General features: G+C 35.2%; 1 protein-coding gene across 1 annotated transcript; it reads right to left on the reverse strand.

Annotated features, from left to right (window-relative positions):
- Positions 1-19,758: 19,758 nt before the first annotated feature.
- On the reverse strand, positions 19,759-40,181 carry Vha100-5 (Vacuolar H[+] ATPase 100kD subunit 5). The gene is made up of 5 exons (XM_073969859.1): positions 39,890-40,181; positions 22,523-22,663; positions 20,294-22,373; positions 20,052-20,223; positions 19,759-19,985 (listed from the first exon to the last, which is right to left on the reverse strand). Exons 2-5 carry the CDS (start codon positions 22,637-22,639, stop codon positions 19,895-19,897), a joined length of 2,460 nt encoding a protein of 819 aa, XP_073825960.1. The 5' UTR covers positions 22,640-22,663; positions 39,890-40,181; the 3' UTR covers positions 19,759-19,894.
- Positions 40,182-72,089: the final 31,908 nt, after the last annotated feature.

Genomic DNA, 72,089 nt, shown 5'->3' on the forward strand with positions numbered 1-72,089 from the left:
ATGAAAGTCGATGAAGATAATATTTCCAAGCTGGAAGGACAGTTATGCCGTAGGTCAAACTTCTGAGTTAAAAAAATTTAAATTAATGGGCGTAGGCATACTGCCGCCTTAAAGAAGCCGCTGGAGTACGATTTAAGTCAATACCGAAAGTACTATACGTTAACAACAAAGCCGTCTTTGATACAAATGAAAAGAAAATAGTGTGGAGTGAATACATAAGACAGATATTTAATGACAATAACCGATCGGTCAACGTTCCAGCTAACCAACAATCGCTCACTGGGAACCCAATCACTAAATCTGAGGTGGAATGTGCAATAAAATTACTACGTAATAAAAAAAGCTGTGGACCAGACGAAATTCCCGCCGAATTGTTAAAATTAATAGATGACGAAAACCTACAGCTTTTGGTAGTGCTATTTAATTACATATATGACTCAGGCCGATATCCTCAAGACTGGCTGAAATCAACTTTCATCACAATTCCAAAGAAAAGCCACCCAAGACAATGTAGCGACTACAGACTTATAAGTTTAATGAGCCACGCTCTCAAAATTTTTCTAAGAATCATTCACTCCAGAATTTATAAAAAATGTGAAGAAGCCATGGGACTATCTCAATTTGGATTTAAAGAAGGCATGGGTACAAGAGAAGCCCTACTCTCTATTCAAGTGTTAATACAGAAATGCAGAAATGTACATAAAGATGTTTACCTATGTTTTGTGGATTACGAAAAAGCCTTCGACACCGTACAACATGACAAAATGGTGGAAATCCTCACATCTATTGGCATCCAAGGAAAAGAATTACAATGCATCAAGCAATTATATTGGAACCAAACAGCACAAGTCGACATTAATGGAGAACTGACAGAATGCATTGCAATATCGAAAGGAGTTAGACAAGGTTGTATATTGTCGCCATTATTATTCAATATCTATACCGAAAGAATTTTTGAAGAATCAATGTCCAACGCTCGTAAAGGCGTATATATGGTGGAAAATTCGTCAACAATATCAGATATGCAGATGATACCACTTTAATTGCGAGTAGTGTATCAGAACTACAATTTCTTTTGAGTCGGCTAAATTCCTATAGCGAAAAGTATGGGTTAAAGATTAATATATCAAAAACTAAATATATGGTGATAACCAGGTCTAGAAACCAAAGTACAACCGAAATATATATAAATAATACACATATCGATAAAGTACAGAACTTTAAATATCTTGGCGTCAAAATAAATGAAAACTGGGACAACTCGAAAGAAATACGATGCAGAATTGAAATGGCAAGAGATGCATTTTTCAAATACAAAAATATTTTATGTAGTCATGACATAAATATGGAAACAAAAATACGATTTATTAAAACTTATGTCTGGTCGGTTCTGCTGTACGGCTCAGAAGTATGGACACTAAAAACCGCTGAAATAAAGAAATTGGAAGCCTTTGAAATGTGGATCTACCGTCGTATCCTAAAAATTCCATGAAGAAAAACATCATATCTTGGACATGTAATGAGGAACGCAAAATACAAACTGCTCCAAACCATAATCACTGGAACAATAGAAGGGAAGCCATCCAGAGGACGGAAAGAAATATCATGGATTGACAATATTCTTAAATGGACCGGCATTGGAAATATCTCAACCCTACTGAGTGAAGCCAGAAATAGAGACGCCTTTATGGAGATCATGGAAAATATATGAACATACCTTAAAATTTGTAACAGATAATTATATATAATTGTATTGGTCGCTTATATTCGGAGATCGAATATGCAAATAAAGAAGAAGAGGCATACTGCGACTCTTTGTACACTGTTCACTACCAAAAATTAACTTATCTGAAAAAAGTCGAGACATTCACGTAGAATAATATATTGGTAAATATAAATCCTGGACTAAAACAGAATAAATGCAAACAAAAATCTGCAATATCCTATGTCACCTGCAGTACAGATTGAAGTTGTGCTCAGTTTCCTTGCAATTTTAACGTCTGAATACTATGGTCATAGTGGACAATAAAACTAAATTATTTTCCTTACTATTTGTATGCCAAAGTGAATCTAAATTATTTTCTTTATTCAGTTCCCACTGTTCAATATCACATAAACTGACCTTAGCAAATACAAGTGTATATAAATATTTAGCGATTATTTTTGAGTGACAAATCACTATTGAATTGGGTGGTGTATTGCTCATTATCGTATGAGGGCAACATAAATATGTTACTAAGCCAAGGGTCATAAAACTTCCAAATAAAAATAATATATTATTTAAGAAACAAATTTGCTCGAAAAAAAAAGTTGTTGAGTAGGCACAGAACATTGCAGCGATAAGGCAATGAATGCTCCATATGTTCCCCACAAAAGTAAACAAATAACTTTTATGGTGATTAATTAATAGTGTTATTTAAATAGAAATATAGTGAGTTGTATATTTCCAAAAATTTGAGAAAAATTCAGTTATTGTTTTTTATTTAATTGTTTATTCTTTTATTTCCAGTAAATTCGTCCATCTATTTTGTGAAAAGCATTATATTTTTAAAATGTGAATTATTTGTTCTTTATAATTATCACAGGCAAAGTCATTACGGTCTGTAACTTTCGCGAATTTGTTGCAAATGACACCATATTCTCTTGTCCGATAGGTACAAAAAATATAAACATAAAATTCACGAGTTTATAAAGAAAAACCAAAAATTGTAATAGTGTCAAAAGTTCCTAATATGCTCCGAAATGGCGCGATTTGAGATCAAATTCGTCCAGAACGCTTTGATAATGATTTTAAATTAGATTACAAAAAAATAAAAATTTTAATGAAAAGCAAATATGTTGTTATAACAGATAAAATTAAAAAATGCATTTCTGAACTTCAATGCATTTGGTGCGGAAACTTTTTTCGCGATAGAGAAAAAATTACACCTTATTTCATAATAGTTTTTCATGCTCTACACGGCTATGTGGTGGTATTTTCGATATCTGCAAAAAAGTGCGAAAAGTTATATCCCTAATGTACAGCGGCGTTCACGTAACTAATTACTTATTTAGTAGGCCTATTACAGAACATTTGGCCATAGAAGCCGAACTAAGAAATGATTTCCATTCCTCTCTGTTTGTTGCTTTGCCTTTTGGAATACCGCGCTTTTCGATTTCGCCTTCCACTTGTTCGCTCCATTGAAGCCTTGGTCTGCCAGCTTTAAGCTGAAAACACATCCAACGTTTGATTAAAGTTTTGTGTTGGGCGTTGAGAAAAAAAAAACAACAACAACAGGGCGACGACGACACCAAAGTCGTTGATATGTTTGCCGGCATATATGTATTTCAAATGAATTTGAATTTTTCGGCATCATGCCGAACAGTGTAAAAACGGTCAAAACGACACAAAACTTTACCCAAACGTTGGATGTGTTTTCAGCTTTATGTGTAGGGTAGCTTCGTCATCGTTTTTTTTTAATGTACTCCGTGTTTTATGTCGGGCTTATATATTTATTTATATTTGGTGTATTCCAAGTAGAAACCTTTAGTGCGATTCTCTAAATTATTTTTTGAGTTACCGATTCTATAACTCATTTTTTGAGTTACCGACAAATGTCGGTAAAATTAAAATGCTTATCATTTCGGTAATTAACGATATTATTCGGTAGGCTAGCGACCAATGAGAAGTAGTTGTAAAGTTCTACAGTGTTGCCAACTTTTTTTTTGTACTTTTCATTCATAATTTTGCGATTTAATGTTACCGATTTTTGTCGATCACTCAAAAAATGAGTTAGAGAATCGCACTACTTATATTCAAAGAAAATTAAAATATGTAGCAGAAGGGACTAAACTATGTCAATTTTTCAATTTAGGAATATTTATTAGAAATGTATAAAATACGAATTTAATTAATCGAGCTTTTTATGACCTAAGGAGATTACATTGAAAAATTGATATCTAGCGAAGTCCTACACACACACATCAACCACTATGCGACGATCGTTTCGTTAGCTGGTTAGGCTAACATCATCAGGCATATTAGATGTTGTTGTTGTTGCTAGAAAATTTTCGCCATTTGGAGCTCCTATTTATACATCCAAGATTGCAATTTTGCATTTGTGAAGTTCAAAATATAATTGTTCCACAAACATCCTAGTAGGGATAAGAAAGCCTTCTGTCATATCAATGAGTGCACCGAATCCGAACGGTGTGTCGTACTACACCACCTATAGAGAAGTATTACATGGCCGAAATACCCAGGAAATGTCGCCAACTTTACTGAAAATATGAGGTGGCCTGACCTTATTCGTGTTCACTTCAATACAGTTAGTGGTGGAGGATATAAAAAATTGGGCCCGGCCGAACTAAACGTTAACATGCATACTTGTACTTCATTGTAACATGGTGAATTCTGCACTTCGCCATGTGAAAAACAACATCAACAAAACATTTACCCCTGTTTATGTATGTCGACCGAAAGGTTTCTTGCGCCTCCGAAGTGGAAAAAAATCATTTTCTGTTCATGTAAACACCTTCGAAACGAAAATCTATGCGACCGACAAGCCATATGAAATAACACGTAAACGTACACTTTTCCATGTATATTTGGGTTTACGTATTTCGAAAGGAATGTCTTTTATAGAAAGAGAATGTCAAAATCACTCACTTGTCTTGTAGCTGTCGAGTAGAATGTAAAATCGCGAATAACATCGAAAATTTTAAAACAAATTTATGCAACACATTCTTGAAACAAAATAAAAATTTTATAGACACGATTTAAGAAAAAACAGATTTGAAAAACACACTCAAATTTGGTAGTTTTTCTTACGCATTCATTTTCTTATCGACATACGTAAACAGGCCCTTAAATTTACCCTCCCCATATTAAAACCATCGTCAATTTCTTTCTGCAGAAAAATAAAATGTAATTAAACCATTGACACTGAATTTTCAACTAAAATACATCGATTAAAAAAGACTCAAATGTCTCAGACATTTTTTTCTTTTGCACTGAAGTTATGTTTTATTTATTTTCTGCAGTAAATCGTTAATTCTATCCGATGAAATGGTATTGCCGAAAGTCTCTCTTTAATTCTGTTATGCGACGGCTATATTATAAAGTATAAATATATTTCTTGACATAAGTTGTTTATCTCCAAGGCTACAAATTTCACCTGTAATGAACTTAGAAAATATCACCAAGTATTCTTTATTCTGAATACTTCCAAAGAACGTCAGCTGTGTCACTAACCTTCCAATAAAATCAAATAACAAACCAAGGTCTTTAAAATCAATGCAAGAAAAAAAGAAAACAACACACAAAATCAAACAGAATCAACCAAATATCAAAAAAGGAACCAACTAAAAATACTCAATAATCCTTTGTATTCGAATTTACTTCAATCCTAACAAATGACTATTGTTTGGTGTGTTGATGTCGTCGAAATCAGAGTAGATATTTGACCAGATATTTGTTAAGCAACGCCAAATGAAATAGAGACGATGAAATATGTGACGAAATTAAGTGTTGGTCATTCGGATGAAAAAAAAACAAATCTTAAAAAACAAAATCTGAACAAAAGAAATTTAAGAAACATGTCTCAAGGGCATTTCAATGTTTGAAGTAAGACTCTTTGTGGTAATTCGAGTGTGAGAACAATAGGAGAAAACTAAGTAAAGTAAACAGACATATATAGAAATAAGTAAGAAAAGTCTATAGTCGGACGGAGCCGACCATGGGATACCCTATACCACTATCCCTGGATAATCGCTCTCCACTGAACTTCTTTTCAATGATTGTGAAAATTTAATTATCAAATATCAGAGATGTAATGTATAATACTTATGACCAAAACCGAAAAGTTATCTAGCATGACAAAGACATTTTTGTAGCAGGAAAGGAAAATTTAGTTCACACAAACTAAAATGTAATGAAACCCACTTATGTAGTACTACTACTTCCGTTGTTTAACCGCTACGTTATTGAAATTTTTACCAATTTCACACAAAAGTTTCAGTCCATTTAACCCGCTAAGTATTATCTGAACTTGATGTTGGTTTGTACGCTTCTTCTTTATCATAAACTCAAACTTTTTTAAAATTTTGCGGATTATTATTTTGGCCTACAGAGCCGCTACAAAATTGGTTAAAATTTTGTTTTTGGTCCATTTCATTCCCTGAACAACAACTAATCATTTCTATTCTGGCCCGAACCCAACCTCCTTAAATTCGCTTGTTTACAATTTTTAATGGACGGACACACATCGCTAAATCGCTTTATCTCGTCGTGATATGAATTTCGGCATACCAAATAAGGGGTCTAGGACGAATATTTCGTGGTGTTACATAAACTTTTGGAGTGACAATAAGTCTCATGGGATAAGAATGTGGTTCTCTACACAGAAGCTATTATATATTAGGCAGTAGGAAGTAGGTCAGTAGGCTACTTTGCGAAATATATATGTATGTCCTTAAGGAATTAAAATATCGACCAAAAATAAAATTTTTATATTTTTCATGCAAATTTCACCCGCTAAAGAATACCAGATCATCATTCAAAATTGTAGGCATCTTTTTCGACCTATACTCTTACCCGGTGCAACATTTCGTGACTATTGATGTATAATTGCGACTTCTAGCGAGCTTATTATTACACTACAAACAAATAACGGAATATATTAGACTGTAACTCTGTTATCTGATCATGCGCCAACATAATTGGCATGAATTGAAAGGTCAAGCGTTCCACTTTCAAGTATATCTCACTTGTCCGGAATGTCCCTTCCAGGAATTAAGATATAAGCTGTATATAAAAAATTTTCACAATTTTCCCACAAAAGTTTTGGTCCATTTAACCCTCTATGTATTATCTGATCACCATCTAAAATTGCAAGCTTCTCCTTTGTGATATACTCTTACCTTATTTAAAATTAAAATTATGATCGGATTATTATTGAGACCTACAGAGCCGCTAGATATTTCACGATCATCACCAATAAGAATATGGATCTATTCTGAAAATTTCGTGACGATCGGTCCATAATTGCGGCCTGGAGCGTGTTTACAATTTATAATGGACAGACGGACGGACGGACACACATCGGGTTTACAATTTATAACTCTTATGTTACACGCTGAAACTTTCATACGAAACTTTCCCATTATTTTGACGTTCTTAGGTCGAGTTTCCCATTACAGTAATTTCATAAAATTACTTTTGTATGGAACTCGATCTATGAACGCCAAAATAATGGGAAAGTTTCGTATGAAAGTTTTAGCGTGTAACATAAGAGTAATGGACAGACGGACACAAATCTCAAAATCGTTTTATCTCGTCGAGATATGAAGATTGGTATACCACATTGGGGGTCTCCGACGAATATTTCGCGGTGTTACATGAATTTGTACCAAAACAAACTTATAATACCCTTTTCCACATTGTGGCAAAAACGTAGAGAAGTAAAGACTAGAAGAAATGCATTTTCCAAAAACATATGATAATAGCTCCACATTTTGGTTACAGATGGCTACACAACTCACTGGAATTGATATTGCTGTTATCAATCGTTTTTGATTCCCATTTCTCGCGGCAGAAAACATTTACGTCGTGTTTTGTGGCTGAAATTTATTTCTTTTCTTTTTTTATTGTTCATTCAATGAAAAAATCAAAACCGAATGCCGTCAAACTTGAGTTTTAATGTTTTTCTTGTCAATATTCCAATGAGTAACAGTTTTCGTTTAACAGAATGTTGCTATGATATCGTAGCAACAGAGGTTAACTCCCTCTACAGTTAATTTTTCACAATTGACTTGTCCTATCTTATAATATTGACATCTTTGAACAAAAGACGAAAACTTGTTGTTGAAATTTATTTCAAAAATATATATATGGTAAATTTCAAATTTCCTTTACAATTCCATCGAAAAAAAATTAAAAAATTTTTTTACAAGCACATTCACGATTTTTGGTACATGGGTTAAGAAAAAAATCGTGGTTTCAAATCTGTTCGCGTTCACAAAATTGGATGCTGCGCCCAAAAGTTATGGGGGGTTTTATTCCCTTATAAAGAAAAAATATTTAAAAATTCCCTTTGTGTTGTAATACCAAAATGTATATATAAATCGGTAACAACATTTAATATCTATCCGTAGACGCCTTAATATTTGCTAAATTTATTTTCATTTTCGCGGAAAATCAAAAAATAATGAAGGAATCTTGGAGTAAATTTTATTTATTCTAACTTAGAGTCTGTTTATAAGTTCGTAGATTTTTGCTCGCTACTGTCGGTTGGAGTTAGCGGTGACTGCGGCAAAAATTAGGAAATATGTAAAACCTAAAAGGTGTAAACATGGTAAATAGTTCACACACACTCATGCGCAGTCACCGGTAAATTCCAACCGATTGGAAGTAAATAAGCATAAAGTAGATTTGTAAATCGGTTAGCTAAGCTGATGCAAATTATTGCATCGGCCAGTTCTTTTTACAACCGCGATCGCATAAGTTTGAAAGTTCCCCCCCCCCCCCCCCCCAGTGACAAGTGCAAAACAGTGAACATTAATAACACACTTAAAATCGTTATAGAACATTGAACATACAAAAAGCTAAAATTTAAACAAAAGTGAATTTACACAAACGAAACCTACATTGAATTTGTAAACATAAAGAATCAACACACAAAATACCACAAAGTACAAAATAAATTAAAGTACAAAACACAAGAATATTGTTAAAGCTTAAAACCTAAATTTTCCTAAGTAAAATCTAATTATAAACTACAATTGTGCTACTTAAACTCTACTTACAAGTTAAAGTGTTAAAACTTACAAGCTAAAACCTAATTTAAACACACAAACAAATACTTACCGTAACTTACCTGAAATTTGCTAATTGAACTTGCCTAAAACTTACCTTCTAAATTACCTAAAAATTGCTATAAAATTTGCCTACTTAAATCTATGAAGTAAATTAAATTTGCTACTTAACCTAAACTGTAAATAAAACAAAGCATTGAATTTAAAACGAAAAACAACAAGTCTTATTCTTACAAAAAGGCATACAAAAGGTAAGCCGCGAAACAGAGTCCATAACAATGTCTAAAAAATAAATTAAAAATACGTACAGAATCTAGACAATGTCCAGAAAAATGTGAGACCAAAAATTTATAGATTGGGATTTTAAATTGCATATTGCAGCTACAACAAATGACAAAAGTTTATTGTTGGAACATAATTTCAAGAATATATTTTTTGGTTTAATACGAAAAATTAGAGAACATTTTTTGGGTGTTATTCTATTATTTCGCTAAATTTCCAAACAAAACCTGAATTATTTTGCTAAAACCTCTTCAAGGAAAATAGTTTATCATCGTGAAAGTATAATTGCTTAGTGTGATAAGCACTAGAATTAGGAAATAAAGAGTAAAAGTTAAAAACCGTATAACGCGCGAAATAGTTAAAATCAGTTGAGGCGCATGTGCTTTTCGCATAGAGCGAGTGCTTCTCTGTCAATATGTTTGCATTTTTCCATGTTTCATTCAGCGACCAAAGTGTGCTATCAGTTGCATCTTACTACACCAAAATGCTTCATGTGGGTAAAAATAACGCGATGTTCATATGATTATAAGGCGCATCCGATTTCAGTGACCCCCTGTTAAAAATACGTCAATAAGACAAATTTTATACAGATTCGTCAAGAACCGCGGATGTGCTACCTGATTCTATTTTTGGTTAAATACGAATACTACTCCCGAATCTCTGTAACTTATGACACACCTTTTTGACAAATATTATAATCGCGTATAAAGGATTCCATTTATGTAAAAAAATTTAAGGGAAATCGCGGTTTAGTATGCGGATTAGTCAAAATAAAAGTGCTCTGATTTTCCTATTTTCAGGGTATCTATATAAGCGGTTTTAGTGGATGGATTCGATCGCGGTAGGGCTCATTAAATCCGGCGCGGAAAAAAACTAAAATCACGCGGGGTTCAAGGGTACCTGAATCACAGTTGTAAATTTTGAAGCCAAAAAATATGTTTTTAAAGAAAAATTACGCACCAAAAATTCGACTTTGGACTCCTATTACTAGGGAGCTGTACGGAGCACACCCATGAGATATACATCAAACGACGTGGAATCACGAGTTCGACAATCCAATAAATAGTTTAGTTCATTATCTGGTTGCGCCCTCTAATTATAAGAAAAATTCCAAAAACCCCGATTTCAAAACTTCAAAATGTCAGCATCGATTTAAGGGGGATGCACTGTATATATCGAGAAGTCATACATTAGAACCATGTTGCCCAAGGGGTATTCTTCAATTCTTTCTTTGAGCTTAGGTCTGAATTTTCCTTGGTTTTACCAGAAATCAAGAAAAAACACAAAAAAACTTGCTAACTTCAACACATTTTTACCCATTTTTTTATATTACCACCAGCGCAGCTTCCACGAAAATTATTTGTTATGGTCCATATTATGAGATCGTAGCTTAACCCAGATATGCCGAGTGTACTACATGTAGTACACCTATTATTTGTAGGTTTATGTGCTTATTTTAAGTTAAATTTTCTAATAAACTTGCTGAGGCGCTACAGAACATAACGGTGAACAAAGCGTACTTTGATAAGTTTTGTCTAAAGTAATTGCTTGTGCATATTATTTATGATCAAAGATTTCAGTTTTGTGAAATTTGAAAAAGAGTGAAGATGCCACGCAACCTATGCGAAAAAAATTTATATGCATATTTTATTTTTGTTGGTTTTCTACGTTTTTCTAATTTTAACAGTTGTAAAAATCAATACGTAGCAAAAGTATGGGTCAAACAATTAATTAAATGTGATTTTAGTTGACACATTTCCTTGCGTACTACATGTAGTACGTTCGGCGCTTATGCGTAAAAAATAAAAATATTATTTTTACAGATTTTTAACATTAAATGAGATAATAAAGGCCTTAGAAGAAATATTTGAACATTTTGATATGATTTTAATGGTAATGCAATTATGCCCGCCGATGATATGATTTTAATGGTAATGCAATTGTGCCCGCCGATGATGTGAATACGAGGGCCACTAGATAAGTTTCTGGCCTAGGCAATATCGTTCAAAAACGGCCGTTGTGTCAGAAAACATTGATATTGTGCAAGAACTAATAATGCAAAATCGTCATGTGAGATAGAGACAGCCTTGGTAATTTTTTGCACCAGCTTACATTCGATATTGCATGAACACCTGTCTGTAAAAAAGGTTTGTTATCGTTGGAACCTCCACAATTTGACAATAGCTCAAAAAAGACTCGTGTCGATTGGTGCAAAGAAATTTTGAAAAAATACGATAGCAGTGCTTCACAAGACGTTCATACGGTCGTCACAGGAGACGAATGTTGGATATATACGTATGAGCCCGAAACAAAACAGCAATCGACCATGGGGTCTTCGAACACGAGCCAAATCCAACTAAAGTTGTTCATTGAAGAAGCACTTCGAAACAAATAGTCGCCTGTTTTGTGCGACTTAACTGATCATATGGCGACTATATGGCTTGAAAAACGTACGACGATAAATTCTGAGTGGTACACCACAATTTGCTTGATGTCTGATGTCTTCGGAAACGAAGAAGAAATCGAATCATTGTGCTCCATGGCAATGTGAGATCTTACATACCGATTCAAACCAAAGCATTTTTGACTGGAATTGATGGGTCATCCGCCGTACAGCCCTGACTTGGAACCCAATGTATTCATTTGATTCCCGCACATAAAGAAAAATTGTGTGGTCAACGATTTTCGTCGCCAGAAGATGCTGTTGAAGCGTTCAAAAACCATGTTTTGGAGATGTCTCATCCGGAGTGGAAAAAATGCTTGAACAATTGGTATAAGTGCTGCCAAAAGTGTATAAATCATGATGGAAAATACTTTATAACACAACAAAACTATTTTTGTTGATAAATATTTGCGTTTTCATTATTAGGCCAGAAACTTTTATAGAAGCCCCCCTAATTACATTATAGATGAAGATCCCGGAGCAAATGAAGCGAATTTTAAAAAATTATCTCCTCCATTATTAAATGTTGAAGCTGATTTTTTCGAAATATTTATTCCATTGTCTCAGATAGCGATGACGATATTGCACTTGCGTTATTGTAACTGATCTTGCTTTTTCCTTCTCACTGATGGCTTGATATGTCAGTGAAAAGAACGAAGCAAAATCTGGAAGACATCGATGCTATTATTTCAGCATGTGATCAGGAAATTTTACCTAAAACATTGGAATTGTTTTAAAAAATTTTTGATGGTGATTTGGTGCAAGTTATTACTCAATTCTCCAATGACTATGCCCCAAATATAATAAAACTACATTTGTCTTTTGCGTACGTATATGCCGAGTGTACTACATGTAGTACGGCCTTAAAAACCAAGTTAGAAAATACTTTTCTTTATTTTTTCTTCAGTTTTGTAATATTATCAGTCAGAATAACACTATTTTCAAAAATCACGAAAATTGCTTCATTAGTTTGCCCGTCGGCATATCCGGGTTAAACACCTCAATATATATAAATGTATTCATATTTTATAAAATATATTAAGAGTTCGCGACTTATTAAATGGTGAACCTTAACTTCAACGATTGTAAAACATTTTTGAATATTACCATATATATTTTGGTTTAATTCGAAAAATTGGAGAAATATTTTTGGGAGTTATCCTACTATTTCGCTAATTTTCCATACAAAACCTGAAGTATTTTGCTAAAACTATTACAAGGAAAATAATTTGTCATCGTGAAAGTATATTTGCTATTTGCGATAAGCAATAGAAATAAGTAGTAGGGCGTAATAATGAAATTACAACCAAAGAAAAAAACAGAAAAATTAAAAAGCGTGTAATTCGCGAATCCGTTTAAATCAGTTGAGGTGCATGTGCTTTTCGGATACAGGGAGTCCATGTCTATCAATATGCATGGATTTGCCCATGTTTTATTCAGCGGCCAAAGTGTGCCATCAGTTGCATCTTACTATTCAAAAAACCTTCAAGTGGTGATAAGGTGCATCCGATTTCAATGGCCGCCTATTAAAAATACGTCAATATAAATTATTTTAGACAGATTCGTCAAGAACTGCGGATGTGCCACCACATTCTATTTTGGGATAAATAGGGATATTACTCCCGAATCTTTGTAATTTGTGACACACCTTTTTGGCAAATATAATAATCGCGTATAAAGGATTACATTTATGTAAAAATATTCAAAGAAAGTCGCGGTTCAATTCGCGGAATTGTCAAAATATATTTTTGCAGATTTTCCTACTTTCAGGGTATCTATATCCGGCGTTTTAGTGGATGGATTCGAACGCGGAAGGGCTTATTAGATCCGGCACGTAGAAAGACTAAAATCACGCGGGGTTGAGGGGTACCTGTACGACAGTTGTAAATTTTAGAGCCAAAAAATAGGTTTTTTCAGAAAATTTACGCATCAAATTTTCGCCTTTGGACTCCTATTACTAGGAAGCTGTACGAAACACACTCATGGGATATACATCGAACGACGTGGAATCGCGAGTTCTACAATCCTATATACTAGTTTCGATTATTACCTAGTTGCACCCTCTAATTATAAGAAAAAATCGTAAAACACTGAAATCAAAACTTCAAAATGTCAGCATCGATTTTAGGGGGAACCATGTTGCCCAAGGGGTATTCTTTAGTTCTCTCTTTGAGCACAGGTTTGAGTTTTGCGTGGTTTGGCCAGAAATCAAGAAAGAACAAAAAAAAAACTTGTTTACTTCAACACATTTTTCCCATATTTTTATATTACCACCAACGCAGCTTCCACGAAAATTATTTGTTATGGTCCATATTATGAGATCGTGGCTAAAACACTTCAATTAATATAAATATATTCATATTTTATAAAATATATTAACAGTTCGCGACTTATTAAATGGTGAACCTCAACTTCAACGATTGTAAAACTTTTTTGAATATTACCATATGTTTGATTGCGATGAAATATGGAATGTGTGACTGAATTCGGTCTAAAAATAAATATGCCAAATTATATGGAAAATATATCAAGCTTTATGTAGAAAATTAACTTATGTTGAAACTGAGGTATGGGGTATTGTAACTCGCGATCAGTTTTACTATACCATAACTTTTGACCGCATTTCGGAAAAATAAACTGTTTTAGCCCGATTCACCGAGGGGTTTCTTAAAATAATAATTTAAGCGGAAGCTGTGGTCGTACTAATGTAAAACAAGTAAGAAAAGCGTTAAGTTCGGTCGGGCCGAACTTTTTATACCCTCCACCACAAATTTCAGCCATTTCGGTGGATTAATGTGGCCACAACCTTCAAAATACCGAAATTCGGAAGGTACCGTTCTATGGGGGCTATATGATGGCGTGGACCTATACCTAAAAATTTCTGGGGGAAAGTTTTATACGCCTAAAGAAGACTAAATACCAAATTTCAGCCATATCGGTGTGATAATGAGGCTAAAACGTTCAAAATATCGAAAATCGGGAGATATTGTATTATGGGGGCTATATCATCACGTGGACCTATATAAACATTTTATGGTAGAAATGTTTCTTAGCCTCTGGAAACACAAAATACAAAGTTACAACCGATTCTTTGGTCAAATGTGTCTAATACATTCAAAATATATTAAAATGACGCGTACTTTATAAGGGGTCTTATGTGGGGACTATGCCAAAACGTGGACCTATATAACCCAACTTTGGTAGGAATGTTTTTTGGCCTCTGGAGACACAAAGTACCAAATTACAACCAATTCGGTGGTAAAATGGGCCAAATATCTTAAAAATTCCTTAAAACGACGACGCGTCACGCGTCATTTTGTATGGGGGCTATACGAAAGCGTGGACCTACATAGCCCGCTTTCAATACCAAAAGTCCTACGTAAATATAACATATTTTCCCAAAATTTCATCAACCTACGTCAATCCGTTCGGACGCTAGAGTGATTTCCACAGACGGACAGACAGACAGACGGACAGACGGACGGACATGGCTATATCGATGTAGAATTGCACGCTGATCAAGAATATATGTATATACTTTGTGGGGTCTACAATGATTATTTCGAGTAGTTACAAACGTAGTGACAAACTTAATATACCCCCATCCTATGGTGGAGGGTATAAAAATCGGAAAAAATCGTTGAAGGAAACGATTTTTAAATGGTTAAATGGTTTTATTTAGCTCACCCCGTTTGTTTTATTATTTATTCTTGGGTCAAATTTAGTAATTCAAATTTCACCCTCTTCCTGTCATCCGATTAATCTGAAATTTTGTATACACTTTGCATTTTGGTGACAATACAATTATGTTTATTCATTATCATTATAAATTCAAGATGGCCGCCGCTACAAAATGGCGGATAACGTAGGTTTTATCGATCCCATCAATATGGGTATCAGATGAAAGGGCTCAACAGCAGAATACAATATACTATAAAAAATTGAAATCCAAGATGGCGGTCGCTAAAAAATGGCGGATAGCGTAGGTTTTATCAATCCCATCAATATGGGTATCAAATGAAAGGGCTCAACAAGCAGAATACAATATACTATAAAAATTGAAATCCAAGATGGCGGCCGCTACAAAATGGCGGATAACGTAGGTTTTATCAATCCCATCAATATGGGTATCAAATGAAAGGGCTCAACAAGCAGAATACAATATACTATAAAAAATTGAAATCCAAGATGGTGGCCGCTACAAAATGGCGGATAACGTAGGTTTTATCAATCCCATCAATATGGGTATCAAATGAAAGTGCTCAACCAGTAGAATACAATGTACTATATAAAATAAAAATCCTAGATGGCGGACTCTACAAAATGGCGGATAACTTAGGTTTTATCAATCCCATCAACATGGGTATCAAATGAATACAGTAGAATACAATTTACTATGCAAAATTGAAATCTAAGATGGCCGCCGCTACCAAATGGCTGATAACAATTTTTTATCAATCCCACCAATATGGGTATCAAATAAAAGGGCTTGACAAGAAGATTACAGTGCACTATATAACCTCAATATTTAAGATGGGCGCAGCCACTAAATGGCGTATAATTAAGATTTAAATTTAGAAATTGAATCTGTAATTTAGGTATCTGATTAATCCAGCCTGAATCCACCACCTAAGTCAAGATTTTTTATCGTGTTGAGGACTGTGTGGCGTTAGAGTGGTTGAAAATGATACGTCGTTAGCGGTACAGTTGGACTGCAATAAACTAACGGGCAAGAAACCTTGCAATAATGAAGCACTAAATGAATTAAACAGAATGCGAAATAAAAACTAAAAACTAGAAAATAAAAATAGGTAAAAATCTTTTTAAGTTAAACGGTTTTATGTTAAACATACATTGCAATGTTTAAGATAAATGTACTAAAAACCAAAAAATAATAAAATAGATACAGTCGTGGGAATTATAAACATATGCATAGACTAGACTAAAATAAAACCGTGGGGCACGTCACTTGTCTACAATCGTTGATTAAAATGTTTGTTTTGTAATGTTACACTATAATTAGGAAGTTGTTCAACCGACAACGATGGACGTGTGATAAGTAGGGCTAGAATGTGGAAACAAGCTAGCAAGCTCGATTATAAGCGAGTTTTAGGGTTTCATAGTGGTGAGCGAGTAGTACTTTGTCGATTAAAGACAAACTACGAGCAGTGAAACGATTCCTCGCCAGCCAGCAGTGTGAATGTCCAACGATAAACTAGTTGAAACATCTCTTTTATTTACATGGAGTGTATAACTATTGGAGTTTCCATGAGCAAGAAAATAGTAAGTAATTTCTTCACCGTCTGCGGGCCAACTGCCTAACGACGAATTAAACGATTCTTCTATCGCACATTAAGTCGATAATTTGTAGACAATTGACATTCCCCACGGTTTTATTTTAATCTAGTCTATGCATATGTTTATAATTCCCACGACTGTATCTATTTTATTATTTTTTGGTTTTTAGTACATTTATCTTAAACATTGCAATGTATGTTTAACATAAAACCGTTTAACTTAAAAAGTTTTTTACCTATTTTTATTATTATGTTATTTTCCAATTAGTGGTTTTACAACACAATGTAGAGCTTAATACTCAAAGGAGAAGTTACAGAGTACACTTCAGAGTTGAAGTTTCTAATGTATGATTTTTTAATATATCCACTGTATCTTCCTCAAACGATTATTTTTTGCATCATCGCAAAGGGTGCGAATTCAGTTAACGATAATAGGATATAACAGCTAACTATATTAAGCCGCGATTTTTTAGAATTTTTTCTAATTATCATAATTAAAACAGTCATATCTTTTGCGTGCAACGATCAAAGTTAGTAACGAAAACAGATTTGGAATGCTGATTTTTTTCTTAATCTATGTACCAATGCGATTGATTGCGATGAAATATGGGATGTGTGACTGAATTCGATTAAAAAATAAAATCGGTTCAGATTTGGATATAGCTCCCAAATATATGTATTTTCGGCCGATTTCAGGTATTTGCTGCACTAAACATGCTATACATGTTTGATTGCGATGAAATATGGAACGTTTGACTAAATTCGGTCTAGAAATAAATGTGCCATATTATATCGAAATCGGTTCAGATTTTGATATAGCTCCCAATATATTTTGGGCCGATTTCACATATATGCTGCACCAGACACGCTATATATGGCCGATTTAAATGAAATTTGCAATGTGTGACTAAATTCTGTCTAGAAATAAATGTGCAAAATTATATCCAAATCGGTTCAAATTTGGATATATCTTCCATATATTGTTCCCCCGATTTGAGGTATTTGGTGCACCAAACACGAAAATTCTGTCCATTGTAACGCAATTAGGAAAATATCACCGAATTATATTGAAATCGGTTTAGATTTGGTGCACCAACTTCACTATATCCCAGCAAAATTTGACGGAAGGGGTTCTTTGCGATGACGTGATTTCATGTCATCTTTTGCATTGGTTCAAAGGAAGTCGTGGAAGATCCGACCTTTTCATTAGGATTTGAACCAATGCAAAGGAAGTCGTGAAAGATCCGATCTTTTCATCAGCATTTGTACCCATTCCATCGATCCAATAGAGATGATGTTTGTGTTTTTATTTACACACCTGTTTATTTTCATTTTGGTATGTACAGGTACTGCAAAAATCTACTAATTTTTACTATTTTTTCTCGATAACATAAAGGAAAAATTGTTATCGTAATAAAAATAAGTAGATTCTGGAACAGACCAAAGTTGTTAGAACTGTGTTCGTGATGTTGTCTTACATTTCCTGCATATCAAACAACTAAAACTTCTAAACAATTGGTATTATATGAAGTCCCAACCATCGAGCTAAAAATAGAATCGGACTGCACACATTGCTATTTTAAAAGTTCCCTTGTCTGTTCTAAATCTGACATAGAATGAAATCAATCAAATCTCGCTTCTTGGAATTTGAAAAAAAAGTCCGAAACGAAAAGGAACAAAAATCTGAAAATAAAGAAGAAACTACTTTTGGAAAGAAACAATTAAAAATAAATTAATTAAGCATAAATGGCATTTTCCATAAAAAGTCTCTCCTCCCCGTTCGTTACATTTTGTTCTTAGAGATCCCTAAAGCAAGCCGGGTTGTAGATCCCTACATATTTCCGTCACTAAACAAAAGAGTATAAATTACCAAAATGTTGTTATAAAATAACAAAATTATAAAATAAAAGTAATTTACGAAATAAAAATACTTAAAGGAGTGCATTTGGAGTCCATGTCGAAATCTGAACTGGTGATGGGAAGATAATTGAAAAAACCTTTTGTAAGATGAAAGAATATCAGTTGCGGAGAACGGAGGAAGTAATCTTTTGCGTTGCAGCGGTGGTGATTACATTGCAATTTTGGATGTAAACTTTTGAAAAACTAAACTGATAAATTAATTGTAGTTATTTCATGAATTCGTTTGAATTAATAAAGAGTTTTTTTTCATGAAAACCATATTTCAATACAGCATTTCCACTTTCCAAACAACACATGAAAATTTCATGCCAAGGGGTTGGTGAAAATGACATGCCAAAGCATTGGTTAAAATGACATGTCAAAGCATGGGTGAAAATGACGTGTCAAAGCATTGGTGAAAATGACATGTCAAATCATTGGTGGAAATGACATGCCAAAGCATTGGTGGAAATGACATGTCAACGCATTGGTTAAAATGACATGCTTAGGATCCAGAAAAGAACGTCATCTTTTGGGGTCCACGCTCATATAAAATTCATCGATGAAGATGCTAAAAAGATGACATGCTAGATCACTTGCACCCATGATTGAATGTCATCTTTGGCATCGAACATTTTGCTGGGTATATGTCCAATTTGGATAAAATTTGAAATGTGGGACGGAATTTGGACTAGAAATAAGTTTTGATTTATTTTTTATTATTTTGAAAACTGTTTCGATTTCGATATGGCTCCCATATATGTTCCCTAGATTTAATATATTTGACGCACCAAACACAAAATTGAACAGATATTTTAATGAAATTTGGAAAATGTGACGCAATTTGCTCTAGAAAAAAAATCGACAAATTATATTGAAATCGTAGTGGTGTACGTTATCATATAGACGGCCCGCCCGACTTTGATCCTTTCCTTAATGGTTTTCATTTATTAGTGATAAGTGAAGTGATACGATTCTTTTCACACATCTTTCACAATCTAATTACTTACTTGCTAGTCAATAAAAGAAATAAATACAAAGAAGTTTTGTTGTACGATCTTATAAATGCGGATTTTTTAAAATGTCCGCGTATTTACAACAATTTTATTAATCAAATTAATCGCGACTTTTTATCTTATTGTCATACAATTTACATTAATTTACAAAGAAATAATGATATTTATTCCTCAGTTTCCTCCAAAATAGTTTTGAAAGAGAATGGTTGGAAGGCATAGCCCAAACCTTCATAAAATTTGCTCATAAATTCGACCCTGTAATAGAAAACGCAAAATAAATTAAGAACATTCTCATTTTAAAACAGATTTAAATTAGCTTACCAATGTAAACGCAAGGTGTGCAAGAAAGCGGATAGACCTTCAATCAATACCAAAATGCCAAATGTCAAAGCAGCCCAAGCGCCGAAGATGAAGAACAACATTACCGAACCAACATAGTTGGAAATACTGAAACCCAATGACATAACCATGGTCCACAAGACTTCAGATAATTCTGTAAGTTAGGGAAAATTGGAATACATTTCTGAGAATGAGAATTTTGGGGCACTTAAAGGAATACTTACGGGCATGAGCCAATGACAGGGCCCACAAACGTAGATATGAGGCGGTATGGGAAATGGTACTCAGGACATATTCAATGGTGTGAATGGCTTGTTGAATGAAAACTTCACCCATTGGTTCATCACCACTACCATGGCCACCGTGACCACCTGCAGCTGGTGCTGGTTTTGCTTCGATATCACCGTTACCATGTCCAACAGCTGCTTGACTTTTGCGTGTACACATAATATAGATGGGTTTACCCAACAACATCCATGGTATACAAATGACAGCAATAATGACAAACACGGTTTGCAACATATCCTGGCCATCGAACAAGTATTCTTCACAACCATCCAAAGGTTCCTGATGCTTGAACAACATCATGTTGATGAACAAAATCAAAATCGAAGGAGCACAACCGGGTGTCAATGGTTGTTCCTCAGCAGCTCCAGAATATTTCACAAACTTAAAGAACATCATAAAGACCATATAGCCGAAGAGTAAAACCAAGAAGACAATCTGAGGTATAAAGTCCATAATGATGTTGATGCCCTTCTTAAAGTGGGTATAGTTGACCAACGACATACAGACACCGAAAACCATGTGTAGAACACCGAAAATAATGGACAATTTCATTTTGTATGTGTTAAGGAAAATGATTTTGTTGTCGGCCAATTGCCAAATGGGATCCAGACCAACGGGATATACACCCTGGACATGGTATTTGGGATCCATTTGCAAATATTTGTTCTCCATAACTGTGGAGGTGTTATAACGCACTGTCCAACTGGAACCGAAAATATTCATGGACTTGGAGAACACATCATTGTATATGAACCCAGTATACAAAGAGAACAGACCCATCAACATGATAATATAACGACCACCAAAGAAAAGTTGGAAAATTTCACCCTTGATTTTGCGCAATTGATTCTCCTTGATAACCATGTACAAGGCGAACAGGAACAAGATCATGCCATGACCCAAATCACCAAACATCACAGCAAACAAAAAGGGGAAAGTAATGCAAGTGTAGAGGGCAGGATTTGCCTCGCGATAGGATGCCACACCATATGAATCGATAAGATTTTGGAAACCATTCGTGAATTTGTTGGTGCGCGTAAAGGTTGGTGGCTGTTCATTGCTTTCAATAACATTAACGAACGAGGGGATGGTACTTTCCACCATTTTAGAACCCCTAGCCAAGGCATTGCTTACAGTTTGGAAATCGTTGAGTGGAATCCAACCTTCACCAATCAAACATTTATTGGAGACATCCATGTTGAACATGTTCAAGGTGTGATAGATTGCCTTCATTTTCTTGATGCTTATGGTCCATGCTGGCAAGTTACGAGCAGCACTGACCAAAACACGATTACGATGATCGGCTGTACTATTCAAAACCATTTTCAAGTCTTCCAGCCGTGTGGAGACATCCTTTAACATATCCACACGTTCCTGGTGGGCACTGGGGCAAGGGTAGACAGCAGCATGGAAAGCAGAGCAAATCTTCTTAATTCTCTGTTTCAGCTGTTCACCTTGGAAAAAGGCCACAAACACAGTTTTCAACACCGGATGTCCCGTCTCGGGATCCTTAAGCATGCCGCTCAAATCACTACGTTTCAAGAAGACATTACCACGTGAAATACGCCACAGCATACGTTCAAAGGCAAAGAATTTCTCCAACTTGATTACACCAGCAATGAAACCCAATTGACCCCTTGGCTGTTGGACGTTTATATCATTCGGATCTATATAACGATTGGTATCCAAATTCATGATTTCTTTGTCATCAAAGAAACATTCGGTGTTTTCCAACACTGCCTTCAATTCGCTCATGTCATTGTAATTGACATTCAAATTTACACCATTTTGACTCAATTCTTTAAGCTCAGTTTCAATTGATTCCAAATGAGCTTCCAAATCGATAATCTCTCTGGGATTTGGTGCAGCCGGTTCGTGGTCTTCATCCAGCTTGGGCAATTCAATGCCATCCTTACGCATTTCACTCTCGACATAACGTATACGACGTTCCAGCTCATCACAGCGTCTAACTTCGGTGACGAATTTACGCTGGAAGGCACTTACTTCAACATTAAGCTAGAGAGAGAGAGAAAAAAATGAAATGAAATCACATTAATTATCCTGACCTTTTACCATTTCTAAGAGGATTATAATCTAGATGGGGACGGTTGGCGTAAATCTGAGCTACACATAACACAGTCATTTAAGGTTGATTGAATACTTACATCACGGAATTGCACACAACCCAATTCACCCAATTCAGCAACTGAGGCATAGGCCGCCTCTGGCTGTATGAAGAGCTGGCACAAAGCCATCTCTTCACTGCGAAACATATCACCCATGGCGGCGATTTATGGGACTTAGCACTGGAAAAAAAGGAAAGAGAAAAAGCATTTGGATTATTACTTTGTATGTATTTTTATAGGGATTTTGTTGAAATGTTGTCATTAGTTACAAATAATTCCGAAAAAAATTACAATTAGGTAGTAAAATGTCAGATCATGGCTTCTTTGCGTGCAACAAGTCATTCAGAATATTGTAAGATTGTTACAGATTGTTACCAGTTTTTATAACCTCATACTACGGTGGAGGGTATACTAAGATTGGCTTGAAAGTTTCTTTAAAAAAATCCACGTTTATTTGGCTGAGAGTGGCTTGAAAGTTACTTTAAAAAAATCCACGTTTATTTGGCTGAGAGTGGCTTGAAAGTTTCTTTAACAAATCCACATTGTATTTTGCTGAGACTGGGTTGAAAGATTGGCTTAAAAAATTCTTTAACAAATCCACGTATATTTGTCGGAGGTTGGCTTAAAAATTTCTTAAAAAAATCCACATTGTATTTTGCTGAGATTGTGTTGAAAGATTGGCTTAAACAATTCTTTAACAAATCCACGTTTTATTTGTCGGAGGTTGGCTTAAAAAAATCCACATTGTATTTTGCTGAGATTTGGTTGAAAGATTGGCTTAAAAAATTCTTTAACAAATTCACGTTTTATTTGTCGGAGGTTGGCTTAAAAAATTCTTTAAAAAATCCACATTGTACTTTGCTGAGATTGGGTTGAAAGATTGGCTTAAAAAATTCTTTAAAAAATCCACATTGTATTTTGCTGAGATTGGGTTGAAAGATTGGCTTAAAAAATTCTTTAAAAAATCCACATTGTATTTTGCTGAGATTGGGTTGAAAGATTGGCTTAAAAAATTCTTTAAAAAATCCACGTTTTATTTGGCTGATATTGGCTTGAAACATTCTTAAAAAATCCACGTTTGCTTTGGCTGATATTGGCTTGACAAATTCTTTTAAAAAATCCACGTTTGCTTTGGCTGATATTGGCTTGAAAAATTCTTTACGAAAACTAGGTTTTATTTGGCTGAGATTGGCTTAGAAAATTCTTTAAGAAATTCACGTTTTATTTGGCTGAGATTGGCGTATACAATTCTTTGAAAAACTTACATTTAATTTAGCTGAATTTGGCTTCAAAAACTCTTTAAAAAATCAATGTTTTATTTGTCGGAGGTAGGCTTATAAATTTCTTTGAAACATCCTCATTTTACTTGGCTGAGATTGGCTTAAAAAATTCTTAAGAAATCCACGTTTTAGTTGGCTGAGATTGGCTTGAAAAATTCTTAAAAAAATCCACGTTTTATTTGGTAGAGATCAGCTTAAAAAATCTTTAAAAATCCACGTCTTATTTGGCTGGGATTGTCCTTAAAAAATTCTTTAAAAAATCCACGTTTTATTTGTCGGAGGTAGGCTTATAAAAAAAATTCTTTGAAAAATCCACATTTTACTTGGCTGAGATTGGTTTGAAAATTTTTTTTTTAAAAAATCTGCATTTGATTTCGCTGAGATTGGCTTGGAACATTATTTAAAAGATCCATATTGTATTTGGTTGACATTGGTTGAAAAATTCTTTAAATATTCCACATTTTAATTGGCTTAGATTGGCTTGAAAAATTATTTAACAAATTCACATTGTATTTGGCTGAGATTGACATGAAAAATTCTTTAAAAATCCACATTTTATATGACTGAGGTTGGCTTGAAAAATTCTTTAAAAAATCCACGTTTTATTTGGCTGAGATTGGCTTGAACAATTATTTAAAAAAATCCACGTTTTATTTGGCGGAGGTTGACTTGAAAAACTCTTTAAAAAATCCACGTTTTATTTAGCTGATATTGGATTGTGAAATTTTTAAAAAAATCCAAATTTTATTTAGCTGAGATTGGCTTGAAAAAATCTTTAAAAATTCACGTTTTATTTGGCTGAGATTGGCTTAAAATTTTTTAAAAAATCCACGTTTGATGTGGCCTGAAGATGGTTTAAAAATTCTTTAAAAATCTACGTTTTACTTGGCTGAGATTGGCTTAAAAATTCTTTAAGAAATCCAAATTTTATTTGGCTGAGATTGACTTTAAAAATTCTTTAAAAATTTACGTTTTAGTTGTAGGAGGTAGGCTAATAAAACTCTTTAAAAAACCTACATTTCATATGGCTGAGATTGGCTTGAAAAACTTCTTAAAAAATCAACATTTTATTTGGCTGAGATGGGTTGGAAAATTCTTTAAAAATCAATGTTTTATTTGACTGAGATTGGTTTGAAAAATTCTTTGAAAAATCCCCGTTTTATTTGGTTGAGATTACTTACTTAGTTGGCCCATTACAGAACATTTGTTCCATAGACCGAACTAAGAAAAGATCTCCATTCCTCTCTGTTTTTCGCTTGACTTTTTGGAATACCGCGCCTTTCCATTTCTTCATCCACTTGTTTGCTCCATCGAAGCTTAGGCCTGCCGATTCTGCGTGCACCGCCATGTGGCATGTATTCATACGCCTTTTTAGCGGGTTCATCATCGCTCATTCTCATGATATGGCCTAGCCAACGCAATCGTTGCATCTCGATACGTTTAACTATATTCATGTCTTTGTATAGCTTATATAGCTCGTGGTTCATACGACGTCGATATTCACCGTCAACGCAAATCGGCCCGTAGATCTTTCGAAGAATTTTCCTCTCAAACACACCAAGCACTGCCTTATCTGCTTGCGCAAGTACCCATGCTTCGGAGCCATACATTAGCACGGGTAGTATCAGCGTTTTGTATAGTTTTTGTTTGACGAGATGTGGCTTACTTAGACCATAGTAGCATCTGTTGGCCAATACAATTCTTCTTCTTATTTCACAACTGATGTTGTTTGTTGTGTTTATGGCAGTGCCGAGGTAGACGAAGTCTTTAACTACCTCAAAATTGTAGGTACCAACTTCTACAGTTGGTCCGAGCTCTATGGACGCTTTGCGCGTCGACACCATCAATTTGGTCTTTTCGCCGTTTACCGCCAGACCCACTTTCGCAGATTCTGCTTCGATCTTCCAGAAGGTATCAGTTACTTCCTTTACTGATCGTCCCATGATGTCTATGTCATCAGCATAGGCAAGTAACATGTGGCTATTGGTGTAAATTGTGCCATTTCTTTTGACATTTGCATCTCGTATTACCTTTTCCAGCAAAATGTTGAATAGGTCACACGAAAGGCTGTCTCCTTGTCTGAAACCTCTTTTGGTACAAAATTCTTCGGAGAGGTTCTTTCCAATTTTAACTGAGGACCTAGTATCAGTTAAAGTCATCTTACAAAGCCGGATGAGCTTTGCGGGGATACCAAATTCAGACATTGCGTGGAATACCTTTGATCGGAGGGGACTGTCGAATGCTGCTTTATAATCGACAAAAAGGTGAAATATGTCGATCTGCATCTCTTGGGTCTTCTCTAGGATTTGCCGCAGGGTAAATATCTGGTCAGTGGTGGACTTGCCAGGTCTAAAGCCACATTGGTATGGTCCAATTATTTCGTTGACCATTGGCTTTAGTCGTTCGCACAATATCCCTGACACTATCTTATAGGCAATAGGGAGAAGACTTATGCCCCTATAGTTTGAGCATACAGTCTTATCTCCTTTCTTGTGGACGGGACATAGGATGCTCAGGTTCCAATCGTCGGGTACGCGTTCTTCCTGCCAGATGGTGCTAACTAGCTGATGCATACACCTTATCAGCGCGTCGCCTCCGGTTTTAAACAGCTCGGCTGGTAAGCCATCGGCTCCTGCTGCTTTATTATTCTTCAGCCGGTTGATTGCTGTTTTTACCTCACCTTGGCCGGGCGGTATACATTCTATACCATCTTCTGGGATTGGATCTGTGGTATCATCGTCTTCGCTACTATTGGATACCAGCAGATTGGAGAAATGTTCCTTCCATATCCTGAGCATGCTATCTGTATCTGTTACCAGATTACCTTGCTGGTCTCTACAGGAGAATGTGCCTGTACCAAAGCCATCTGTTTGATGTTTCACTCTTTGGTGGAATTTTCGGACTTCATTCTGTCTCCTGTACATCTCGATTTTTTCACACTCCCGCTTTTCCATTTCTCTCTTTTTCTTGCGGAAAAGCCGTTTCTCTTCTCTCCTTTTCTCCCGATATCTCTCTCGTGCGCTACGCGTTGCTACTGATTGTAAAGTAGCTCTATATGCCGCATTTTTCTTTTCGGTAGTAGCACGACACTCCTGGTCATACCATGAATTCCTTTGTGGAGGTCTCTGGAATCCAAGTATGGATTTTGCGGCTGTTTGCATGGAGTGGGCAATATGTTGCCATTGTGTTGTTATGTTATCGGGACAAGGAGTGCTCGCGTTAAGCAATTGGGCTAGTTGAGTGGAATATGCTGTGGCTATCTGTTGTGTTTTCAGCCTATCGATGTCCAACTTCCGCGTTGAGTCTGTTCGTGCTTTATTTGCAACGTTTAGACGGGCACGTACCTTTGCTGCAACAAGGTAGTGGTCCGAATCAATGTTTGCGCCTCGGAACGATCGTACATCCAACACGCTGGATGAATGTCTTCCATCTATTACAAAATGATCAATTTGATTACTTGTTCTTTGATCTGGAGACAGCCAGGTGCCCTTATGAATATCGAGATGATTAAATCTGGTACTGGTAACTACCATGTTTTTTGCAGCTGCAAAGTCTATCAGCCTCATACCATTGTCAGATGTTTCACTGCGGAGACTGAATTTCCCGACTGTTGGGCCAAAGACATCTCCTTTCCAATTTTGGCATTAAAATCGCCTAGAATGATTTTAATGTCATGGGCAGGGCAACGGTCATATGTTTCTTCTAAGCGCTCGTAAAATATATCTTTGGTCTGTTCGTCCTTTTCTTCAGTGGGAGCATGAGCACAAATAAAGCTGATGTTGAAGAATTTAGCTTTTATTCGAATTGCAGCAAGTCTTTCATTCACTGGGGTGAAGCTGGATACCAGATGTTTTAGTCTCCGACTAACTACAAATCCGCAACCAAATTCATGCTTTACGTCATGGCAGCTATAATACAGTGCGTCACCTTTAGGTGTTGTTGTGACGCCTTTCCCAATCCATCGTATTTCCTGTATGGCAGTAATATCGGCCTTGTACTTTTCAAGTACGTCTGCCAATGCGAAGACTGCACCTTCTCTATAAAGAGTGCGAATATTCCAGGTGCAGATTCGCAGATCATGGTCCTTAAAACGTTTGCGGGGTTCGTCAACTTTAGAGGGGTTTGTTTTTCTTTTCTTTCGGTTTTTCATAGTAGGCTGTTTTTTCTAGGGGAGGGTAACTAACCCGACGCCCAAACCCAAGTTTTTAACGTTCTTATGGGTGAACGCGCGGCACATGTTAGCTCACTACCTTTAACGGGTGTTAAAGGCAGTTCCCCAGGTGACACTACGGGGAGGTCAGTGTCCACTTGAGATGAAAGATTGACCAAGATAAATCCTGGGCTTTGCCATGTTAAAGCCGGTCAAGACCGTTGCTTGGTATCATTTGGTTGAGATTGGCTTAAAAAAATCCTTAGAAAAGATCCACTTTTTATTTGGCGGAGATTTGCTTGAAAAATCCTTAGAAAAAATCCACGTTTTATTTGGCTGAGATTGGCTTAAAAAAATTAATAGAAACAATCCACGTTTAATTTCGTTGAAATTGGTTTGAAAAATTATTTTAAAAATCCACCATTCATTTTAGTTGGCTGAGATTTATTTAAAAAATTCCTTAAAAAATCCACTTTTTATATTTCGGAGGTATGCTTATACAATTCTTTTATATGGCTGAGATTGGCTTGAGAAATACTTTAAAAAATCAATGTTGTATATGGCTGATATTGACCAGAAAAATTGTTTAAAAATTCCACGTTTTATTTGGCTGAGATTGGCGTGAAAAATGCTTTAAAAAAATCTAGGTTTGCTTTGGCTGATGTTGGCTTGAAAAATTCTTTAAAAACTTCAAGTTTGTTTTGGCTGATGTTGGCTTGAAAAATTCTTTAAAAACTTCAAGTTTGTTTTGGCTGATATTGCCTGGAAAAATTCTTAAAAAATCCACGTTTTATTTGGTTGAGGGTGGTTTGAAAAATTCTTAAAAAATCCACGTTTTATTTGGTTGAGGGTGGTTTGAAAAATTCTTAAAAAATCCACGTTTTATTTGGTTGAGGGTGGTTTGAAAAATTCTTAAAAAATCCACGTTTTATTTGGTTGAGGGTGGTTTGAAAAATTCTTAAAAAATCCACGTTTATTTGGTTGAGGGTGGTTTGAAAAATTCTTAAAAAATCCACGTTTTATTTGGCTGAGATTGGCTTGAAAAATTCTTAAAAAATCCAAGTTTTATTTGGCTGAGATTGGCTTGAAAATTTTTTTAAAAAGTCCACGTTTTGGTTTGCTGGGATTGGCTTGAATAGTTCTTAAAAATCCACGTTTTAGTTGGCTGAGATTGGCTTGAAAAATTCTTTAAAAAATCCGCTTGAAAAATTATTTAAGTATTTCATGCTTATTTGGCTGAGATTGGCTTGAATTTTTTTTTTTTTAAATACAAGTTTTATTTGGCTGAGGTAGTCTTGAAAATCCACGCAGTCTTAGCCCTTGTCCTGCTCATGTTGTGTTTTGTGGGAAAATTTGGTACCAACTTAGGAAAATACCAAAATTTAAGTGTTAATATATAATACATATATGAAATTGTTTATACGTTGTTTATTTTATGTTAGAATAAAAAGGTTTCATCCGTAGAAGTAGAAATAATAACTGTTATTCCGTAGTTTTTACAACATACCTTTAGAGATTATCAATTAATCATTTTAATATGTGAAAAAATGAGAAAATAAATTAATATTTATTCATTACTCGGCTATTATTGTTTAAAAAACGATTAAATCCAAATATTAATAATTTATTTTTATTTATTTATTTTTATTCGTTTCATTTTCCAATAATATTTATCAGCTCCACAACAATTTTTTTAATACCCGAAGTAACAGTAATATTTAATAAGCTTAACTTGTCAAAGTAGACAACAACAAAAAAATTCTTTAAAGGGTGGTAGTATTAAAAAACACTTATTAAACATGTTTCACCATATATGTATAATATTAAAATCCTCATTTGTGTGTGTGGTTATAAATAGTTTATTATCAATACACTTTAACGGCATTAAAGAAACATTTTTATTTTTGTGCATTGAAGCATCAAGGCGTAAAGCAAATACTTTACAAATGTGTCATTAAAATACATAAATACATATGTATGTATGTATTCAGTATTAATTATTGCAATGTATTGGAGTTTGAAGATGTGTATGTTTTGGACATCAAATGAATGCAAATTATTTTACATTTAAATGTCAATAGAATAAAGTTAAATTGCAACAAAACCTTAGGAATAAACCTATACATATTTTATTTAAGGCCCATCAATATGACCTCCCTCAAAGGCAAGAGGTTTATTTCGAGCTCTCTTAGGACGATAATTTTATGGAGAAAAAATTGTCTGGTATGTTAATACACGTATGCACTCTATTATAGTTTTACTATAATATCTAAATTAATATCCTTCTATTTACTAATTAAACGGAATATATTTAAAGTGCTGTGCATATGGGCAGCACATTAGATTCAAATAAAAAGGTTTTGTTGTGTGGCCATACATTCTGGTATTTCCAATTTAATCGATTATAATCTAAAAAAAAAACAAACATTTTACTCACAAACCATTATAAACTGATTTTTTATCAGGTCATAATACCAAACACCTAATTACCAAATAGCTTTAATGACCCCACCCCATAATAAAGTGTCATAATTTAGTCACGGGGTGCTTTGTATGGCTGCGTGGCATTAATGATACTTTGAACGAAGTTTTTTGTTAATAAGTAAATAATTGTTTCCCAATCACATGTCATAACAAGTGCTTGTCTTTATTGTCAAAGATAAAGTGTTCAAGCATCGTCATTTGGATTGTCAATTTTTGATATTCAAAGATAAATATTAGTTAAGAAAGACGTTTATTCATATGATTAAAATCACGTGCTTTGCGTCATAAACGTCACACCTAAACCACTCGATTGATATACAATTCAAAAACCTATCAATCGCAAAATGAGATGATGATAGGCTGGCAATATCGTAGCTATCAGCGACACCATCCATCCACACCACCATACATTATTACTCGCCTTAGCATTTGCTTATCAGTAAAACTGATAAGGATTATTAAAATCTCCCCAAGTTAATACCAGCGGTATTATGATAAGTGGCGTTAGGGAAACACATTATTAACTGTTAAATCAACATTTTGATTTATATTAATATCATAAATTTATCAATTGCATTGGTAAATTGGCATTTCTAGTTTAAAGTAGATTATCATACGTAATTCCACAGCGGGTAGATAAACTGAATGCTAATTTCACTATGTTCTATAGAAGTGATATCTGATCAATTCTTAAGGTGAAGTAAGGGAAAATTCTATAAAATATTCAAACGCAATTTCTAAAATACTGATACAATTCTTTCGAATTTACATTTATTATACCCTACACCACTATGTGGGGAGGGTATTATAAGTTGGTTTTGGCCAAAAAGTTTGTAACGCATCGAAATAATGGTCGTAGACCCATACTTATATATATCAAAATGAATGTCTCGACGAGTCGATCTGGCTATGTGTGTCCGTCCGTCAGTCCGTCCGTCCGTCCGTATGTCCGTCTGTCCATCTAAACCTTGTAATCACGCTACAGGTCGCAATTTTGATCGGATCGTCACGAAATTTTGGGTGTTGATGTGGGTCCCAGAGTGGAAGAAGCGTATTGATTTTGGTAATGTTCGGATAATATTTAGGGGTCGGAATGGGCAAAAAACTTATGTGGATAAAAAGACAACGTTTTTTTCCAAAGCGAATATCTCAGCTTCTATAAGGGGTATACCAAAAGCAAAACCTGACAATAAAAGTAGAAAATATCACCTTTCTAACGATGTAAAGTAGGTTCTCGTGGGTGATCAAACAACGAAGATACCACAATAGTCGCAAATTAAACCCAAATTTTCATTTTTGCGATTTTAGTTATAATGACGAATATCACAGCTTTGGTTGGATACTTTCCAACAGCAAAGCCTTACTATGAAAGTAGAAGATCCTATCTTTACAATGATGCAAACTAGGTCGGCGTAGGTGACCAAATAACGGAGATATCGCAATATTCGATAATAAATCCCATTTTTCCATTTTTTTGGAAATCACGCTACTGGGCGCAATTTTGATCGGATCGTCACGAAATTTCGAGGGTTAATGAGGGTCTTACAGAGGTTCTTCCTCTATTGATTTTGATGATGGTCGGATAATATTTAGGTCGGAATGAGCAAAAACTTTATTTGGAGAAAAAGTCAATATATATAAAATATCACCTTTACAACAATGTAACGTAGGTTGTCGTAGGTGGTCTAACAACGAAGATATCGCAATAGTCGCTAATAAAACCCAAATTTTAATTTTCGCGATTTTAATAATAATGACGGATATCACACCTTTGGTTGGGGACCTTCTAAAAGCAAAGCCAGACTAAGAAAGTAGAAAATCCCATCTTTGAAATTATGCAAAGTAGGTTGGCGTAGGTAGTCAAATAATAGAGATATCGCAATAGTCGTTAATGCATCCTTTTTATCCACTTTTTCTGCAATCAGACTACAGGTCGGAAGTTTGATCGGATCATCACGAAATTTTCTCACAGAGATAGAAGCCTATTGATGTTGATGATGTCGACAGTATTCAAATATAAAATTAAATATTAATTATTTTGGTTCAGTTCGCCTTAAGTCATTTGGTATAAAAGCCAGATAGGTGAAAACTTTCGTACCTCCATAAAAGAAATGTTTTCGAGTGAAAAAATTATTCACAGAGGTAGTGGTGTAGGGTATCACATAGTCGGCCCCGTACCGACAATAGCCTTTTCTCACTTGTTTTTATTTATTTGTTTTCTTTTTTTTTTTTTTGTAGTCTTCATCCAATACTTTGCCAAAGTTTGGATCAGCATAGAGGCATAATTTAAATTAATAAGAAAATATGTTCTTACCGAGAAATAAATCTCCTCCCTTTCGCTTTTAAATGGTGTAATGAGTAAAAGGCCACGGCTATGGTAAATGACTCAAGAGAAGCAAATCAATAGTCATCGTTTTGTCAATTGCAATTGCTGCTTTCGACAGGCCTTCAAAGTTGCTATAACCCGGGTACGAGCTTGGGTTTTACGCAAAGCGCAAGCAGTTGTTCTTAATTAAAAAAGGAAATGACATTACCGAACAGTTCAGTACCAAACGAAGTTACTGATTAGGGTAGACAGTCACACTATACCCTAATGAAAGCTTTGACACAACACAACAAGTCGAATAAAAAGAGCCGTAAGGTCCGCTTTTGAACATTGTTTTGGCAAAATTTTTTCTAGAAAAAATTGCGTCAGATTTACTAAATTTCGTGCAAATATCTGCCCAACTTTATATTTGGTGCGTCAAATATATAAAATCGGCTGAAAATATACATAATTTGCCTAACATTTTCCTAGACTTAATTCAGTGGCACGTTAAATTCGGTGTTTTTTTTTATCAAATACATGAACTCGACCGAACACGTGTATGGCAATAACCAAAAATGTTTTACAATAGATGAATCCGAGATTCACCCATTCAGAATTCGCTAACTGTTAACATATTCTATATAGTATGATTGAAATTCTTAAAATGAACTGTGTTAGGAGGAATCCCATAAGGTCGACCATTAAAATTAATTTACGTGGAAGCTGTGTTGGAATCAATGTAGAAAAATAGATAAAAATGGGTTAAAGCCAACAAGTTTTTTTATGCTCCCTTCCGATTTCTGGCTTAACCTTACACTTTATAGACATATGCCCAAAGAAAGAATAACGGAATACTTCATGAACAATATGATACTAGTGTATCATTTTTCGATATATCCACTACATCCACCTAAAATTGATGCTGACATTTTGAAGCCGGAATTTCGGGGTTTTTTGAATTGTTTTAATAATATTCAAAACTCATAATAGGATTATAAAACTCGTGATTTTACGTCGTTTAATGCATATATCATGAGTGTGCTCCTTACAGCATCCTAGTAATTGGAGTCTAAAGGCCAATATTTGATGCGAGCATTTTTTTAAAAAACCTATTTTTTGCGTTTAAAATTTACACGTGTCATTCAATTTCCTTTGTACAACGCGTGAATTTAGTTTTTTTACGCGACGGATCTAATGAGCCCATTCGCGATCGAATCCATCCACTAAAACCGCGGATATAGATACCTTGAAAATAGGAAAATCAGCAAGAATTTATTTAGACAAATCCGCGCACTAAACCGCGATTTTCTTTAAAATTTTTTACGTAAATGGAATCCTTTATACGCGATTATAATATTTGCGAAAACGCGTGTCATAAAGTTCGCGAGATTCGCGTGTAACATGGGTTTTTTAACCAAAAATAGAATGTGGAGGCACTTCCGCGGTTCTTGAAAAATCTATTTGAAATATGTGTATATAGACGGATTTTTGATGGGTGCTACTGCAACCGGATGCGCATCAAAATCGTATACAAATTGCGCGATTTTTACCCACTTTAAGGGTAAAAATATTGAAAGAGATTGATTCGCTGTATCCAAAAACGGATGCGCATCAACTAATTTTAACTAATTCGCGAATAATAGGCTTTTTAATTTCGACATTTTTTGAATGATTGTAATTTCAATATTACTCTTAATTTCCTATCCTTATAAGTTATCACAGTAAGCAAATAAGCTTTTGCGATGGTAAACCATATTTCTTGATGAAGTTTTAGCAGTACACTTAATTATCTTATAGGCTTTTAGCGAAATAGTTGGAAAACTCCCAAATATTTTTTTCTAATTTTTTGAATGAAACCAAAAAATATATTTGCAACAATATTTTCCAACAATAAGTTTTTCTCTTTTGTTGTTGCTATAATATGCAATTTATGTACCCAATCTTTATAAATTTGGTATCATATTGTTCTACGCATTGTCTAGATTCCGCATATATTTTTTAATTTATTTTTTGATGGTTTGTACGGACTCTGTGATAGGTTAATTTGGATTTACTTCAAAATTTGTTTATTTTTTGTTAATTTTCCGCGAAAATAATAACAAATTTTATAACTATTTAAAAATCTACGAATAGATATGGAATGTTGTTAACGATTTATACATACATTTTCTCATAACAACAAATAAGATATTGTTAAACATTTTTTCTTTATATGAGAATAAAAACCGCTACAACTTTTGCGCGCATCGTCCAATTTTGTGAACGCGAACAGATTTGAAATCAGACATTTTTTCTTAACCTCTATGCCAAAAATTGTACATGTGCTCGCAATTTTTTTTTTAATTTTTATACCCTACACCACTATGTGGGGAGGGTATTATAAGCTGGTTTTGGCCAAAAAGTTTGTAACGCATCGAAATAATGGTCGTAGACCCATACTTATATATACCAAAATGAATGTCTCGACGAGCTGAGTCGATCTGGCTATGTGTGTCCGTCCGTCTGTCCATCTAAACCTTGTAATCACGCTACAGGTCGGATCGTCACGAAATTTTGGACGTTGATGGGGGTCCCGGAGGGGAATAAGCCTATTGATTTTGGTGATGGTCGGATAATATTTAGGGGTCGGAATGGGCAAAAACTTATGTGGATAAAAAGACCAAAATTTTTTTCCAAAGCAAATATCTCAGCTTCTATATGAAGTATACGAAAAGCAAAACCTGACAATAAAAATAGAAAATATCACCTTTCTAATGATGTATAGTAGGTTCTCGTAGGTGATCAAACAACGAAGATATCGCAATAGTCGGTAATACATCCCATTTTTCCATTTTTTTGAAAATCACACTACAGGTCGCAATTTTGATCGGATCGTCACGAAATTTTGAGGGTTAATGGGGGTCACACAGATGAAGAAGCCTATTGGTGATGGTTGGATAATATTTAGGGGTCATAATGGGCAAAAAACTTATTTGGATAAAAAGACAACGTTTTCTTCCAAAGCGAATATCTCAGCTTTTGTATGGGGTATACCAAAAGCAAAACCTGGCCATGAAAGTAGAAAATATCACCTTTGCAACGATGTAACGTAGCAGCTTTGGTTCGGGACCTTCCAAAAGCAAAGTCTAAAAATGAAAGTAAAAAATCCCATCATTACAATGATGTAAAGCAGGTTGGCATAGGTATCCAAATAACGGAGATATCACAATAGTCGGTAATACATCCCATTTTTTAATTTTTATACCCTCAGCCTTTAGGCTAAAGAGGGTATTTACACTTTGATACGGCCAAAAATGTGCCTCATCGAAATAATGGTTTTAGACCCCAAGTATGTTTGTACGATATCCGTTTCAGACAATTTCGAGTCGATCTAGCAATGTCCGTCCGTCTGTCTGTCTGTCCGTCTGTCTGGCTGGTGCGCACGATAACTTTCGAACGGATCAATCGATTCGGTTCAAATTTTGGGTATCGAAATATTTTATCCAGATTTGATTTAAGTTCGAAGATGGGCCATATCGGTCCACTCCTTCAGGTACCTCCCCCACAAAAGTTCAAAAATGTTCGGAAAAATTGTCCGCACGATAACTCTTGAAGGGAGTAACCGAATTTGTCCATACTTTGCACATCGTGACATTTCTACCAGACATAGATGAGGTTCCAATATGGACCCTATTGGTTCACTCTTTTGGGTACCTCCCACACAAAATTTGGCTTAAGTGCAGTTTAAGGCCACTTGTATTCACTACCCCCATTACGACGATATAATTTTTTTCAGGAGCAAGTCCATATATCCTCAGAAATCAGCACGAAAACTGCAAACAACCCATATAATACCATTTGTCGTAGTTGGAGTGCACGATAACGGATAACGAACAGATCAACATATTTGGTTAAAATTTTGGGTCTTTCAATATTTTGTCCAAACTTAGTTTAAATTCGAAGATAGACCATATCGGTCCACTTCTTCCGGTACCTCCCCCACAAAGGTTCAACATTTTTCGCCAAGATTTTGGGCATGATAACTCTAGGAGGCAATAACCGAAATGAGCCAAACTTTGCTATTGGTAATATTACTTTCAGGCATAGATCGAGTTCTAATATGGACTATAGCGGTCCACTCATTTGAGTACCTCCCAAACAAAATTTGGAAAATGTATAGTTTAACAACTCCTCTCTGATCTTATTAATTTGTGACGCAGCAGGTTGCACTTGCGGCCCCTGTTACGACGTTGTAATTTTTTTCGTGGGCAAGTCCATACTTCCTGAGATAATGACCCAAAAAGGTCCAGAAAATCCTACCGCCACCACTTAAAAAAAAAAGAAAAAAAATATTTCCTACAGATTTGTATTAGGTCCGAATATGTACTACATCGGATCACTCCTATGGGTACACCCTACCCAAAGTTTGGAAAAAATGCACTCGTCTTGGATCATTCTTAATTTTGTTGCAACATGTAGTTTTTTACGGCCCTTTCCATCCTGGAAAATTTTCCCAACAGCTAAAAAACCTACCGAAGTATTGTGTTAACGTTTTTTCTTCGGGTACGTGGCTGAGGGTATATCTCTGTCGGCTCAGCTGACTGATACTTTCTTACTTGTTTTATAATCATGTCGCAATTTTAATTGGATCGTCACGAAATTTTGGGTGTTAATTGGGGTCCCACAGAGGAAAAAACCTTATGATTTTTGATAATGGTTGGATATTATTCAGGGGTCGGAATGTGAAAAAAAATATTTGAAGAAAAGGCCAACGTTTTATTTAAAGCTAATATCTCTCTTCTGTAGGAGGTATATCGAAAGCAAAACATGACAAGGAAAGTAGAAAATATCACTTTTACAACGATGTGAAGTAGGTTGTCATAGGTGGTCAAACAACAGAGATATCGCAATAGTGGGTAATACATCCCTTTTTCCATTTTTGTGCAATCACACTACGAAATTTTGATCGGGGGTTGATGGGGGTCTAACCGAGAAAGAAGCCTATTGATGGTTGGTGTACATCCTAATTTTCCATTTTTTTATTTGGGTTGTACCGACGATGCACTTAAATGCGTTTCAAAAAAATTGACCTGTGTTAATGAAGACATTCAGAGCAAAGGCGCTAAGCTATCCCAATTTTAATATTTTGAATTTTATTAGTCAAAAGCTTATGAACAGGGGTAGTGGTGGCGGCCCCGACCCGACTATAGCCTTGGTTCACTTGTTTTCAAATGGAATTGCAAAGGATTTTTCGTTTTTGCCATATACCCTTTCTGAGGGTATAAAAACAACATTTTTTAAGTGGGATGTAGTTAAAATTGATTTAATTTCTGGAAAGGCAAAGAATACTAGTTTCGTCCAACGCTACTTGGAATAATCAGTTCTTTGTTTCAATACAAAGAACTCAGTGTCCAAGTGGCGTTGGACGAAGCTAGTATTATTTGCCTTTCCCAAAATTAAATCAATTTTAACTACATTCCACTTAAAAAAACTTGTTGTTTTTAAATTTTAAAACACGAGATTTTACAACAATAAAATTTCCTACTTGTTTAATTTTAGGTCAGAATACTTCAATGTGGAGGTAATAAAAAGTTCGACACATTCCAAACTTCATTGAAATTGTACTACAAAGCGTGTTTGGTACATAAAATCTGCCGAAAATATATATGGGAGGTATATCCACATCTCACAGTGGATCGTAAGAATTGTTCTATGCTTTTAATACAAAATGTCATGAACAAAAGTACCGATTACCTTAAGATGCAAAAATATGCATGGGGAAACAAAACAATCTCCAAAATAACATTAAAATGTGTGTCTAAGACACCACTTTTGTAGAGAAGTTTTACATGGCTGAAATACTCAGGAAATGTCGCCAACATTACTGACGGGTATTTTGCCACCATTGAAAAGTGTTTTGATGTTGCCTGACCGGGAAATCGAACCCACGATCTTATGTGTGCAAGGCGGGTGTGCATACCATTGCACCACCACTTTTATTATAAGATAAATGAAATAAAAAATAGATAAAGCTGGAGCCCAAAGGTAGGGACTCTTCATTATTTGTTTTCATTTCTTATTTATTTAGAAGACTTCTTTGCTGTTTGATCACTTAGTTCCATAACTGTGGTTCTTAGCCCTTATTTTATAATTATTTACGTTAGTATTGCTATTCTTTTTATATATGCACATTGAAGTTGAATTTAACATAACTTTTAAAATAAATTCCAGCGTCTAATAATTCCAACATGGAAATTAACTTTTTGAGAAAATGTGTGACACATTATCTGTCGACACTTAAGGTGTTGAGACTTTTAATACAATTTCAAGTGTTCTGTATTCATTCTTATCTTATCATCAGTCACCACATGTAACAATGTGTACACTTTCCAGACAATAGTTTATGCAGGTAGGTATAATGCCCATTGTATGCACCTCAAAAGTTGTAAGTCGTGGGATGTCGGTAAACGCTATTCCCACACTTTTGGTAAATGCATTCAGCAGTGGAATATATGATGTAAGAATTTAGGTGTTGCTATATTGAATCAATGATAATTAACGTGATTATGAAATAATCATTCTAACATTTTACACACGATTAATAATTTGTGCGTGTTTTCTTTTTTGTAATAAATAAACATGAAGTGGGAAGCATATGACATACATTTTCCAAGCTAAATTTACAAAGAAAAAGGTCATCCATTTTTAAATAAAAAAAAACAGAATCTGCTCCTAAATTTTCACAAAATGAAGTAAATAACAACAACGAGAAAAATGGCAATATTCGACCTTGATACATTTGAAATCACGAGGAGTAAATAACGATTCTTTCAAGATAAATGGATGAAAAAATTTCAATAAAATGCTGGAATCAGTATTCCTTCCACAAACGAACTAAATAACCAACAAAGATGCTATGTATCTCTCATACACATATGAAGCAAAGAATTTTGGTAAAATTTTAGATTGAATGGATTGCGATTAACCCCGCCGTATGGCTATAATAATACCAGTAATTAAATGTTGATAATTAATATCCACTTTTAGATTATTTAGAACAACATCCTCACATTCACTTTAAAGATCTTTTTTTAGTATTATTTAAAATTCATGTTTGTTAGAAAAAATTCTCTCTTCCCCAACAGAAAAAAACTTAAAGTTGTTTCTTAAAAAAATTTTAATAATTATCTTTTGTTGACATTTACCACTATCTAATGGAGTTTTGTTCTGTCACAACGTAATTTCCGTAATATCCACCTTCACGTCGACGTTTTCGAAAAAAAAATCCCGTAAAAAATTCCTCTGCTAAACGAATCGAACTGTCGCCTAGCTGGTCGCGTTTACATCTGAACAATATTTACGATTTGAAATTATTAGAAACAATTTTTGAAGTACCAATAATTCTGATAATTAGCAGTCGTTGTGATAATCTCAAAAGAAATAGCAAGAACAAGCTAAGTAATACGATTACTTCAAATAAAATAACAACAATAAGTGGCAGAAAACAAGGTTCATAGCAAATAGCGCAAAAACAATTTAATACAAAAATAAAAATTGGAAAATTATTTTAAAATTGTTTATCACATGGTTAGCCTCAGGAACGACAACGGCAACAACAGCAGCAGAAGCAGTAAAATATCAGACATACACAGAGCAATAAAAACAAAGTTAATTGTTAATTTCTTATCAACGACAACATTTCAATGACCCATCTGCGTTCGGTGTGGCAGCAATCGCATCGTAAGAGTTTGTTTCGACACTCAATAACACCTTTTCAAGTGACAGATATGATAAACGTGTGTGTATGATTGTATGTATCTCTTTGCTGAAATCAATATGAAGATTCAAGAAATATATACGTCAGAGTCAGAAGCGATAATTTTTAATTTTGAAAGTTTGATTAAAAACCATTCCTAGAAATTACAATAAAGAATTAAGTAATTCCAAGGACGGAATTTCTTTTTCATGATTTGCGGCATTTTGCAGCCGTCCGGTCTTACATACATAGTATATACAATTAGACAACAAATCGTCGGTGTCATGCTTAAGTGTTCCATACGCCATTTGCCTGATTCGGGAAAAACTCAAGTTAATGTTTAAGGTCATACAGGAAAAAATGGTGCAATAATCCCATACTTTAAGAGCTCAATTCTACTTAACTAAACTCATAGAATATATCAGTAGTTTATTTTAGTTAGATATCTGTGATAGTCTAGAAGTTATGCAAATTTTTTTAATTGCAAAAAGTTGCTGAATTGTGCCATGGAATCTTTTTTTCATGTTTTTGGCAGTTTGTGTCACATGGAACACGTTTTGTCACATTTCAACCAAAACACTTTTTATCAATCGTGTTCCACCTCCCTTATATGAAGTGCTACTGTGGAGTTTAAAAATCAGGACTTTAAATGAAACATTTATTTTTCTCATATAAATACAATAAGGACCATTACTATAGGTTTCCTTAACATTTATTTAAGGGATTTTCTCCACTTATAACTATTTTTTTGCGGTAAAAATTTCGATCGGACAAAACGGATTGATATTTTGCATTTCTAAGGTAACATAAAACATTTAAACGCGAGTTTCTTATAATACCATTATTGTAGTCGGTTAGCTTCAAGTCAAATGGACGTTTTGGGTATATTTTTGTGGACTTACATCAAAATTTTGTCTTTAAACTATGGATTTTTTGTTTAAACGATTGATAAATTTTCGTTTTCTAATAACAATACAATATTCAAAAATATTTGGATTTAGGAACTATTATTCTTCAGTTTTTAAACCAAGTCCTTTAAAGCAATTTGTTCCATACGCCACACTTTTCCGTAACTTGACAAAAATGGGCAATTTTTTGTTCCAAACGCCATCATTTTTGGTGCGGAACAATTCGTTTTTGTCTCTTTTTGTTCCATACGCCAAACGACATGTTTTGTTTTGTTTTGTTCCATACGCCAGGCTTTATGGATATGGAGCAAAACGACGAGATTTTTTGGGTCACAAAGCGGATATGGAACATACTGGCATTTGAATATCTCAGAAACTATAAGAGATAGAGGAAAACCGACCAAAAAATTTGAAAGAGCATGGTTCAAAACCTTGTAAGGTACCTTTATCTCAAAATGTCAATAATGGCGTATGGAACACTTAAGCATGACACCGACGAAATGTATTGCAAAGACCAAAATTGTAAAAAATCTATTCAAATAAAAATCAGATGTAATGGCATCAGTTGAGAGCGGTTGGACCGATTTGGATAATTTTTTTGCAATGTTCGTAATAACCCAACTTAGGTTTTTTGCAAAGAAAAGTTTAACAAGTCCACTTTTACGCCCACTTTTTTCAATTTTAATCTTTTCTACAAAAACTACTGAACTGTTTTTATTGAAATTGTCAGGGAATGTACAGCGATGGCCCATGGTGAACATAGGCTACATAGTTTGTTGAATTTCGACAGGGAAGGCGTACTTCCCCTTCACCCTATTTCTTTAAAAATGCTATATCTATATAAATAAAAATCAAATGTAAAGGGATGGACCCGGAGAAAATAGGCTTGAATTTCAGAAGGGTCGAGGAACTTCCTTTCTTTATATGTAAATAAAAATCAAATGTCATTCGTTGGTAATGGCATCAGTTTAGAACGGCTGGACCGATTTTGATAATTCTTTTTTTTTGAAATGTTCGTCATAATCCAACTAAGGTTTTTATGCAAAGAAAATTTTACCTCTACCACTTTTTTCAATTTAAATTTTTTCTACAAAAACTACTGTACCGATTTTCCCTAAATTATCAGGGAATTTACAGGGATGATCCCCGAAAACCGGATACAATATTTATTGCAAAAATGACGAATATATACGTTTAAAAATTTACCAATTAATCTACAATCGAAGTACTTCTCTGGGGCCTAAAGACCCGACCACGCCACCATAATATGGAGGGTATAATTAAGTTTGTCATTCCTTTTGTAACACATCGAAATATTCTTCGGATACCCTATAAAGTATGTATATTCTTGATCAGTGTAAAATTCTAAGTCAATATATAAGATACAGCTCGCAATTTTTAAGAAGTTTCTATTACTCCTAGGATGTTTGGTACTGCAAATGGGTTATATTGGTCCACGTTTGCCCCATAGAACGGTACCACCCGGTTTTCGGTATTTTGAAGGTTTTAGCTTCATTATTACACTGAAATGGCTCAAATTTGGTACTTAGTCTTCGTTTTGTCGTCAGAATTTTGTCCCCGCCTTCATGTAGCCCCCATAGAACGGTACCTCCTGATTTTCGGTATTCTGAAGGTTGTGGCCACACTAATCCACTGAAATGGCAGAAGTTTGGTAATTAGTCTTTCTTTGGGGTATACAACTTTCTATATGGAATTTGTCGGTATAGGTCCACGCCTTCATATAGCCTCCATAGGTACAATACCTCCCAAGTTTCGGTATTTTGAAGGTAGTGGTCTCAATATTCCTCCGAAATGGCTGAAATTTGGTACATAGTATTCATTTGGGGTTTTAAGTGTTATATATGAAATTTGTCGGTATAAATCCACGCCATCATATAGCCCCCATAGAACGGTACATCCGAATTTCCTGTATTTTGAAGTTTATGGCTGTAATATTCCAACGAAATTGTTGAAATTTGCTATTTGGTCTTCATTTGGGGTATAAAACTTTCCATTATTATTAAATTTGTCAGAAGAGGCATATTGCCCTTATAGAACGGTACATTCCGGTTTTCGGTATTTCAGTCACCGAAATGGCTGAAATTTGGTATTTAGTCTACGGTGGAGGTAAGAACCTTTCCGAATGAAATTCTATATAGCCCCCATAGAACGGTACCTTCCGATTTTCGTAATTTTGAGGGTTGTGACGTCAATATCCCACAGAAATTACTGAAATTTGTTATTTATTCTTTTTTGTTCGTTCGTTCCCACGCCTCTCACACCCGCCGCTGCCGACCGAGGGGGCCACCTCCCCTTACGTAGGGAGCACGTACACACCATGGACCGGTCTATGACGGGTTAGTTGGGGATAAAACTACCGGCTACAAATTATATCAGCCGATATAAAAATTTAATTACAAACTAAGAACAACAACATAATTTAATTAGGGAAATTAATATGTATTAACATTAAAGGCTCTTTAGGCTGAATACTACTGGTTCCGCTGAGGGAGATGTAGTTTGCCGTTAAACAGAGCTTAATTTTTTAGACACTCAACTTTAGAACGCACTAGGGTGATAGACATAAATTAAAAATAGTTTCTGCTCATTAGCTGTGTTCTACTGTTCCGCAGAGGGAGTTGTAGATATACATATGCTGAGCTGAAGGGTTCTTAACAGGCACAAGTAGTTTACAGAACAATAGATTCTAAACTAAGTTACTAAAAATTTGAATACTACATTAATGAGGATTGGCAACCTGCTTGTTTATACATTATAAATGCAATATTAATTTTTTTTAAGTACTAGCAAACCCCGGTCCTCGTTGCTGGCCCGTCGTAATGAGTTTTAATGACAACTTTTTATCGACTTTATGCTTGAAAATTCAAAAATAGGTATTTTCTACCTCACTTCTCGGTCTATTGTCAAACCGAGAAGGATTTTTTGTCTGTAACCTTTCTTTTCTTTTACGGACTTTGTCGGATTTTTTCGCCAATTTATGCTTTTTAGGATTTATTATCGTCCATGTTCCTGTCTTTATCCTAAATCGATCTAATTTTAAAGGTTAAAAAGTGGTTAAATCGAATTATTCCGCTTGTTGAGACTTTTCATGGCTGATGGACCGTTGAACCTCACCATTCAAGTAAATTTGTAAATATATAGTTTTTCTTGATCGGGGGCGCAACCACCGTTGTCTCGAAAACTAATTTGCAACCCGATGCACTCATAACTTTAGCAAATATAGCGATTATAAAATAATAGGCCCCGAAATTCGTCTACAAATATATAGCATTTTGGACCACGGGACATTCATGAACATTTTCTGAATATTAGGTTCAGTAGTTTTGGAAAAATAATGTTTTGAAAAGAGTGGGCGTGGTCATCAATTTTCCAGATATAACATATTAAAAAAAGTAGGCCTGGTCCGGTATTTTGGCTCCAAATATGTACCTAGGGTGCACACAACTTCATTGCCTACCAAAATGTATGCTGAAACCGATATAATCATACATTTATTTGGCTTATATATAGCGTTTAACTGAAAGGCATGGGGAAGGTACCCCACCTCTTCCGAAATTCATAATACATACAAAACAACGGCAAACATTGAGCTTTTGTCGCAAATTTTATGGAAATCCCTTCAGTAGTATTAGAGTTATGATATATTAATAAAAACAGGCGTGGTCGGACCTATAGGACCTAAAGAAGTACCTAGATTGTAGATTAATCCGTAAATATTTAATCCGATACATGCATAATTTTTGCAAATATAACGTTTGTTAAAAATATCGCACAGGGAGGTACCCCGCTCCTTCTGGAATTCAATAAAATATGTAACCTGTTTTCGGGGGGCGTGGTAAACTTTTCTTTCCAAAAAACCTAAGTTGGGTTATGACAGCATTTGATTTTTATTCATAAAGGTAAGTCTTTTTTTAAAATATGCCCCCTTCAAAATTCAAGAAAATATGCCCGTACATTCCCTGACATTTTCAGGAAAATCGGTTCAGTAGTTTTGTAGATTTAAAACATATTTTAAAAAGTGGGTGTGGTCAAGTCATTGGATCCTAAAAAAGTGGGTAAGGTCTTCCGAAATACATGACACATTCGTAATTATTGTAAATATAGCATTTTTAAAAAAGTAGGGTATAGGGGAAGTACCCCGCCCCTTCCGAAATTCAACTGAATTTGTAGCCCATTTTAAGCGGGGGCCATCCTTGTACATTCCCTGGCAATTTCAGGAAAATCGGTTCAGTAGTTTTTGTAGAAATGATAATAATTAAAAATTGAAAAAAGTGGGCGTACATTTTCTTTGCGTAAAAAATATCGAAATCGGTTTAGCCGTTCTCAACTGATGCCATGACCAACGAACGACATTTGATTTTTATTTTTAAAGATTTAAAAGTTTAGACAAATCGCGATTTCCTTGAAAATCCCTTCAGTAGTTTTGTAGATATAACCTAATTAGAATGTGAGCGTGGTCGAATCTTAAGTCCCAAAATAAGTACGTAAGGTTGGAGACACAATCGCCATTGACTCGCAAATAAGTTCCGAAACCGATACATTCGTATTTGTTGCAAATATTGCATTTTTACAAAAATAGGGCATAGGGGAAGTACCCACCCGATCCGAAAGTCAAAAAATATGTAGCCTATTTTTATCGGGGACCAACCCTGTACATTCGCTGAAAGTTTCAGGAAAATCGATTCTGTAGTTTCGTAGATATAACATATTTAAAAAAGTGGGCGTTGTCCAGTCTTAATGCCCCAAATAAGCACGAGACACAATCGCCATTGACTCGGAAATTAATTTTCAAAGCGATACATTTGTAATTGTTGCAAATATTGCATTTTTACAAAAATAGGGCATAGGGGAGGTACCCCGCCCGATCCGAAATTCAACCAAATGTGTAGCCTATTTCAACAGGGGGCCATCACTCATCATCATCTGAAAATTTCAGGAAAATCTGTTGAGTAGTTTCGTAGATATAACATATTTATAAAAGTGGGCGTGGCCAATTTTTCTTTGCATAAAAACCTAAACTGGACTATGACTAACATTTCCACAAAAAATTATCCAAATCGCTCCAGCCGTTTTCAACTGATTCAATTACCAACAAACGACAATTGAGTTTTATATATAAAGATGTAATGGTTCAGTCAAAGGTATCGTATTATTGATGTTATTGTATATATCACACAACGAATGTAATGGGTTATTATCTTCATAATTAGTTTTCACAGTAGGCAAATTAATTGGCAAGAAATTACGGGTTATACGTGAAGGAACATTAAATCTTATTTCTCCTATCAAGTACGGACAGTCAATTAAGCCGCGTTACAGTTTAATAAAAAATAGCGCTCTTTGTGTAAATCTTCTTTTTTCAAGAGTAGGAAGATCAATTAACATTAAACGGCTTTCATAAGGTGGGAGTAGCGCGGTCGTGTCCCAGTGCAGACCACGCAGGGCAAACAGTAGGAATTGGATTTGAACCGACTCAATCTTATCAGAGTATGATTTGTAATAAGGGCTCCATAGAATGCAACCGTATTCCAGAACTGGGCGGTCAAGGCTAACAAACAAACGTTTCGTAAAGTATGGGTCATCAAATTCTTTAGACCAACGTTTTATAAAACCCAATAACGATTTAGCTTTATTAACACAAGAATCAATGTGCAAAGTGAAGCGCAATTTATGATCTAGTAAAACACCTAGATCTAGGAAAGAGTCAGCATTTTCCAATTGATGTGAACCAATATAATAATTGGAGAAAAACGGAAGTGATCTAAATAAGGACAATTTTTAACACTTTTTGAGATTCAAAGTCATCCCATTTGCGTAACACCAATTAGTAAGACAGTTCAGATCATATTGTAGATATATTGAATTCAGTTGAAAGAATAGCTTTACATCATCAGCATACATTAAAATTTTGCAGTAACGTATAGCTGAAGGAAGATCGTTAATATATAGTACAAATAAAAGTGGGCCCAGGTGGCTACCTTGCGGCACACCAGAAGAAACGAACAAGTCCTTGGAAAATGACTAGTTAAATAAAACTTTTTGGGTGAGTCCACTTAGATAAGAGGAAATCCAATTCAATAAAAATTGTGGAAATCCCTTGATATCAAGTTTATAAATCAAATGTTTATGCACTACGGTATCAAAGGCTTTACTAAAATCGGTATAAATAACGTCTGTCTGTTGTTTACAAGAAAACCATTTATAGACATGATTTACAAACTCCATGAGATTAGTAATTGTAGATCTGCCTTTCATAAATCCATGCTGAAAAGGTGAAATTATAGATTTAACAAAGTGAGATAGTTTTCGAGAAACTAAAAGTTCAAAAAGTTTTGGGATAGCACTAAGTTTTGCTATACAACTATAATTTTCAACAAAGCATCTATTACCAGATTTGTGAAGTAGAATAATGAAGCTCGATCTCCAGAAAGTTGGAACCATTATTTAAAGAATAATTAAAGAATTTTGTAAGAGGTTGATAAATGTCATTGGCACAATATTTAAGAATATGAGTAGGAACACCATCTGGACCGGGTATGTTTGAAGAACGAAGCGACTTTAAGCCTACAAGGACTTCTTCCTCAGACAATACAATATGAGGTAGATAATTCAGCGTGTCAATACTATAATTATATTGTTCATTTATAATTTTGGAAGAGTAGGAAGACTGAAAGAAGTCAGCAAATATATTAGAGATTTCGGATTTATCCGAAGATTCTCTGCTACCAAATTTCATACAGCTTGGGAAATTATTAGCCTTTCTTTTAGAAATAACAAATTTAAAGAAGCTTTTCGGGTTATTTTTGAAATTCCTACTCATTTTATTAAGATAATGCCGATAAAAATAAGAATTGGGAGAATTATATTTATTTCGGACTAGAATATAGCTAGAGTAATTCACTGTGGAGTTAATTTTTTTTTAAATTTTTTGAAGCATCTACTTTTTATGTTACGTAACCTCCTTAACGTCGATGTGAACCAAGGAGGGCCATGATCAGAAACTTTTGTTATATATGGAGTTGTTTTAGCGAAGGCAGAGTTAAGGTGATTATAGAAATTAGAAACGCTTAAATCTATCGTATCATTAATAACAAATCTTGTACTTAATAAAATTGTTTTTAGCCGATTAATATCTGTTTTTCCAAAATTAAATTTAGGATTAATATTTCTCTTAGACCTAGGGGTCGGTCTAGAAGTTTGTAGTTGAAGGTCAACTGAAAGTGTAGGATGGTAAACATCTTCTAGCATTACAATAGGTAGGCATCTATTCAATGCAACATTGAGTGTAGATGAAAAGACTAGATCTAAAGCCCGATCCTTTATGTTTAAAACATTGTTAACTTGGTAAAGACATTGACTAAAAATTAAATCCTTTGAATGACTTAATTTTTACTAAATGGATAAATGTTACCCTCTGCTATAGTAATAAATCTCTAAAAGTGCGCCAAATCCAATGGAAATTAAACCCGTACTGGAAAAGCTGGAATACCGCATTTTTGGGAAGTGTATTCTTCATCAAGCAATAATACTGTGCTCATGAACCAAATTTAAATGGAAGGTGCTTGCACCTGGGAAGTTTTTGCGGATTCTGAAAACCAAAAAAAAAAAAAAAAAAACGCCGGAGCGCTGTTAAATTAATCTTGATTCAAATTTACATTTTTAAGGGATTTTTTAGGTTTTCACGATTTTGCTTGGAAACCGCAAGTCCTATCGAAATGGTACTAAAGAAAATGTTGTAGCTATGAGAGTGAATTTTATGATATCTTCGTAGTTTTTACCGTTACTGATATATAGAAGTTCAAATTATGACAATGGATTGAATGGAATTAAATTCTTAACCATTTGGAAGGTATGAACCTGGCGGAATTAAACCCCTTTTGACTACAAACCCTCAAGTCTTTGTGGTAATAACCGCGAAAGTGCTAGTGATGGGAAAAAAACGACGGGATATGTGTTTTCTTTTCTGGTCTTCTATCACACTGCGGGTCAGAATAATGTTAATTTTCCATGACTCGAAAACTTACACACAGTATTGTGTTTGTCTTTTGCAAACACATGCACATTGACATGCTACGATTTTTCTACATTTGGCATAGATACCAAAACAATTTTGTAACGTAATAAATTATGTCCTAAACAAGTTAATCATATATATTTTTTATAGACGTATTCGACGTATAAATTCCTAATTGGTCTGTATTACTCTGATATGGCTTCTTATCAAAAAGAAAATTAAAGAAATACAAATAGGCGTGAGGTGTTAATTTAAAATTATCTCCAATAAGCTATAACCTAACCCTAATTTATCACCACGTAACAGTGTGACAGTAAATTTCGAAATCATCAATATGTATTCGTACATTTTTAACATGACATCAAAAAACCCCAGAAGTAAACATTTGAAAATATAAAACTTCTATACATATTGACATTATCACTGTTTTATAATGTCGGTTTTATGGATCTACCCACCAATCTGACCAACCTCATATCCATCGTTGTACTAGCATACATTGGGAAATATATGTATTTATGTACATTAGGGTTATGACTTTTCGACATTTTTTCTCAAATATGATTTCCAGTAGACCGGATAAATGAACTTTTGCCTATTTATCACTAAAATAATGTGTATTCGATTGAAAAATAAACAAGTAAGACCGGCGTTAAGGCCGAACTTGTTATACCCTCCACCAGGAGTTGTATTGAAGTAAAACGGAACAATTAGTTTCCTTTCGTTTATGAAGAAGACTAAATACCAAATTTCAGAAAGTTCGGTAAAACAATGTGGCCCCTCCCGTTCCATGGGGGCTATATCAAAACGCCGAACTATACCTACAAATTTCTGGAGGAAAGTTTTTAGACTCAAAGAAGACTAAGGGCCTTTTTCACTATGTCGAAAGAAAATGAATGCGAACGAAAAACACCTAAACTTTGCTTTTCATGGCATAGTGAAACAGGCTGTAAATATCAAAATTCAGATATTTCGGTAAAGCCTTCAAAATACCGCAAATCAAGAGATACGCTTCTATGGGGGATGTAAGAACCCGCTGACCTATACTGAAAATTCTCTTCTGGAATATTTTATAACCCCATGGAAGCCTAAATAACAAATTTCTGCCTTTCGGTGGGATATTGACGTCACAACCTTCAGAATTACGAAACTTAGGAGGTACCGTTTTATGGGTGCTATATCGAAACGTGGGCCTATACCGACGAATTTCAGTCAGAAAGGCTTTTACCTTCAACAATGACTAAATACCAAATTTCAGCCATTTGAGTGGGTTCCAGTGGCTGTATGAAGGCGTGGACCTATACCGACAAAAGTCTGGGAGAAATTTTTATACCAAATTTCAGCCATTTCGGTGTGATAATGAGGCTAAAACCTTCAAAATACCGAAAATCGGGTGGTACCGTTCTATGGGGGCTATATGAAGGCGTGGACCTGTACCGACAAGTTTCTGGGGGAAAGTTTTATTCTCCCAACGAAGACTAAATACCAAATTGCAGCCATTTCTGAGGAACATTGAGGCCACAACCTTCAAAATGCCGGAAATAGGGAGGTACCGTTCTAAGGGGGTTGTACTAAGGCGTGGACCTATTTCGCCAAATTTCACATGGAACGTTTAATACCACAAATGAAAACCAAATTTCAGCCATGTCGGTGGAATATGGAGGCCACAACCTTCAACATACCGGAAACTTGGAGGTACCGTTCTATGGCTATGGCGATACTAAGGCGTGGACCTGTACCGATAAATTTCTGGGGGAAAGTTTCTAACCCACAACAAAGGCTAAATACCAACTTTCAGCCATTTCTATTGGTTATTGTGGCCACAACCTTGAAAATACCGAAAATCGGGAGGTACCGTTCTATGGGGGCTAAATTAAGGTGTGGACCTGTACCGACAAGTTTCTGGTGGAAGTTTTATACCTACAACGAATACTAATTACCAAATTTCAGCTATTTCGGTGTGATAATGAGGCTAAAACTTTCAAAATACCGAAAATCCGGTGGTTCCGTTCTATGGCGGCTATATCAAAACGTGGACCGTTATAGCCAGTTTGCAATACCAAATATCGTAGGAGTAATAGAAACTTCTGTACCAAAGTACAAAGCTCTATCTTCAACATTGCGAGGTGTATCTTGATTTCAACAGACGGATGGACAGACGGACATGGTTATATCGTCTTAGAATTTTACCCTTAATTATACCCTCCATATTATGGTGGAGGGTACAAAAAAGTTCAAACACAAATCGATTTTAAAAAATACTCTTTTGAAGAAATGTATGAAATGAAAAATTTTTTATCTCAAAAATTATTTCCTGCTGCACGAATGAATAAATTTAAGCCTACTTACTACTTAAGCCTACTAAAATAACACTTATTCCAATGAAATATTGTAAACTCATCACGCTATGATACAGGGATATGAATGAGGTTGTAAAAAAGTCATAACCCTGATGTACATACATACGTATGTATCTTCTTACTCAATTCATCATTTTCATTGCTTCAAATATGTTTTACTAAGAAATACACACAGAGAGGAGAAGATAACATATTTGCATTACATACATACAAACATACATATTTATGTATGTACATTGACATTTATGTATGAAACGTTTTCCTATCTCTCTGGCCTGGCATATAAACTTGAATGGCATTCAGTCTATCTTGATTGAAATATCCATAATTGGCAATTGACAAGGTACAAATGAATGTACAGACAGCCATACTCAACCCCCTCATAATCAATGCTATTGACATTGTTTAGATATAATTGTAGATTTTAGATGAATTTGTTTTCATTTGACACCTTAAAAAATTCCGAAAATATTTATTATTGTGTGTGCAAGTTTGTGGCTGTGTATTTTGCATGGTGTGGTATGGTCTTATGGCAAATCATTTTATGGTTATTGAAATTTTATTGTATTCATTATTCGTTTTTGGAAAAAAAATCTGAAGATTGAAAATGGGAAAGTGCAAATTGAAAATTTCCGAGATATGCATAAATGAAATTTGAATCCAAACAACATGGTGCTTGAAAACTCGTAGCCTTAAAAGAGAGAGAGAGAGAGAGAGAGAGATAAGGAAATATAAGTAAATGCGTACAACCAAGGCCTACACAAGGTCGGCCACTTATAGATTTTTCGTTATTGTGATCTGAAATTCCTTGTATTTTAAATCACACTAATGATTTTGACAACAAACATAATAATCAGTAGTGGAATTCTGTAATTCATTTTTCTTGTTACCGCCAAATATCGGTAAAATTAAAATGCTTATAACTTCGGGAATTAACGAACCACCAAAATAAAGCTGTCGCTAACTCAACATATATTGATAATTTTCATTCATAATTTTGCGTTTTAATTTTACCGATTTTTGTCGGTAACTGAAAAGATGAGTTACAGAATTCCACTACAGGTGGGCTTATTGCCAGACCTTGTGAATGCCTTGTGTACAATAAGGTTTTATACCTTACGTCATAATTATACCCTACACCACTATGTGGAAAGGAAAACATCATGTAATGGAAAGGAAAACATCATGTAATGGAAAACATCATGTAATGTAAAGCGTGAAATATTGGTCCTAGACCCTCAGTGTGGTATACCAATCTTCATAAAGCGATTTTGAGATGTGTGTCTGTCCATCCGTCTGTCCCTTATAAATTGTAATCAAACTCCAGGCCGCAATTATGAGCCGATCGTCACGAAATTTTGCATGGAGGTTGGGCTTAGATCAGAATAGACACCTATTGTTATTGGTGATGATCGTGAAATATTTAGCGACTGAAATGGACCAAAAACATACGGGTATGTTCTGAGACACACTTCACTTCTCACTTCACGCCTCAAGCAGTTTGTTCACCTCATTTACTCCTATTTTTTTTGCGAATTTCTTGGGGCTAAGATTCCTTAGGGTATTTAAAAAGAAGAGTACACCATAGTCCGTCCATAAAATACTCAAAAAATGAGGGTAAATAGGGTGAACAAAATGCTTGAGGCGTCAAGTGAGAGGTGAAGTGTGTCTCAGAACATACCCGATAATTTTTATTCGATTTTTAGCTGCTCTGTGCTCGAAATTTTGAATAGTAGTAGTAGTAAAACTTCTTTATTGATTAAATAAATTTCTTAATAATAAACAATTCATTACAATTTTCAATTCTGTTATTTTCAAAATAAGAAGTTAAGAGGTTGGCGACAATGTTGTATGTAAACGTCTGTCGCATGTGATTTTAATAATTATATCTAATAAAAATCATTTAATATAATTTGCCGGTATTTGTAGGACATCTCTAGGTAGATTGTTAGGTTTTGCCAACTGTCTTCCTCTTCACCGTCAAGTATTCTAATAATTTCATCATCGCTTAGTATTGATTTCCGAAAAGCTGCCCGTCTGTGTTCTTGAAGTATAGGGCATATACCGAGGAAATGTTGTAAGGTTTCAATCTCGCGCATGTTGCATAGCTTACATTCCTTATTCATATCGTCTATATCAAATTTGTTGTACCCTAAGGGGATCATTCCGCTGCGAGCTTTAAATATCCATATAAGTTTATCAGAAGAGAATTTTTCATTTAGATAAAGCTGGGCTCTGTTCGGGTTTAGATGTTTATATAAACGTAAGCTTTGGCTTTGTAGTTTTCTGAGCAGTTTTTCTTCGTGAAGGTGCCATTTCATATTATGTATCAAGCTACCGCAGAAAGCATGCCAGCTAGCTTGTGATGTTATTGTTTGAGGCCATTCTGTGACGAATTTTTGAGATAATGACCTTAATTCTTTAGCCCAAAAAGTATCTTGTGCTAGTGTAAGTTTAGATAACCGATTTGGGAGTCTATTGCTGGTGTATTGAAACAATGTTCTTCCTATATAGTTTAAATGAAGTCCAATTGTGTATATTTGCGTATCTTCCACTCCGGTTTCCAACATAATTATATAATTTGGAGTAAAGTTTGGAACTCGCAAAATTCGCTTGAGAAAATATCTTTGCACTGCATTAGTTTCTTCAAAGTAAGAGTAACCCCACACTTGAGCAGCGTACGTTTGTATCGATCTACAAACAGATAAGAATAGCTTCCATTTTGCATTCATATTTACTTCTGGTTTATCTATAATTTTTTTCCAGGTTGCGTTTATAGCACCTTTTGCTTCATTATTCCTATATTCTACATGTTTGGTAAACTTCATTTTCGGGGTAAAAGTGACTCCAAGGTATTTGAACTCGTTAGATATCTTTATTTCCATACTATTATAGGTCCATTTTTCATATTTACTTAACTTTCCTCCATTCCTGAATACCATAATTTCTGATTTTGATAAATTTACCTCCAAATTCCACATTTTGCAATACATCTCCAATCTGTGTATCATATGCTGTAGCCCTTTAATATCATCAGATAATAGGACAATGTCGTCTGCATACAAGAGAAGTCTTAAGTTTAACTCGCCGAAAAACAGCCCACCTTCAATGAATTCGTGAAGGTCATTTATGTATAAAGCAAACAGCAATGGTGACAGAAGGCATCCTTGCTTTACACCCTTAGTCGTTTCGAAATATTCGGAGAGTTCTCTTCCATCCCACACTGCAGACTGAGTATTTTTGTAAATTTGTTCTATCATAGACGAAAATTTGTAGGATATTCCTATTTGACGCAGTTTATATACAAGTGCTTGTCTTGAAATATTGTCAAAAGCGGCTTTAAAGTCGATAAAAAAGGAGTAAACTTTTTTATTTTCTTGTAGTTTTAGATTAACTATAGAAGCAAGATTATAGATATTATCGACCGTTGAATAATTCTTCCGGAACCCAGCTTGATATTCGGTTAGAATATTATGTTTCTCTATCCAATTATATAATCTTTCATTTAAAAGCCCCATAAATATTTCCGCTCCACAGTTCATAAACGATATGCCTCTGTAATTTGCTGGTTCATTAGGATCTCCTTTCTTATGTATTGGGAATATTATTGTTTTGTTGAAGTACGGTTCAATTTTCCTTGTACTATATATGCTATTATATGTATCTAAAAGCCGAATGTGAAACTCATCCGTGCCATTAATGAAATACTCATAAGGTATTCTATCTTCGCCTGCCGCTTTATTCCTTTTTAGTTTTGTCAGCATCTTCTTTAGTTCATGGATAGTAAATCCTCTATCTAAATCTGCGTCTTCTTTATTATGAGGTGCGTAGTATATAAGTGAGATTTCGTTGGGGTTATTGAGTAAATCTTCATAATATCTCTTGAAAGCTTCTGGCGTAATGTTACATCCAATCAGGTTTTTTTGGTTACGGATTCCTCTAGCAATTCTCCACCAATCTTTGGAGTTTTTTGTATGGTTTAATCTATTAGAAATTGTGGTGTAATACGATGTTTTGCTGAGGTTACATATCGATTTGTATTCTTGTCGTGACATTATATAACGCCTTTTATCTTCTATATCCTTTGTCCTCCTGTAGATTTTGAGAAATTTGAAGCTCTGTATTCTTGCATTATTACAATTTATATCGTACCATTTATTTTTTGGTTCAAACGAGTGTTTTAAGCTAGACGGTTTTGAGCATGACTTCTTTATTAGGTCGCAAATTCCAGTGAAATCCATTTGTCTAGTACTATCATCTACACGTAAATATTCATTGATCCTTCTTTGGTAATTATTCTTATCCTTATCTTTCCATATAAGCTTCGGTAGAAGTGACATATTTTTAAAACTCTGTAGGTCGGACCCAAAATTGATTGTTGTAGTGATAGGGAAATGATCTGACCATATGTTATCATCCACTTTGAAATCCACAATACTTTCAAGTACTTCCTTTGACACCGCACAGATATCATTCACTGATTCGCCTAATGATGATAGATATGTTAAATTTCCCTCTTGATCACCTTTGGTTATCCCGTTTAAAATCAATAGGTTATAATCCTCACAAAATTGTAGGAACTGAATGCCTCTCTGATTCACGATTTTATCTTTAGATTTTCGGGTATTAAAGCCAGCGCAAAATCGTTCATTATATATTTCAGCAACTTTTTGGTTTAGTTCTCCAATTCGAACATTTAAGTCTCCCATAATAATAGGGTTAGGAATAGTTGTGGCTTCAAAATATTGTTTCAATTTCTTAAAATCATGTTCCCATGTGGCTGGTCTAAAATATTGTGGGATAATGGAGTATATTGCTTCTTTTGTATGTAGTTTAATAAAATGTTTTCCCTCAAAATCGTCTACTTCATGGGAAATACCAATATCCTTTAACTGTTTATTAATTCCAATGATTGTACCACCAGTTGCCCTACCAAATCTATGAATTCGTATAGCCGGTTCGAAGATCAGGTGGAATCCATTGAGGTACGATCTTGCTCTTTCTGTTTTTTCAGATACTAAATGCGTCTCTAGTAACATAAATATATCAAACGTTTTGATGTATTTAAAAAAAAGAAGGGTAAATATATTTATTTTCGAGGCCATTTATGTTATACGATACAATTGAGACATTTTTTGATTTTATTTCATGCGCCTTGTAGATTAGTTTTTTGAATTCGTATCAGTGTTTAATTCATTGTATTTTAACGGTATTGATTTTATTTGATCTCCGTATAATTTAACCAGCTCTCCTTCCCCATCAGCATTGCCAGATACGAGTTTGTTCTCATAATCCCATCTAAACCAGCGATCATTAATTTTCATTCTATCTTCTCTTACAATTATTTTGTGCTGTTTACTAAAGGATAAAATTTTCTTCTTTAAGATCAGAAAGGCTTTCTTGTGTACTTGTTTGTTCGGTATCATGTCACGTTCTATGGATATATTTGATCCTGCTAACTTTTTGGTATTTCGAAATACATCTTGCATCGCTTGTTCATTATCAAGCTGTATAATGACTGCCATTTTTCCATTGCGATCAAAAACTTTGTTCACATTTTTTACTATAGGCGCAATATTTAGTTTTTCTCTAAAGAGATTTTGAACTTCTTCCATTAAATTCTTATTACTTGGTAGGCCTTTAACAAATAATTTATAAGAAACGATTTGGTTTTGTAGCCACGCAATGTCCTTTCTGTGCTGCACATTTTCCTTTTGAACTTTGTTCAGTTCATCTTTAAGTATTTGATTTTCTATTTTCAGGGCATTTATATCTGTACTGATAGCACCAATTTCGACTTTTATTTCTTCTATGTCGGATTTTGTGGGTAACGTCTTAAGTTTCTCATCTAAATTTGAGTTTATTGTATCCTTTATTAAATGTATCAATTGATTTGAATCCATAATTGATTTAAATTTATTGGTTTCTTCTGGTGATGAGATATCTGAATGTTTCCGTTTGGCAGTTTGACTGCTACTCTTCATACTTCCCAACCCTGGCAATATCCATAAATGGCAACGCTATTGATTGTAGTTATGATTATCGATAACTAGTATTATGGTTATCGGTATTTTGACATCTGCAAACTTCAGCTGGTATACATATTTATTTTGTTTTTGAGTTTTTATTTACTCGTTGCATTGAAGTTTGAGTGTTTTTAAAATTGTGAAATTTATGATTATAAAATTAAAAAACTCTGCTCACCGCAACGTTAATAAATGAGACCTTCTTGAGGATGTAATGCAGGTGCTGGTGAGGTGCAATATGCTGTCCAAATCAGTGCAATATTCACGTTTATTTGTGGTTCTTTTTGGCGATTAATAAGAGCGGCTTTAAAACACGTCTGTCCTCTCCACTTAAATCTCTTGAATAAGGTAAGAGTATATGATAAAGAAGAAGCTTGCAATTTGAGATGGTGATAGGGTAATATTTAGAGGGTTAAATGGACCACAACTTTTGTGTGAAAATGGAAAATGGAATGGAAGATACATTCCAGGCATGTAAGCTATACTTGGAAAATTAACTCTTGACCTTTCTATTGATGCCAATTGTGTTGGAGCGCATGATCAGTTAACAGAGTTGCAGCCTAATATATGGGGTTTTTGTTTGTAGTGTAATCATAAACACGCTAGAGGTCGCAATTATAGGTCAATAGTCACGACATTTTGCACGAGGTAAGAGTTTAGGTCAAAGAAGATGCCTACAATTTTCGATGATAATCTGATATTATTAAGAGGTTGAAATGGACCATTACTTTTGTATGAAAAATATAAAAATTGTATTTTTGCTCCATATTTTAATTCCTAGACGGCCCATATATGGAAAAAGAATTACTGACCTTTCCCCTGATGCAAATTGCAATAATGTGTCTGCTAGATAACGGACCTACTGCCTTATGTAGAATGGGTTTTCTGTAGAGAACCACATCTTCCTATCTTTCTACAAATTGTCTCTATCATGCAAATTACGCGGAGTCCTAGCGTATTAACTGGAATTTTCTATACATATACATTGGATAGCTTCACTACCTTTTTTTTCATATGTACTCTGTGTCTTATGTCGGGCATATATATTTATTTATGTTAGGAGTATTCCAAAAAGAAACCAGACATTCAAAGAAATTTTAAATATGTAGCAGAGGGGGCTAAATAATGTCAATTTTCCAATTAAGGAATATTTATTAGAAATGTATAAAATATAATTGTTCCACAAACAACACAGTAGGGTCATATCAATGAGTGCACCCCGATTCATGGGACCTACTGTTTATCACCGATTCCGAACGGTGTGTCCTAAGAGACCACCTTTAGAGAAGTATTACATGGCTGAAATACCCAGGGAATGTGGCCAACATTACTGAGGGTATTTTGGCACTGTTGAAAAATGTATCTGGCCTGTCCTGGATTTTCGACACATCAAATTTTCAACGGTGGCAAAATACCCCTCAGCAATTTTAGCGACATTTAATGTGTTTATTAGTAATAGTTTTTACCCACCATTTGGGTAAATACTCGGATAGTTACCTACTTGCTTAGAGTACTATAAAACAGTCAATTTTGAAACGAGTTGACAACCTAAATCTAGGAAAATGGTGTAAGATGCTGTATTTGCTATTCGATATAGTAAATACCCTAATAAATGCCCACAAACGAATATTTACCCGGTATTTATCCAATTTATTTGCCCACTCTAAATATGGACTATATCGATCCACTCCATCGGTTACCTCTCACACGAAAAATTAAAATTTATCCCACTAGACACTTTAAGGGCATGTCTCGGATCGTTTTGAATTTGTGTCCTAACGTTCAAAATTGTGTTAAGCTAAAGCGCTTTTTGGGGATCGTTTTGAAATATTTATCGTATATACTGTTTGGGGTTCAGTTGTGTTTCGCGGGCAAGTCCATGCTTTCGGATATACTCGTAATGGCCGAATAGATTAAAAAAATTTACGGTCACCAAAGAAAATGGCTGTTTTGTATCTCTCGAAAGAAATCACTCCCTGCGAAGATTGAAGGCATTTAGGTGGTGCCTGTCGATTTTAGGTATTTTTATCATAGCCAAATTTTTGAGTGAACTGCAATCAGTTTGAGATTTATAGTTCCCAGTGGTCACAAAACATCTCCCCCAAAAATAGTCATTGTGAGTCCATGTTTTGGTATACCACCATATAACGGTACCTCCCGATTTCCGGGATTTTGAAGATTTTAGCTTCAATTATTGATCGCACTACCTGTAATTTGACATTTGAGGCTTTCTGCAGTCACGAAACTTCTCCAACAAAAATTTTCAACATAGGACTATGTTTTGGTATACCCCTCATATAATGGTACCTCCCGATTTTCAGTATTTTGAGGGTTTTAGCAAATTTGTTTGAACGAAGTATCTGCAAATTGACTTTTGAGGTTCTAAATGGTCACCTTTTTTAACCGAACCATTTGAGGTTGTTACTGGTAACAACACTTCTCCACCAAACATACAGTGAGCGTCAAAACGAACTTTACACCTCTCAACATTTTTATACCCTATACCACAATGTGGAAAAGGGTATAATAAGTTTGTTTTCCCAAAAATTCATGTAACGCCGCGAAATATTCGTCGTAGACCCCTCATGTGGTATACCAAACTTCATATCTCGACGAGATAAAGCGATTTAGCGATGTGTGTCCGTCCGTCCGTCCGTCCGTCTGTCCGTCCATTAAAAATTGTAATCAAGCTAGAGGCCGCAATTATGGACCGATTGTCACGAAATTTAGTATGGAGGTCGGGTTTGGACCAGAATAGAACTGATTAGTTTTTGGCGATGATCGTGAAATGTTAAAGGGATGAAATGGACCAAAAACAAAATTTTTGCTCGATTTTGTAGCCGCTCTGTAGGTCGCAATAATAGTCCGATCGGCGCGAAATTTTAAACGTAGTTTTGGTTTGAGATGAAGAAGTAGCGTGCAAGTCAACGGTATGATCGGATAATATTTAGCGGGTTAAATTGATCAAAACTTTTGTGTATACATTTAAATAAAAGTTATCATTTATCAAAAGCTAGCCCGGAAAGCTAGTGCACAGGGATAGTGGTATAGGGTATCACATGGTCGGCCCCGTCCGACTATAGTCTGTTCTTACTTGTTTTAAATTGCATTATTACACCGGCATAGGCATGTTATACATATAAGATATCAGTGTAACTTTTCTCAAACATTTAGTGGTGAATTAAACTCGTACGTTCTATTAGGAAATAAATGGTGATTACCAAAATGGTCCAAATTTTTACGCGTCAAAATAAAGTTTACACTTTGCCAAACGTAAGAAATTTTGTATTCCTTTAAGAAAATAAAGGCATACTGTTGGCTCTTGAACTTCTTGTCAGCCTGTCTTGTTCTTGGAGCCTGCGAACATTAAATTAAAAAGTGTTTTGGTGAAATCCGGTGATATATCCCCATTGGATCCGGGGTACCGCCTACGTGTAATTTTGGCAAAAATAGGCCTCTATTTAACTTTCTGCCGATTTTCTTCAACAATTATTCTAGAAAGTTCAGTGAGTAATCCTAGGTATATAGGAGCTTCAGAACCCTGCCCATATATTGCATACACCTTTGTTATTAGCCCATTCCTCTACACTATTGCCTTTAATATTCTGTCAATATGAGTGGAAGATATTGTTCTCATATCCCTGAACCGTTAAAAGCCATTTATCCGCATCCCGTTGTTGTCATGGGCCCCCCCTGAACATATTTAATTGTGTATACATCATTCTCATCGTTGGCTAATATTTTCGGTATTTTTAGGATTTAAGCCACATTTTCCTTTAAAATTAGTTGTAATTTGGTACTAGGAACCCAGTGGTCACTCAACTTTTCCACCGAAAGTTGTGGACATAGGTCAACCTTTTTAGGTATCGCCCGATTTTCTGTATTTTGGGGGCATTTAAGCTACATTTTCCTACCAAATTAGGTGTATTTTTGGTATTTGGTTTCCCAGTAGTCACAAAGATTGCCCACCAAAAATTGGACATAGGTCTACGTTTTGGTATTGTCCCATACATATAACGGTACCTCCTAATTTTCAGCAAGATTTGCAGCTAGTTGCAGCCGAAGGAGTTATCGTACGCACAAATTTTCCGAACATTTTCGAACTTTTGTGGGGGAGGTACCGGAAGGAGTGGACCGATATAATCCATCTTTGGACTTGAACGAACGGCAGATCCGTTCTAGAGTTATCTTGCGCTCCAACCACTACACACGGTGTCATAGGGTTTTTTGTAACTTTCAGGCTATTTTCTCAGGAAGTATGGACTTGCCCCTAATAAAACTTACAGCATAGAGGACAGCGAATACAACTTGCGTAAACAAAAATCAAAGCGATTCGAGACCAGGTCCTAAACTGAACTTTTATGAAATTTTGTGTGGGAGGTACCCGAAGGAGTGGACCGATTGAGTCCATATTGGAACCTCATATAAGTTTGGTAGAAATTACACGATGCTTTGCGCGTATAGATCAAATCGGTTATTCCCTACAAGAGTTATCGTGCGCACAAGTTTTGCGATAATTTTTGAACATTTGTGGGGGAGGTACCTGAAGGAGTGGACCTATATGGCCCATCTTCGAACTTAAATCGAATCTGGACAAAATATTTCGATACCCAAAATTTCAACCGAATCGATTGATCCGAATAGATTGATCGTGCGCACCAGCCTGCCAGACAGACAGACGGACGGACATTGCTAGATCAACTCAAAATTGTCTGAAACGGATATCGTACAAACATACTTGGGGTCTAAAACCATTATTTCGATGAGGCACATTTTTGGTCGTATCAAAGTGTAAATACCCTATTTAGCCTAAAGGCTGAGGGTATAAATATCAGTTGCATAAATAAATAAATATTTTGTCCAAACAAGGTTTAAATCCCAACAAGTAAGAACGGCGTAGAACGACGAGTTGTATTGAAGTAACATGGAACAATTAATTTCCTTTCGTTTATGAAGAAGACTAAATACCAAATTTCAGCAAGTTCGATAAAACAATGTGCCTAACCTTCAAAATACCGAAATTCGGGGGTACCGATCCATTAGGGCTATATCAAAATGTCGATCTATACCTAAAAATTTCTGGCGGAAAGTTTTTAGACTCAAAGAAGACTAAATACCAATTTTCCGACCAATTTTGGGTATTTTGGGTACCGTTCTATAGGGGCTATATCGAAACGTGGACCTCTACCGACGAATTTCAATCAAAAAAGCTTTTCACTCCAACCAAGACTATATACCAAATTTCAGCCATTTCGGTGGGTTGCTGTGGCCGCAACCTTCAAAATACCGAAAATCGGGGTTATATCAAGGCTCTTATACCTCCAATGAAGGCAAAGTACCAAATTTCAACCATTTCAGTATGATAATGAGGCTAAAAGCTTCAATATACCGAAAATCGGGTGTTACCGTTCTATGGGTACTATATTACGGCGTGGACCTATTTCATATGGAACGTTTAATACCCCTAATGAAGACCAAATTTCAGCCATTTCGGTGGAATATTGAGACCACAACCTACAAAACGCCGAAAATCATGAGGTACGTTCTATGGGGGCTATATTAAGGCGTGGACTTATAACGAAATATTTCATATGGAACGTTTAATACCCCAAATGAAGACGAAATACCATTTCTGTGGGTTATTGTGGTCACAACCCTCAAAATACCGAAAATCGGGAGGTACCGTTCTATGGGAGCTATATGATGGCGTGAACCAATACCGACAAATTTCTGGTGGGAAGTTTTGTACCCCCAACGAAGACTAAGTGCCAAGTTTCAGCCATTTTGGTGTGATAATGAGGCTAAAACCTTCAAAATACCGAAAATCAGGTGGTACCTATGGGGGCTATATCAAACCGTTGACCGACAATTTGCAATTCCAAACATCCTATGAGTAAAAGAAACTTTATACCAAATTACAAAGCTCCATCTTAAAAATTGTGAGCTGTATCTTGATTTCAACAGACAGACGGACGGACCGACATACGAACATATATCGACTTAGAATTTCACACTGATCACGAATATATATACCTTGTTGGGTCTCGGATGATTATTTCGATGTGTTACAAACAGAATGACAAATTTAATTATACCCTCCATATTATGGTGAAGGGTATAAAAATGGCGACAAAGTTCTGAAATCCTCCTAAATACATACTTTTCGAGGAAAAGAATTTTAGTTATGTTGCAGGTATCCAATCTGTCCATATATGAAAGTATCAATTCGCACAGGCTGAGGGTATATCTCTGTCGACCAAGCCGACTTATACTTTTTATACCCTCAGTATTTATGCTAACGAGGGTATATACACTTTAATACGGGCAAAATGTGCCTCACCGAAATAATGGTTTTTGTACCCAAGTATGTTTGTCCGAAATCCGTTTCAGACAATTTGGAGTTGATTTAGCCATGTCCGTACGTCTGTCTGTCTGGCTGGAGCTCACGATAACTTTCGAACGGATAAACCGATTCGGTCCAAAATTTGGCTTTCGTAATATTTTGTGCAAACTAAGTTTCCGTTCGAAGATAAGCCATATCGGTCCACTCCTTCAGGTACCTCCCCCACAAAAGTTCAAAAATGTTGGAAAAAATTGGGCGCACCATAACTCTTGATGGGAGAGAAAGACTAGGTTATTTTACACATCATAATATATCTAAATTTAATGAATTCGAATAAAATCGTTAAATATCAAATAACAACAGTAAGTGCGTGGAACTTTAAAATAGTTTTTAATAGTTTTCAGAGGACTTTGTCGATATTGTTGGTCCAGGTTTTCGTCTGTTCTATTGGATATATATTTGAAGTAAACGATATTTATAATAAAGTATATGTTGATCTGTTAAAAACTTATGCACTGGGGTGATGGTGTAGGGTATCACATTAAAGCTGGCAAAGTATCGATAGTCGGACTATCGTTTTGATCACTGTCGTAAAGCATTGTTTATAACGGACTCGGATGCAACTATGTTCTAAATAATTCGCGATAGATAACCCAAATAACTTGTTTTGGTGGCCGCCGTAACCTTTGTTTTACGACAGCAATCAAAACTATAGTCGGACTATCGATAGCTTGCCAGCTCTACATCACATATTCGGCCCCGTCCCGACTATATGCTTTTCTTAAGCGGGGTACACATGAACAGCTTTGACTGTTAGTTTTGCTCAAAACATCGGTTGCTTGCCAGTGTGGCTTTTCAGTTTTGTCAGTCATCATGCAACCACAAAATATTTTGTGGTTGCTGGACAGTTTGACATTTATCGATATTTCCTTCACTTGTTTCCTGTATCAGTTGGATTATGTATTTCAGTCTGAAAGATTGAGGAGTGAATATAACATTAGGTTTCCGTTGTGCTAAAAGTTTCAAATATCATAAAAATTTTGAAAAGCGAAAAAAACAAGCAAAAAAAGTATCAGTCGGCTTTGCCGACAGAGATATACCCTCAGCCTGTGTAAATTGAAACACTTGTATCCCAAAAAACTTATGTATTTAGGGGGTTTCAAAATTGTGGGCGTATGAACCGACAAAAATTTTGATTAGGATTAAAGTTCGAAAGGAGAAGGTACTTAAAGGAATGGACCGACATAGACCATGGTGTGCCATAGGGGGATTTTACACCATTCGGGATGTTTTTCTCAAGAATTATGGACTTGTCCCTGAAAAAACGTTTACTATCGTAATTGAGGCAGCGAATTTAATTTGCTTCAACAAAAATCAAAGTGATTCGATAGCAGGTCTTAAAGAGAATTTACCGGATGGAGTGGACAAATATAGTCCATATTCGAACCTGATCTATATCTGGCTGATATATTAGGATGTGTAAAGTATGGACCAAATCGGCCACGCCCTTCAAGAGTTATCATGCGCACAATTTTTCCGAACTTTGTTTAACTTTTGTGGGGGAGGTACCTGAAGGAGTGGACAGATATGGCTTATCTTCGAACTTAAACTAAGTTTGGACACAATATTACGAAGTCCAAATTTTGGACGGAATCTGCATCTCCGTTCGAGAATTATCTTGCACTCCAACCACTACACATGGTGTCATAGGGGTTTTTCAACATTCATGCTATTTTCTCAGGAAGTATGGACTTGCCCCTGATGAAACTTGTACCTTCGTATGGGGGACAGTGAATAGAAGTTGTTACAATAAAAACCAAGGCTATTCGAGAGCAGGTCCTAAACTGAACTTTTCCCAAAATTTTGTGTAGTAGGTACGCGAAGGAGTTTACCGACTGAATCCATATTAGAATCTCATCTAAGTCTGGTAAAAATTTCACGTTTTCAAAAATTATATTGCCCACAAATTTTCCGAACATTTTCGAACTTTTGTGGGGGAGGTACCGGAAGGAGTAGGCCGATACAATCCATCTTCGAACTTGAACTAAGTTTGGACAAAATATTACGAAAGCCAAATTTTGGGTTTTTTTTGTACTTTTCAGGCTATTTTCTCAGGAGAAAGAAAGTTATAGCGTCTTATGGGGGGCAGTGAATACAAGTTGCTACAACAACAAGTAAGAAGTCGTTAAGTTCGGCCGGGCCGAACTTTTTATACCCTCCACCATAAAATAGTCTTAATTAAAATGGAATAATTTTGGGTGCCACCGTGGTGCAATGGTATGCACACCCGCCTTGCACTCAGAAGGTCTGCGGTTCGATTCCCAGGTCAGGCAACATCAAATTTCCAACGGTGGCAAAATACTCCTCAGTAATGTTGGTGACATTTCCTGAGTATTTCAGCCATGTAAAACTTCTCTATAAAGTGGTGTCGTAAGACACTCCGTTCGGACTCGGATATAAACTGTAGGTCCCATATCATTGAGCTAATATGAATCGGGGTGCACTCATTGATATGAGAGAAGTCTCCCTTGTCCCGCCTGGGATGTTTGTGGAACATTATTATTATTATTATTAAAATGGAATAATTAGGGTCCTCTCACAATTTTAGGTGGAACAACTTTTCGACAATGGATAGACGCCTACTGCCTCCCACTATTGCTTAAATTACACTGTGAACATAAATGTTGGGGCAGAGATAATTCCTTTTGGAGATGAAAGCCATTGGTGTGTGTATATTAAAAACCCCGAAGGACAGATGCGCCGTGAGTCGATCTTCCGTGTTATGGCGTGATGAAGTTTTTGCAAGAGACCCTGTAAGCCATCATGAATTAGCATTATATCTTTGTTTGTTGTTTTTGTAGAGCACTTAAGCAACAGTGAACAAAGATATAACGCTAATTCTTGATGGCGCCATAACGCGGAAGTTCGACTCACGGCGGATCTGTCCTTCGGGGTTCATAATATACTCACCAAGGCCTTTCTTCCCCAAGAGGAATTTTTCGTGCCCCAGGCTTTCACTTCCATTTTGTGGCACAGTGTTATCTAATATAATCCAAAAAAAATGTGTTCAGCTAGGTGAAAGGTACCACCTACGGGGCTATATCAAAGAGTCAACCTATCTTTAATTTTTTTGGCGGAAAAGTTTTATAGCTGCAGGGAACTTCAAGAGTCAAATTGAGGGTAGTTTCATCAAAACAATGTAGACCCTCAAAAATGGACCCATGTTGACGAATTTTAGTGAAGAAATTTAGTGACCACTGAAAATTCCCGAAAATCGGGAGGTACAGTTATATGGGGGGATATACCAAAACATGGACCTGTATTGACGATTATTTTTTAAATAGACAAAATTGTAGCTAAAATTCTCAAAATACCGATCATTACAGCTAGTACAGTTAAAAATTGCAGCTAAAATTCTCAAAATACCGAAAATCGGGAGATACCGTTATATGGGGGTTATACCAAAACATGGACCTATGTTGACGATTTTTCGTTGGACATGTTTTATGACCACTGAGAACTTCAAATGTAAAATTACAGCTATTTCGGTTAAAAACTGTAGCTAAAACTCTCAAAATACCGAAAATCGGGAGGTACCGTTATATGAGGGCTATACCAGAACATGGACCTATGTTGACGATGTTTGGTAGAGATGTTTCATGACCACTGAGAACCTCAAATGGCAAATTACAGCTAGTTCGGTTAAAAATTGTAGCTAAAATTCTCAAAATACCGAAAATCGGGAGGTACCGATATGTGGGGGCTATACCAAAACATGGACCTATGTTGACGATGTTTCGTGGAGATGTTGTATGACCACTGAGAATCTCAAACGTCAAATTACAGCTAGTTCGGTTAAAAATTTTAACTAAAATGCTCAAAATACCGAAAATCGGGAGGTACGGTTATAAGGGGGCCATACCAAAACATGGACCTATGTTGACGATGTTTAGTAGAGATGTTTAATGACAACTGAGAACCTCAAATGTCAAATTACAGATAGTTCGGTTACAAATTGTGGCTAAAATTCTCAAAATACCGAAAATCGGAAGGTACCGTTATATGGGGGCTATACCAAAACATGGACCTATGTTGACGATGCTTGGTGGAGATATTTCATGACCACTGAGAACCTCAAATGTCAAATTGCAGATAGTTCGGTTAAAAATTGTGTCTAAAATTCTCAAAATACCGAAAATCGGGAGGTACTGTTATATGAGGACTATACCAAAACATGGACCTATGCCCATATGCTTTGGGATATAAGTTTGTTGATCACTAGGAACCCTAAGTGCCAAATTATAGCTAATTCGGTCAGCGAATGTGGCGAAAAACGTCAAAATACCTCAAATCCTGAGGTATCGTTATATGGGGGCTATACCAAAGTGTGGACCGATATAGCCCATCTTCGAACTTGACCTGCCTATGGAAAAAAGACCCTCGCGTGCAAAATTTCAGCACTCTATCTCAATTATTGCGGACGCTAGAGTGATTACAACAGACGGACAGAAGGACGGACGGACATGGCTAGATCGTCTTAGAATTTTATCCTGATCAAGAATATATATACTTTATAGGGTCGCAAATGATTAGTTCGATGTGTTACAAACGGAATGACAAACTTAATATACCCTCCATACTATGGTGGAGGGTATAAAAATCAAACCGATTCGAGAGCAGGGTATCAATTCTTGTTCTATGAAACTTTGAAATGAAAAATTTTATAAAGGAAATAAAATTCGAATGAATAATTTTATAAAGAAAATATTGTTCATTTCAAATTTTCATAGAGCAAGAATCCAGCCCCAGGTCCTAAACTGAACTTTTCCGAAATTTTGTGTGGGAGGTACCCGAAGGAGTGGAGCGATTGAGTCCATATTGGAACCTGATCTAAGTCTGGTAGAAACTTCACGATGTGCAATGTATGGACCAAATCGTCCTTTAAGAGTTATCGTGCGCACAAATTTTCCGAACATTTCCGAACTTTTGTGGGGGAGGTACCGGATGGAGTGGACCGATATAGCCCATCTTCGAACTTAAATGAAATTAAAAATTTTATAAAGGAAATAAAATTCGAATGAAAAATTTTATAAAGAAAATATTGTTCATTTCAAATTTTCATAGAACAAGAATCCAGCCCCAGGTCCTAAACTGAACTTTTCCGAAATTTTGTGTGGGAGGTACCCGAAGGAGTGGAGCGATTAAGTCCATATTGGAACCTGATCTAAGTCTGGTAGAAATTTCACGATGTTATCGTGCGCACAAATTTTCCGAACATTTCCGAACTTTTGTGGGAGAGGTACCGGATGGAGTGGACCGATATAGCCCATCTTTGAACTTATACTAAGTGTGGACAAAATATTATGCAAGCCAAAATTTGAACCGAATCGGTTGATCCGTTCGAGAGTTATCGTGCGCTCCAGTCAACCAGACAGACGGACGGCCATGGCTAAATCAACTCCAAATTGTCTGAAACACATTTCGCCCAAACATACTTGGGGTCTAAAACCATTATTTCGATGAGGCACATTTTGCCCGTATGAAAGTGTATATATCCTCGTTAGCATAAATGCTGAGGGTATTAAAACTGGTAATGATGTGGAGTCCTCTTAACATTTCTTGACTAAACCTAGAAAATAACTTTTGTAATTTTCCATTATTGGTGCATACTTAATAATACGCCTTTGTTTCTAACTTTTCAATATCAACTACTAATACATACGTATAACTTGACATTTTGACAAATTGTCATAAATGCGGAATACTAACTAAAAATGTTGTATGTCATGTTAAAGCCGGAAGTAATCACGTAATGTTATTTGACACAACATCAGATAACTTTGATATTTCGTCAAAATTAAGTTTCAAACTGAAGTGAACTTTTGTGAATAATTATGACAGTTGGAGGGCGATGGCGGAGAATATACATATTTTAAGAAAGAAGTTGTAAGCTGAGGATAAATTAGCAAAAAACCACAAAAAAGTTTTAAAAGTTTTTTATTCGCATTTTATAATACCGGATGGAATGTTGTCATGTCATGAAGATTTATGCGGTAAACATTAACTTACACATGTATGAACACACATTTTGTGCAAAGAATATGAAATACATATTTGATTTTATACATGTAATTTTGTAAGAATGAAACATTGTCTGTTGTATGTGTATGTATGTGTAATTGAAAATAATGAGGTATTTGGGGGGAGAGGATACTTAATATTTATGTTGGACCCTAAATATTTCTATTTAAGTCTGATAAAATCAAGAATCTGCCAATATCTTTTAACTCATCCCACAAGAAAACTGAAATCTTTGTTAGATTATTAATAGTTTTCATATGATTCACATTAAGTCAAGTAATGAACTCGTTTTCTATGGGTATTTTTGTGTCCATAAATATAGATTTATGTTATTAATCAAATTTTTACTTCCACCACCACCACCACGATACAAAATTGCTGGTGTTCAAAAAAAAGTTGGCAAGGGTGGCACAAACCAATGCCTAAAAGGAAGTAAACACCATAATAATGATTTCTATTCTATTATTCCCGTTTTGTTGATTTATTATTGATTATGCAAAAATATCTACCGCATGGATGGATCATCCTTGCAAAGGGGGTAAGGTGTTGTAAATGGTGCCATAACAATACACACTCCCACCAGGAAACCATAGAGAAATAAGCATTTAATTTTAGTGGTTTTCATCCCCTTTTTTCGTGTTAGTTGTATGCCATTGTGGGCATTATTTTCTTCTCCCGAAATGTTAAAATCCGAAATCATTTGTCATTCGTGGGATAGATGCAGTAAACATAAGTGTTGCTGTTTTATCCCTACATAAGTACGTCCGCATTTTCACATGCTTACATAAAAATACACAAAATATTCTTTAGAAAAATACTATAATAAAAAAAACTGCTTTTGTAAGGGTTTTAACATCATTTATCACCAAATATAGTAAGCACCGCTTCTATCATCGAATGCAGTAGTTTTGTCGTTATACACTCGAAGAAATGTTAATAGTTGTGTGACAGAAATGGGTTTGTAGGGGTTTTATTGAGAACAAAGTAATGTGATAGATACTGATTACAGCACTTAACCTAAAACAAGTAAAAAGTCGTTAAGTTAAACCGGGTCGAACCTTTTATGGCCTCCACCATAAAATATTCTTAACTAAATTGAAATTAGTTTCCTTTCCTCACCACAATTTTAAGTCCAAACATTTTTCGACCACGGATATCCCCAAGGGGTTTTATGTTGGTTCTATATCAAAGTGTGGACCTATCTTGATGATTTTTTGTGGAAAAGTTTTGTAACTGCAGGAAATCTCAAATGTCAAATTATGAATAGTTCTGTCAAGCAATGTAGATAATACTGAAAATCGGTAGGTGCCGTTGTATGGGGGCTATACCAAAACAGGGACCTGTTTTTTTTTGGTGACTGGGAACCCTAAACTTTTCGCATTGGCAGACGTACTTGAAAAGTACAAGGCCGATATTACTGCCATACAGGAAATACGATGGATTGGGAAAGGCGTCACAACAACACCTAAAGGTGGCGCACTGTATTACAGCTGCCATGACGTAAAGCATGAGTTTGGTTGCGGATTTGTAGTTAGTCTGAGACTAAAACATCTGGTATCCAGCTTCACCCCAGTGAATGAAAGACTTGCTGCAATTCGAATAAAAGCTAAATTCTTCAACATCAGCTTTATTTGCTCTCATGCTCCCACTGAAGAAAAGGACGAACAGACCAAAGATATATTTTACGAGCGCTTAGAAGAAATATATGACCGTTGCCCTGCCCATGACATTCAAATTATTCTAGGCGATTTTAATGCCAAAATTGGAAAGGAGAATATCTTTGGCCCAACAGTCGGGAATTTCAGTCTCCACAGTGAAACATCTGACAATGGTATGAGGCTGATAGACTTTGCAGCTGCAAAAAACATGGTAGTTAGCAGTACCAGATTTAATCAT

This window comes from Musca autumnalis, unplaced genomic scaffold (assembly GCF_047663935.1).
Source record: "Musca autumnalis isolate F117 unplaced genomic scaffold, ASM4766393v1 scaffold_2, whole genome shotgun sequence".
NCBI lineage: Eukaryota > Metazoa > Arthropoda > Insecta > Diptera > Muscidae > Musca > Musca autumnalis.

Excerpts from the sequence above, each read along its gene's own strand:
- Vha100-5 (XM_073969859.1), bottom strand. The coding sequence starts at position 22,639 with ATGGGTGATATGTTTCGCAGTGAAGAGATGGCTTTGTGCCAGCTCTTC. Across the intron at positions 22,374-22,522 it reads GTTGTGTGCAATTCCGTGAT|CTTAATGTTGAAGTAAGTGC; the intron begins GTAAGTATTCAA and ends CTCTCTCTCTAG. Across the intron at positions 19,986-20,051 it reads CACACCTTGCGTTTACATTG|GGTCGAATTTATGAGCAAAT; the intron begins GTAAGCTAATTT and ends TTTCTATTACAG.